At 40.0% G+C, this 72,089-nt stretch overlaps 3 protein-coding genes across 5 annotated transcripts in view; 2 read left to right on the top strand and 1 right to left on the bottom strand.

Moving 5' to 3' along the window:
* derl2 (derlin 2) overlaps positions 1-16,140 on the top strand; it is a 22,561-nt gene extending 6,421 nt beyond the window's left edge. Inside the window, exons 2-8 of one of the 3 annotated variants that reach the window (XM_053447676.1) lie at positions 1,773-1,838; positions 6,407-6,480; positions 6,657-6,750; positions 13,714-13,728; positions 13,837-13,909; positions 14,036-14,126; positions 15,721-16,140. In XM_053447676.1, coding sequence (XP_053303651.1) covers positions 1,773-1,838; positions 6,407-6,480; positions 6,657-6,750; positions 13,714-13,728; positions 13,837-13,909; positions 14,036-14,126; positions 15,721-15,826 — 519 coding nt within the window. In that variant the 3' untranslated portion in view covers positions 15,827-16,140. Of the gene's footprint in view, positions 1-1,772; positions 1,839-6,406; positions 6,481-6,656; positions 6,751-13,713; positions 13,910-14,035; positions 14,127-15,720 lie in introns of all 3 variants that reach the window. The other 2 variants (XM_053447674.1, XM_053447675.1) reach the window with 2 other exon arrangements.
* Positions 16,141-22,073: 5,933 nt separating this feature from the next.
* psmb7 (proteasome 20S subunit beta 7) lies at positions 22,074-35,693 on the bottom strand. Its single transcript, XM_053447672.1, has 8 exons — positions 35,535-35,693; positions 32,987-33,080; positions 26,297-26,394; positions 26,031-26,171; positions 25,721-25,836; positions 24,198-24,256; positions 23,946-24,097; positions 22,074-22,359 (listed from the first exon to the last, which is right to left on the bottom strand). The coding sequence occupies exons 1-8, from the start codon at positions 35,594-35,596 to the stop codon at positions 22,248-22,250; spliced, it is 834 nt and encodes a 277-aa protein (XP_053303647.1). The 5' UTR covers positions 35,597-35,693; the 3' UTR covers positions 22,074-22,247.
* A 1,019-nt stretch (positions 35,694-36,712) lies between these two features.
* On the top strand, positions 36,713-71,784 carry LOC128424892 (SWI/SNF-related matrix-associated actin-dependent regulator of chromatin subfamily B member 1). The gene is made up of 9 exons (XM_053411327.1): positions 36,713-37,064; positions 51,553-51,664; positions 51,782-51,890; positions 59,472-59,609; positions 60,486-60,613; positions 60,733-60,899; positions 67,736-67,926; positions 68,132-68,263; positions 70,804-71,784. The coding sequence occupies exons 1-9, from the start codon at positions 36,975-36,977 to the stop codon at positions 70,841-70,843; spliced, it is 1,107 nt and encodes a 368-aa protein (XP_053267302.1). The 5' UTR covers positions 36,713-36,974; the 3' UTR covers positions 70,844-71,784.
* The last annotated feature ends 305 nt before the right edge of the window (positions 71,785-72,089 follow it).

Here is a 72,089-nt window from a genome sequence, read left to right as displayed (position 1 = left end):
AGTTGCAGAGATCCACAGCTGAGGTGGGAGAATCTGTCCACAGGACAACTATTAGTCGTCTACTCCACAAATCTGGCCTTTATGGAAGAGTGGCAAGAAGAAAGCCATTGTTGAAAGGGATCCATAAAAAATCCTGTTTGGAGTTTGCCAGAAGCCATGTGAGAGACACAGCAAACATGTGGAAGAAGGTGCTCTGGTCAGATGAGACCAAAATTGAACTTTTTGGCCTCAATGCAAAACGCTATGTGTGGCGAAAACCCAACACTGCCCATCACCCTGAGCACACCATCCCAACAGTGAAACATGGTGGTGGTAGCATCATGCTGTGGGGATGCTTCTCTTCAGCAGGTACAGGGAAACTGGTCAGAATAGAGGGAAAGATGGATGGAGCCAAATACAGGGAAATCCTTGAAGAAAATCTGATGCAGTCTGCAAAAGACTTGAGACTGGGGCGGAGGTTCATCTTCCAGCAGGACAATGACCCTAAACATACAGCCAGAGCTACAAAGGAATGGTTTGGATTAAAGAATGTTAATGTCTTAAAATGGCCCAGTCAAAGCCCAGACCTCAATCCAATAGAGAATCTATGGCAAGACTTGAAGATTGCGGTTCACAGACGGTCTCCATCCAATCTGACTGAGCTTCATCTTTTTTGCCAAGAAGAATGGACAAACCTTTCCATCTCTAGATGTGCAAAGCTGGTAGAGACATACCCCAAAAGACTTGCAGCTGTAATTGCAGCGAAAGGGGGTTCTTCCAAGTATTGACACAGGGGGGTGAATACTTATGCACCCAACAGATGTCAACTTTTTTGTTCTCATTATTGTTTGTGTCACAATAAAATTTATTTTGCACCTCCAAAGTACTATGCATGTTTTGTTGATCAAACGGGAAAAAGTTTATTTAAGTCTATTTCAATTCCAGTTAGTAACAGTACATAATGGGAAAAAGTCCAAGGGGGGTGAAGACTTATGCAAGGCACTGTAGCAAGACTCCCTACATGGGCATGGTTGGAACATGAGGTTTTTTTCGGTCGTAACCCCATTCAATGCCATCTAGCGTATCGTTTCTGACATAGAGGAACCACAACAAATCGCAGGAGTTTTTTTTTTTTTCGAGTTCTTGGAATGGTAGACATGCCAGATACCCAAATTAACGTGTAGAAGCACTACAAAACCGGAATTTTCATAATATGTCCCCTTTAAGTCTCGATGGGTTCGGGTCTAGTATCAACAATATATTATACATGTCTTGTTGCGGTGTCGTGATGGCTAAGAGTGGAAACACAAGCAACCTTTTCCTACACTTAAAAAACATGTTCATGAATATGATGAGGCAACTGCCCCCAAGCCAAAACCAGCATGCCGACAACCAGTGCCAATGATGAACATCCCAAAAACCACATTGTTTTCACTCAACCATCAACTATCGCTACCATCCCATAAACAACAAGACTAGTATGAGATGGGGGGAAAATATCAGCTCAGGCCTCACTTTCAAAGAGTTGAAAACTAAGAAACTATGATATAGTGATATAATATAATATACTATGATATTACAGGGATATAATACCTCCACCTCCGAAAACGTGAAATATATATTTATTTTAAGCCATGGAGGTCCCCCTTAAGGGGAGGGTCACTGCTTTTGGAGATTTCTTCTTCTTTTATGTGTCAGATACAGCATGTGTATGTTAATGTCAAAGATGGGTCAACATTTTTATATATAATATCTGCATTGTTAATACTGTATTTTTGTGTCTTTTCTCACAGCAACTTGAGCTCATCACACCATTTCAGCTTTACTTCAATCCAGATTTGATTCTAAGGAATTACCAAGTGAGTAATCTCCCACAGAAATCTCCCTTGACTGATTGCAGTGACATAAAGGATAGTATGATTCTTAAGTTATGCATGTCCTTTAGGTGTCTAATTTGCCTACCAACTGAAGAGTTTCTCTCTTTTCTCTCGAAGATATACCATTATGCCATAGATAGCAACCTCTTGGCCCTTCTCCAGTATCCTCCTATTAATAAGAAAAGAAAGTTCAACTGATTAAAATGTACATATGTAACTTTTTTTCCTGGATTTTAAGATTTACAGACTGTCCCATGAATCACAGGAATTCCAGGGCATTTCTGTCCCTGTCATGAATGGATATTTGTGGGAAAGTTTGTAATGCTACCATGAATGCAATTGGATGCAGTCTGAATATCACTAAGATATTTGTCAGTGGGAAGAGTCTAGGAGACATACACAGCTGTTCTTGTGTGAAGAAGCATTGAAAAAAAACTCAACTTAGTTTTTGCTGCCCTCCCTAATGACAGTATCATATGGTAACTACTTCTTGACATTGCTGTTCCACGTTCCTGCTGTGGTGTTAATATCTGGGATACTTTTTTACATATTCCTTCTTTAGGATAGTCCTCTATCACATCATTGTATCTCTCGAAAACCTTCACAACAGTTTTCATTATTCTTTTTAGACCTTCAAGACCTGCAATTGTTAGGTCATGAAAGAGAGGTGGCAGGAGTGTGACTGGTGTCATCTCAAACCACTGGGGCTCATGTAGAGGAATACATGTCTAAACATTACAGGAAAACTTATGTCCCAAAAATTTGCATGAAGAATCCAGGTTCAGGCACTCAGTGTTTGATCCCAGTCTTCCCCGAAGCATGTCAAAGGGTCCTTGGGCAAGATAATGAGCCCTGAATGGCCCCGTTTAGTTAGGTAGGTAGGTAGGTAGGTAGGTAGGTAGGTCCCTCCCTCCCTCCCTCCCTCCGACATGCTTCGGGGAAGACTGTACAGCTGTGGCCAAAGGTTTTGAATATGAGACAAATATTGGTTGTCACAAAGTGTGTCGCATCAGTGTTTTTAGATAATTCTGTCAGATGTTACTATGGTATACTGAAGTTTAATTACAAGCATTTCATAAGTGCCAAAAGATTTTATTGACAATTACATTAAGTTTATGCAAAGAGTCAATATTTGCAGTGTTGACCCTTCTTTTTCAAGACCTCTGCAATTTGCCCTGGCATGCTGTCAATTAACTTCTGGGCCACATCCTGACTGATGTCTTCTTTGATAATCAATGCTTGGAGTTTTTTTTTGTCCTACCGCCTCTTGAGGATTGACCACAAGTTCTGAATGGGATTAAGGTCTGGGGAGTTTCCAAGCCATGGACCTAAAATGTCGATATTTTGTTCCCCGAGCAATAGCTTGTCTAATGGCATAGTCAAGTCTATACAAACTAAATGAAAGATTGTTATACAAAATCCAGATTCTTTGTAACAGTGATATTTCTGTTCTGTTTTATATATATTTTTATGTTCTTATCCATTGTGGTTTGAACCAAATACAATCAATATTGTCTTAGAAAAATTGAAAACAAAATGTATATTCCTTTTGCATTTCACCACTAATGGCAACAAAATATTCCAAACTGCATTTAATGCATAAGCTAATTATATGTTTCAATCACCTACACCCATAGAATTAACCGTTTTATTTTTGAAAAGAGGTAATTGGTTTGGGAAAACGGGCAAAAAACATTTAGGATGGCTATTTTATCTAAATGGTTTTGTTTTTATATAGTGCTTTTTTAGTCTTGATGACCACTCAAAGCGTTTTATAGTACAGTTTTACATTCACCCATTCACACACATTCATACAGTGCATCTATTAGCAACACTTTTGTTCTATGAGGGGCAATTCGGGGTTCAGCATCTTGCCCAAGGATACTTCAGCATGCAGATGGGGAAGACTGGGGATTGATCTGCCGACCTTCAGGTTGGAGGACGACCGCTCTACCCCTAACCTAACCCCTACCACCAATCTTTTTCGAGACCAAGACAATTTTTAACCTCAAACTTTAGCCGAGATCTACCACCTTTTAGGAGGGTCATATTTATTATCTTTGCAATTTCTGTTTAAGGATGAATATATGAGCATATATACACAAAGAAAGGCAGTTATGCAACTTTATCTGTTCAATGCACAATATTCACATTAATATCAATTCATATTTACAGAATCTATTCAATGCACAATATTTAGCTTCAAGGTTCAACAATATGTTCTGCAGAGGAGGTGTGCAGAAATGTACTTGCTCTCCCCAGAAAATAAGTGCATGAGCAAAATCAGATTCATGACACGTGCGCACCAGCCGATATTGTTTTCACAACCATGCGTATGTTTGTGAATCAGAAACATTCGAAATCGACAGAAGCGTGTCACCTCGCTGCAATTAGCATACTTTCACGCATCTATTTCTCCATATAAGGACATCCGTTTGTCATGATGGTGTGCTAAACAGTTGAAGTTATGAGAGAAGGCCCAAAAGGTAAAAAACTGAACAATTTCAGAAAAGGACAAATTGAAGGCATCGTAGGTGGAAGACACAAAAGGAATACTTTTCTGTAGTGTGTCCCCTGGAGTGGCGATGTTTAAAAAATGTAACCTGGGCTGCAATAACCTGAGCTGCAATAACCTGAGGCGTTGAATGCTGTGTCCTGACCAGAGCTTAACACTAGAGCTGTGGACATGTCTCTTTGATGCATCACGACGTGGACTCCGCTGAAAAATCATAACCACCGCTGCTTCAGGATCAGACGCACATTAAAGGTCCAGTCTCTGTCAGAGACTCTGTCGGAGTCTGCTTCCTCCTCACTCCTCTGACCGGCGCTGACCTCTGATCACATGTTATTAGGACACACACAGGACTGACGTTTACGTTTGATTCGCTCTAGAGTTTGACACATCTTTAAACCTGCTACACAAAACTAGACGTAACGTGACGTGCTCAGTCACATCAGGGTTAAACAGCGGAACGATCCAGAGTCATGATCCGACATCAACAACTAATAACTGAATACATGTGATTATCAACACACACACACACATACAGACTTATGTAGACAGAAGACTTCCTCCCGCAGATTATGACACAACAGTGTTTTAACTTATTGATTAATCTCAGATTTGTGCTTTAAATGTTCCTACGCATGGTTGAAGCACAGATCTTTATGTACGCACTGTTAGTAAATGAGGCCCAATGTTTTTACATATTAACAGGCTTTGCCTTGAATATGGCCATAATGCATAAAAGTAGTCCTTTGTACTCAAATGAATACCAGTACTATACAGTATGAAGCCATGCATCTTCCGCTCCTGTAAATATTTCACAATATAACCCTTTTTAAACACAAGAATGGATTTGGTCAAAAGGAACGCTGGAGTGCTTTTATTTTGAAACGCCTATAGAATCTTTTGCAACTATTTATGTTTGTGACGTAAATTCTTCAAATAAACATTAAAACCCAGTTGAAAGATAACTTTCTCTGTTTATTTTGCTATGAACCACAATGTTTATCTGTCTGTCACAAATGTATTTCCAACACTTCCTGAACCCCTTTCAAAGTTAAAGCACTCCAGCGTTTCACTTTCTGAAATCATACATTTTTTGTGCTTTGATTGTTCGACAGACCGGAAGATGCACTGCTCAATATCGTAGCGTCCTAGAGTTTAGTTTAGTACATAATCCAAGGAAATTCCAATCAAGGCATTCATCACTTGGTGGCTTACTTTACAATTTAATAACAAGTTTTCTTCCTTACTTATACTTTAAATTTTTAATTCATATAATGTTTTTTTTACCCATAATGGCACATTATTTCATAATTTTACTTATTTACAAAATCTAATAATTACTGAAGTTATTAGTAATATTTTTGGCTTTATTGAGAAAGAAATAAGACTGTTGATGGCAACATCTACATGAATGATGAAATCGCAAACTATGACTCTGTTCTTTGCAGCTCTTAAGATTAAGGCTTTCAATTTAGCTATCACTAAGATTAGGTTGAGGCCATGAGGGTTCATTCATAAGTTGGTGTGAAAAAATATGATGTGTTCTTGGTGCAACCAGTTTTCAGTTATTAAATAAATCATTGTGATTATCAGTTATCAGATAATTCATTAATATAGATTTAGATAGGATACCTTATATTTAATAGTTTAATGCAATAATTTGATATTAAAGCATACTTGCTAAGCTCAAATAATTGAAGTGTATGTGCAGTTGGTCATCAGCCACACCAGAGGATCAATGATGCAGAACACCTTAAACATAGTAACTTTATCTTAGACATTCATCATGTCATCAATCAAGAGATTATTTTGATATTCATACAACAAATCAGGTTTTTGATGCATATGGTCCTGGGTCTGAACTTGTCATTCATGTGACCTCATTTCTGTATAATGGCCAACTTTAGAAGTTTTTACAGTTAACTAAAGCTTGTAGTTCTTATTAAAATGCATTAACTACTTTGAATCTGGGAAACCCAAACCTTTAGTTTTGTGTTTCAATTATTTACAGCTGACTCTTCTCTCTCTCATTTTCTAGGTATGGCGAATAATAACCAACTTCCTGTTTTTTGGTCCAGTTGGCTTCAATTTCCTGTTCAATATGATCTTTCTGTATCCTTCTCAAGTCTCACTTCATTTAGTATGTGAAGTTGTTTAGCATATTTTCTTTTACCAATTGTTTATTCCAACATAAGATGTTAACTTAAATCATGTCTCGACAGGATTCACAATATTTCAAACTAGAACCACAAACCAGTTTGTTGATTTCCTTAACCATTTGCTTTCAGTTACAGATACTGCCGCATGTTAGAGGAGGGTTCTTTCAGGGGAAGAACAGCTGACTTCGTCTTCATGTTCCTCTTTGGCGGTTTTCTGATGACTGTATCCTTCTGATTAGTGTCATAAAAAGAACAGCTATATGGCCAGTAAATAATTGCTTTGGGGTACACAAATTAATTCGTTACAGGTAGTAGTTATTGTGTTTTGTCTGGTGTCCAGTGGGAGTTGAAGAAATCGCTTATCAATCTTACGTACTTCCAATCCTTTAAATCAGTGGTTCTCAAAGTGTGGGGGGGGGCGCTGACACTCTCCAGGGGGGGCGCAATGTCACAGACATAAAAAAAGAAAAATGCCTGACGACCTGCCACTGGTTAGTGAAAGCTCCCTCAGTGGCGAAATGCAAGGGGCTGGACTGACAAACAACTCGAATACTGTTTCGTTCCTGATCCACCAATCAAAAGAGGAGTGTTATCATTTGAACGCGAGTTGTACATACGCTTCCAAGTATATAAAAGTAACTGCAGGCATGGTCAGCGCTCACCCTCACGGAGACGACACCCAGAGTTAGTGCGATTGCTCTTGTTTCCTCTATAATTCAGATATTCATTGCTTTATAAACATTCTTTTTAAAGACTCACTCCTTCCTTAGTAATACCTTCCTGCACTTGCAGCAGGCCTATTCGTAGCCTAATCTAAGGAGTAATTTGCTCCAGTCTTTTTTTAAAAAGCTCATAGCCCCAAGAGCTAGCCTTCTAGCTAGCTAACTTCTTCCAACTGCAGCTAACCCTTTTCTCCTTAACACCTACCATTATTCGTGTGCAAGTCTCTCACAGCCACACATACAAACACACTCACAAGACCACGACGTTGCAATTAGAACTTTATTAACATCACACACACTGTATCAGCAAACAAACACAACTATGGACAAGTTTCTGATTTGTAAAAGTCAGGCAACCAATGCGCCAGTTGCGAAGATGCCAAAGCTTCGCAAATATGACGAGAGCTATATGCAGTTTGGTTTCACCGTCACTGGCACGACTGAGCGACGTCCTCAGTGTGTTTTGTGTGCCGAGGTGCTGGCAATTGACAGCATGAAGCCATGCAAACTACCCAATTACACCTACCCAGCTTGCAAAAGTTTGAGAACCCCTGCTTTAAATGCATAAAAGTCACAACTTAGTTCTCTCCCATCGTCAGAAATAATATTTCCTTCCTGATTCCCGACAAGTTCAACTGCACCAAAAAAGATTCTGTCCATAGAGTATTTTTACTTCCATGGTCTTCGAATGCATATGTTGGCACCATTTTATCACCCTGTACAGGCACAACTGACAGTACATAGATATCCACTTTTCTGGCCCCTGCATTATCCCATGACTCCATAGTTGTGACAGCAACCAAAGCTGCCCCCTTTGTCGTTCTTTAATCTTATCCTTTTGCTTTTAAAACATAGAACAATATGGGGAATATTCAGTTTTGTGATGTTGTCCATTTATGCCCTAATTTATGTTAAAAGGACCCCCAACTTATGTCAATCACCACCAACTACCCATTCTAAAGCTCTGATAATCACGCCAAATGTCAATGTGGATGCTAGTGAGGAGATATTGCAGCCAGTCATGATGCAAATTTCAAGATGCTGCCATATGGTGGATGTCTTGGAAATAGGATTTAACCATGTTTGTGATGGGCTCTGGTACTTTGAAGAAGTTGAGGCAGCCCAGAGGAAACCATGAGTAACTGAACTAAATACATTAGCAAGATCAAGAAAGATGAGATGAAGGTCTCTCTTATCACTCCTGGCTGATTGGATTTGGTGCCAGATCATGCTAGTGTGCTCTAAACAGCCACAGAACCATGGAATTCCAGCTTTCTGAATCGTTGTATCCACTTGCTTGTTTACTTAACTGCTTGTAACTTTTATTTTTCATCAAGTAGCTCGTCAACCTTTGTGCTGTAATGCTAAATAAGGTAATGCCTTCTACATTGAACAGACTAATTGTACAAAATGGCTGATGTTTGAAGATTCCTCCTCCTTTAGTATTATTACTCCTCCAGCTCTATGCCAATGAGTTCTCATGTTATTTTCTTTTACGAGCTGTCCTTTTCTACTTTCCTCAAGGTTGTCTGCCGACTTTCGATCTTCTAAACTAAGTTGATTCCCCCTTTCTTTTCTTCCAAGGCTTTATTCAACTACTTTTTAAGCTGTTATATTTCAGTTTTCTCTGTCACCCCAAAATGTCCCACTCTGTAGTTGGAGAAGAAGTTCCACATCTTCTATGTTCAGCATCTTTTCAACTGTGCCCCTCATGCTTTTTCTGAAGCCGTAGGTAACCTTTCCTATCAAAAGAGGCCTTTTTGCCCCCTCTTCCCCCAAATAAAATTTGTCTAGAGCCGCAGAACATTGTCCAGACTGGACAAACTAAATATATCTTTAGAAGAGGTGGGGCGCTATCAGAGCTCGTTCCCGTGAAGCAGCCGGTCAGTAAAAAACAAGACGCAGTGTTAAAAAACAAGTTGAAAAGAAAGTACGATGAGCTGTCTTGCTCTTGGGTTCACAGTGAATGAAGGAGGACATGAGAGACCAGTGTGGATTTTAGGTCTGAAAACTCTGGCAGCTGACAGTATGAGACACAACAAATTAAGAAGACACTTCCAGACCCCAGCCACATGCATGTGTTCTTTTGGTTGACTTATCATCTTCGTAACAAAGTGATTATAATTTAATAAATATTTTCTTTATTTTTTTAAAAGTACAGACTGATGGAGTTATTTCAACAAAAGTACTTCAATTAAGTTGAATTTAAGCAAAGTTAAAACAGATTAACAGAAATAAATGTTGCATGTTTTAATATATCTGTTTCCTACCATCATTGTTGTGGAAATCATTGTTAATATTTATTGTGAAAAATAATTAACAATCACATTTATTATTATTTTAAAAAGGGGATCTGTGCAACTTTGTTGTTCAGGAAGTTTGTATCAAACAAGTAGCCCTTCGTACTACTCGGTACCTTCGAAGTAGCTCTCAGTTTCAAAAAGGTTGGTGACCCCTGCCATAGACCATCGTAGGGGTACGCGAAGTGGTTCAGGGGGCGCCTGCCCTCACCTTTCATTTTCAATGCGTGCGTCAGACTCCTAGGGCCGTGTTCCAAGAGCTCTGCAGCTCCATCAATTCCATCACTGCCACAACTCTAACCAACTGCCTCACTGGTGTTGTGCAATAGTAGTAGTAGATTTGACGTTGGCTAATTATTAATCATGAAAAATGATCATTAAAATAAAAATTATTTATTAAAAATAATTAAAAATTATAAAGCTATTAATTAAGAATAGTAAAACAATTAATTAGAAATTATACGGTTATCCATTAATAATAGTTAAATAATTAATGAAAACAATAAAATTATCAATTAAGAATAATACAGTCTGTAATCATTGCTTATTGTCGCGGGGCACCACCCTGGTTACAGGGATCAACAAGTCAATCTTTAAATATCAGTCTCAAATGATATACGTTATATAAATAATCTCAATATTCAATATTAATGATTATATAATAAGCAATGAAGGGTTTTAAGTTCGAGCACAGGCTATAGTAATCCAGCTGTATTCACATACATATGTACAAATAATCACAGAAATACAAAAACTTTAATTACAAAAGTATTTATTAAAAGGGAAATAAAGTTAATGTCATTCAATGATTCTTCATTTAACAAACTCCAATATTTCAAAGATTACAACAGCAGCAGCACTTATCACAATTGTCACACATATAATATCTATGTGTGTGTGTGGTCGTGCGTGTCTGCCTGTCTGTGTCTCTACGTGTGTGTGTGTGTGTGTGTGTGTGTAAGAAAGAGAAAGGGGAGTGGCTATGGCGTAATGACGAGATCACGTGGTGACGTAGTCTTGCCGAAATCAAGATGTTACGTTCAAGTAATCTCAAGATAGAGGTTTATGACCTCTGTGACGACATGAGGTCGAAGACAATATGGCGGTAAAAACAGGTTTAGGAGAAAAGAGAGGGAGAGAGAGAGAGATCAGAGAGAGAAAGACATCAGAGACAAAACTTCCGGTGAAGCGGGCAGTCCAGTTACGTGAGATTTATCTTTTAACAGATGTAAATCTCCGCACAATATCTCTGACGGTAACACGTTAAAAGGAAGCGCCGGCTTGTTACCGCGCGCTTCTCAAAACACAGTAGACAAAGGAACCGGATGTGACGTCTCAGTTCGTCGTGCGGTACACGGCTTAAAACAGATCAGCGATCTACAAACAAACATACACTCAAAATAAAATGACACGCTAAGTATTTAAACTAGTTCTCTGCCCAGACAATAAAGCCTTTTACTGTGACCTTCACGGTGTTGCATGCGTGTGTCGCGCGGATATTCCGGAAGTCCAGTGAATGATCGTTGTTGAACCTCAGGATGCGTGCACGAATGGGCGGACTCCTGGAAAACAAATGAGTGAAGTCCTGGCTCCGGTGGGTCTCGTGGTTGCAACGGAGGTCAGCGCTGGGCCGAATAGAGCGAATTTCTCTTGCTCTTGTAGCGGTATTAAACGTCGTTCGTCTTCTTCGACGGGATTCTGCTTCGTCCTTCTGCAACAGAATGATGCTTTGTCCTGCAGGGATTAACCGCTGTGGCGCAGTTGTGGATTGTGGAAAAGAAAGTCTCTGAGCTTGGCCTGCGAGCGAGTTAAAAGTTAAAGTTAAAAACAAAACTAGTCTCTCAAAGTAAAACGTTGACTGAATAGAGAAATAAAGAAAAAATAAAAATAAAACAAACGTTTGTGGTTATTGCCTCCTTTAGCAACTAAATCATCTAGCTAGACCGGGAACGGTCTATTGACGTCTTCAGAGAGCAGGAAATGGCCACGATTTTTGGGTTGTCAGGGCTTTTAAATTACCTGAGAGGTCCTCCTCCTTGAGGAGTTGGTCATAGGACATCGGCCAATTGAATTGTCAGGAATCGATCTGAGTTGGCGGGGCTTGGAACTCAGCGGGGGTCCCAAGGCATTCCCAGGACATTTGTCACCACCAGGGGGAGACTCTTGGGCCTGCAGGAGAATGTTTTCCCTCCAAAAGTTTAACAACCCTTTGTTTAACCTCTGCTTCAGTGTCTGGTGGTCACCCTCTGGGCTCTTCAGACCCAGCAGGGGTCCCCGTGTTCCTGCGGGGGTCTTGAAACCTGCTGGGGTTTCTCGAAACTGCCAGGTGAAATTCCTATGCTGGATCAGAATGTCCCACAGGGCCTCAAATTTTCAGGCCTTTGTGTGGATGGTCAGTTCACTCTGGGCTCTTGCCCTACACTGGATTCAAATTTCCCTACGCAAACCAATTCCCACCAACTTAACTGTGGAAAATCTGACATATTCATCATTGGTCCCATATCTCTCAAAAAATCCTCCCTCAACTTCTGACTCACAATTGAAATTTCCACTCTGTCTCCATCTCAGCACATTAGCAGCCGTGCAGTCACTTTTGAGAATAACATCAACACAATAACCGAAACGCCATGTTATTTGACAAACCAGAACTGCTTTATTCTACCTAAAGGACATAGCCCATTTATGTCCATCACTGACCTTGTCCACCAATGAAACCCTGATCCATGTCTTCAACACATCTAGAATCGACTATTAAGTGCCATTCTTTATGGCACCTTTTTCTTAATACTCCTCAATAAACTTCAGTCCTCCAGAACCTCCACTGGCTCCCAGTCTTTCAGCAAATCCAATTTAAAATCCTTGTCCTCACTCACTAAGCCCTACAAAACCACGCTCCTTGCTACTTCACAGACATTCTCTATAGTCCTCAATAAACTTCAGTCCATTCAGAACTCTGCTGCCCTTCTGCTGACCCATGTCAATCCATCTGACACCATACTCCTCTCCATACCAAACAGGATCACCGATTGGACCTGGGGTGACATAACCTTCTCAATAGCTGCCCCCTCCCACTTGAACTCTCTCACCCACTAAACCAGAGACTGCACTTACCCATCTACCCTCAAAGCCCTACTCAAAACGTACCTCTTTGCATGTACTTTTAATGTATGAAAAGGGCTGTGCAAATAAAATATGCTTAATATTATTATTTCTATTATTAGTAGTAGTATGCTTAAACGACACCAGGTACTTATGGATCCTTCAATTATTCATAGCTTTAGCCTGTCCTTGAATTCTTCTTGAAAAACTTCTCTTAGGGCCGCAGATACACTGCCAGCTCCACAAGAATCATTCAAGTGGTTTGATATGGTTGTCATAAAGGAGTGGGGCAAGAATGGTGGAATTGGTATGTAAGGTCCCAACTTATCTCTCTTTTATTGCAGCTCTCCCAGTCCAAGCACACTTTTGCATTTACAGCTCTTATTAGACGCCAATATTCTCATCTGGTTTTCGTTCCCTCCACAGTACAGAAATCGCTCTTCTGAAAGTCTGCAATGGCCTTCTTTTGAATGAAGATGCTGTTAAAATATATAATTATATATATATATATAAATTGTCTTTTGTCCCACTTCCAGAATGAATTAAATTAAGACTAACCTCGGTGAACTAGCACCATTTACCTAGTCCTCAGTCAGGTATCTGGGTGTTGTCTCGGGTTAAAACCTTTGCTTCAAAGCACACATTAAGAGCGTTGTACCATGTTTTTATAATTTAAGAAACATTGCCAAAGTTTATTCTTTAATCCCACATACAAAGCCTGTGTATGCGTCATGTGCATGCGAACGGGAACCCGGCTCCAGATTGAGGATATTTAGGCTAAACCTAGGCTGTTAACTTGCACAAAGAGAAGAATCACATTTTACCAATCATAGCTGCCAGTGAAGATTGGTTATCTGTAGGTTATAGAATTTTTTTTTAATATTTTATTGCTTGTTTTTAATGCCTTACATGGCCAGTTTTTTTTTCATATCACACACCATTAAAACTCTGTTGGAGACTTCCACTGAAAAGCGGTCGCTACAACTGCCAATGTGAAATATAAAGTTGTAGGATATAAATGTCAGGACATTGCTTTATTTGCCATATTCTTTAACAAAGTTTCAGATATTTGGCACTTTTGTAAGTCTTGTGTTCCTAGGCCAAGCTTTCACCATCATGCTAGTATACATTTGGAGTCGACGAAATCCAAATGTGCGCATGAATTTCTTTGGCCTGTTGAATTTCCAGGCGCCATTTCTGCCCTGGGTCCTAATGGGATTCTCACTTCTGCTCGGCAACTCCATCATCGTGGACCTTTTAGGTATCTTTCACTGTCATTTTCAGCCATAAGTTAGTCCTTAAATGGTCATTATTAGCTGAGAGTAACTGATGTGGTTGGTGGTGATCAGTAAGACTGGTGCTTTTTATTTTTATTTTCTTTCATCAGGTATTGCTGTTGGTCATGTCTATTACTTCCTAGAGGATGTTTTCCCGAACCAGCCAGGTGGTGGAAGGTGGCTCAAGACCCCATCTATCATGTAAGTCTCTACACGCTATGATATTAAAGTTGACTTTGTACAAACAGATGCCTGTAGTGAGAAAACTGTGTAAATTACCTGCGTAAACATGATGAATGCCACCGATATTGCACATTAATAGGGTTAAATTATCATAATTAACTCATCAAAAAGGTTATACCATTGAAATTTCCACCCTACAAACAGTGTGTTAATTCATGAAAAAGTCAAGGCCTGACCTTTGTAACACCTTTGTAACACAAGTTGTGGGCACGAGTGCCATTATGATGGCAGTCCTGTCACAGACATAACGTTTAAGCATACAAATTTAATGATTAATTTAAGATACATTTATTGATCCCAAACACATGCACAATCACACGACATGCAGATTAGGGAAATTTGTCTTCTGCTTTTGTCCCATCTGCTGAACATCACAGGACACACAGAGCCGTGGGCAGCCATGCACAGCGCCCGGGGACTTTGGAACAGAGCCGGGTGTTGTCCTGGCAGGAATGTTGTATTGTCACCGCGAGGAATCGAACCGTGGTGACAATTGACAGGTCAAGCCTGCCATACCCACATGCCAACTGCACTATTTTGCAGCACAAAGGAGATGTGCGCCTCCCCTAAGTATTGTGCAGATTGGACTGTTTCATGGCGATATGGCCACGAGCATGCTGTAAAACCTACGATTAGCACATCTTTTACTAATGAAACATTCAAATGTTCTAAAGTCTAAACTTTTAACAACATTTCTGTCAGGACAACTTTAGTGAAAGAAAACCTAATTTGCATCTACATAAGTTACAATTGGTGGTATTTTATTATAATTTTATATTTAGAGTATCCTCCAATTCAGTTTGAAAATTAATAATACACATTGTTGAAATACTATTGAATTGAACTTACTTCAGTCTGTTGTTGACTACAAACAGACATTGATAGAACTACTAGACTACTTCAAGATTATTCTTGATTGCTTAACTTGAATTTACACAGTGTTTTTATATTCCTCCAAAAAGATAATAGAATTTTACTTTCGCTTCCTATATTTTGTTGTTGGACAGCTTAATGTAGAATCTACATTAAGCTGTCCAACAGGATATAAGGAATATATCAATCTACATTGTAGATTGATATATTCCTTTTACTTGAATGGAACAAGCTCTTGCACAAATTTTATTTGGAGAGATTTTGTAATGGACTTTAAAAAGCAGAGTAGAAGTTCAGACTGGGCTATTTTGCTGTGGAAAAAGGTCTTGCAGTACATTGTTGTTGTTTTTGGCAGATTTATTTGTATTTAAGAGAACATGATTATATAACGTTTTTTGGGGGGGGATAAATTCATTATAAAGTTAATTGAGTTATTAAAAATAATTGTTTAATTAATCAAAACAATTATCGTTAGATTAATCGATAGGTTCACCCTACTTCCGAAATAGGATGCGATATGTGATTATGATTCAAAAGAAATATGGCTAGCATGCTAACACCAAATCACGGTAGTCTTTATTTGACATCCATACTGTCACAGCCGTAATTATGAGGTGTTGCCATAAGAATCATCACACATAGAAATCAATCATTCTCCTGTTTTGTGTGTCTTTAACAGAAAGATGTTGTTTCACACTCCAGAAGAAGATGCAAACTACAACCCCCTACCTGAGGAGCGCCCAGGAGGGTTTGCTTGGGGTGAAGGACAGCGCCTTGGAGGTTAAGTGTGGCCCCACATCATCCTTCGTTGTGAGGTCACATCCAAGAATATTCCCTCAGAGATTAACTTACATGCTTTTGACATGTTAGTTTATTTCTGGATGAAGAATGCCAAAACCGCTCTTGATGCCAGATCATCGCTGTAAGACTATTACAGAGAACACATGCTTCATATTGAACTTTGAGCAGTGAGTCTTCGGGCTCAGCTGATTTTTGACTCAGAATTTTTTTTATGTCTTATCAAAATGAATTAGTTAAGATTGTAAGTGCATTGTTTTTCATTTCACCTTTTTAAAGAATAAAAGAGTGTAACAAATAATGTTTTGATTTTATTTGTTTTTACTGTAGTGTTATAACAGGAAACCAAAGATTTCTTAACAAATTTGATGAATTAATATACAAAATAATCCAAACTCCTGAGAGTAAGGAGTAAAAGATTGCCCGACATAACAACAGACTCACAAATGTTAATGTAGAATATAGCCCCAAGCGACAAAGAGCGGGTTTTAATCTTAATCGGCTCAATAGGAGGAAGCAGCTAAATCCGCCAAAGTTCAAGTGAAAAGAAGCGATAAGCTATTTTCAGGCTTTTTAAAGTTAAGCAGAGTCACTTCAGCCAGTTTACTTAAGTCTAAGTGAAAATAGTCACTTTTGTCATCGTTACAACGGAAGTAGGGGTGCGATAATGAGCCACGATTCGCATGATCGTGTTATCTCAAGAATGCCTTTTAGGAATTTCTTCAAATTTGTTTCAAATATTCACTTGGACTCAAGGATGAAGTGATTAGATGTTGGTATTCTAAGGTCCAAAGTTATGGAGACGTCACAAAGAACATTTCTTGCCTTTTGAAATTATTTCACATTTGGTAAATGGTTTGTATTTATATAGTGCTTTTCTTGTCTTGACCACACAAAGCACTTTACATTACAGTTTACCATTCAACCAATCACACACACATTCATACAGTGCATCTATTAGCACAAAACATTCACTTAGAGTCAGGAATTAACTAATTTTATATTGATAGCCAAAGGTCAATGTCTCTGTGGCCTCTTCAAAAATTTCTGGGGAAAGCCACCCCCTGTTTACAGATTTAGGAACCATATTTTGCTCATACCTTACATTTATCAGGGACAAACTCTTTTACACTTACATCTAGAAGCATTTAAAGCAAAATACTTAGTGTAGCTGCTAGAAAAACAATCAATAAGAAATGGCTTCACCCTTTCTATAGAGGAATGGTGTGAGAACTGTTTAATTCCTTAATATTATTGTTTTCCTAAGGTTTTTTTCAGAAATGGAAAACAGCCCATGCTCATGTTCTGTTTAAGTTGTTTTATGCTAACCTTGTAAAGAATTGGAAATAATTATATTGTTAAAGTAACAAAGGTAACTGTTTGTACTACTGTTAAGATCCAAATAAATGCATATAAAGATTTTGACCATGTACTCAATGTAATAGTTAAGTTTTTTCGGTAAACTACACTAACCTAAAAGTTTAAGCATACTGGCTTATGGCTAGTTTTGATACATTTTTCATCACCAGACATTTTCCAGACATCCAGAACCACAGTATCTGATGGCACCCTGACCAAACTTGGATCTCATTCTGGGTGCTGCCAAAAGATCTGTACATCTCTCCAACTGATAATCTGAGACTCCTGATCAATTTGTAATCAATGAGTGATGTATTGAGGTGAGCTGAACTGTTTTGTGCTTTATGGACTTTTAGAAGGGTTATGAATAGCTGGCCAATAGGGGGCGATACGGCACCACCTTGCCAAAGAAAAAAGGAAAAAAGATGATAGTGATACAACTGGTCTCCCGCAGGGCTGCGTGCCTAGCCCCCTGCTTTGCTCCCTCTTAACTCACGACCACAATCCTGTACATGGATCAAACACCATTGTCAAGTCTGCAGATGATAGTGGTTGCACTCGTCACCAACGACGACGAGATGGCTTACAGGGAAGAGGTCCAGCACCTGGCAGAGTGGTTTGCCAACAACAACATCGCCCTCATCACAAAAAAGACCAAGGAGATCATCTTGGATTTCAGAAGGAACAAGAAAGGCATACACACCCCTGTCCATGTCAATGGGGAGGAGGTTGAGTGTGTCACCTGCTTTAAATCCCTGGGGGTCCACATCTCTGTGGACCTCTCCTGGACTCCCTAATCAAGAAGGCCCATAAACAGATCTTCTTCCTTAGGAAACTTGCAAGACTCCGCTTATCCTCCGAGGTGTTGGTGAACTTTTCCCGCAGCACCATCGAGAGCGTCCTCGCCACCTGCATCCCGATTCAGTATGGCAACTGCACCACTAAGGACCAGACATCGCTGCAGAGGGTGGTGAAAATCACCAAGACCACACTCCCTTCCATCACCTCAGTCTTTGAGAACCAGTGCTAACGAAGGCCACGTAACATCATCAGGGACGCCTTTACCTCAAAAGAATATTCCTGATTTTTAATATCAGAAATATTCAACCCCCTCACCTCAAAAGACATTAAAGTGATGTGGATGAAAGGTGCTGACAATAAATGACAAAAAAACTCAATCAACAAAATATATTTATTGATACATATTTGAGTTATTTTGACAGCAGAAGTTTACTTAATTGTGAAGTTCAAATGAAAAGGGTTAGGGTTAGGGTTGTAACTCCTTCAACAAATGTGCATGTGCAGTATTATTCAAACCCCAGCTTTAGTACATTGTGGTGCATCCTTTAGTTTTTATAACTTGTTACAAACGTTTTTGGTAAGTGCAGACAAGCTTTCCATCGGAATCTTTGCCCATTCTCAAATTGCTCAGCGATGTTTGATGGCTTCCGTGCAACTGCCTTCTTTAAATCCCACCAAAGATATTCAATCGGATTAAAATCTGGCCGTTCCAGGACCTTTTTGTCAGCCAAGCTTTGGTTGACTTGGAGGTGGGCTTGGGATCATTGTCTTGCTGAAAAGTTCAATGATCGCCAAGGTTTAATTTGTCAGCAGGGGGCGTCACATTCCTTTTTAAAATGGCCTGGTATTTCTGGGAATCCTGAATACACGATCAAGATTGCTAGTTCCTGCTGCAGAAAAACAGCCCCACATCGTCAATGACCCACCTCCAGGCTTGACCTTGGGGATGGTATTCTTCTGGTCATAAGCCTGGTCTTTTGCACGCCAGACATACCGCTGGTCCATATGTCCAAACAGTTCCAGTTTGGTTTCATCAGTCCATAGAACTGTGACACAAATCGTCTTATCCAAATTCCTCCTGGCATATTCTAGTCGACTTTTGATGTTCCTTGTGGTCAACAGTGGAGTGCGTCTTGGAGTCCGGCCATGAAGTTCTTGTTTATTCAGTGCACGTCTTATAGTTGCCACAGAAGCACTTGTACCAGCCTTCATCAGGTCATCCTGTAGGTGTCTTGCAGTCACACAGGGTTTCTCTTAGTTTGTCTGACTAAGTTGCTGAGGACCCTTGATGAAATGTTGGTCTTTCTTCAACGGCCAGGCAGGTTTGCAGCGGTATCAAAAGTTTTAAACTTTCTTATAATGCACCCAATGGTGTCTCTTGGATTATAACATTTCCACAAAATCTATTCTTATACCCAAGGCCCTAAAGGTGTGATGAAATAATCACCTCTCTCAGCTTTTGTGAGGCTCCTTTGTCTTTCCCATGATTGCAACTCAACTTGAATATCTCCATGGGCGGGGTTTATATATGCATCACAGCTGAAGCAAGTGAAGGATTATTATAGAGTTCCAAAAGGCTTATGTTTCAACCCCACCCCCCAATTCATGCAAAAGGAGCCCCGACCAAGCATTGAGTGCATATATGAACATAATTTTCAGTAGGCTGACATTTCTGTATTAAAAATCCTCTATTGGTCTTGTGTAATATTCAAATTTTCTGAGATACAGAAATTGGGGTTTTCATAGCTGTAAGCCATAATCATCTAAATTAAATGAAATAAACACTTGAAATATTTAGCTCTGTATGTAATGAATCTATGAGTTTCATTTTTTGAATTGAATTATCGAAATAATTAACTTTTCCATGATATTCTAATTTATTGAGATGCACCTGTATACACACTCACCAGCCCCTTTATTAGGCACACCTGTTCATTTCTTGTTAACACAAATAGCTAATCAGCCAGTCATGTGGTAATAGTAAAAGGATTTGTATTTGTATAGCGCGTTTCTAGTCTTGATGACCACTCAAAGCTCTTTACAGTACAGTTTTACATTCACAAACCCATTCATACAGTGCATCTATTAGCAGCACTTTCTTGTTCTATGACGGGCAATTCAGGGTTCAGCATCTTGCCACAGGACACTTCGGCATGCAGTGAGGGGAAGACTGGGGATCGAACTGCAGACGGCTCTTGAAGTACAGCTGTTCTACCCTCAGCCACAGCCGCATGGCAGCAACTCAATGCATTTAGGCATCTAGACGTGGTGAAATTGACTTGCTGAAGTTCAAACTCTGAGCGTGGCATGGTAGTTGGTGCCAGACGGGCTGGTCTGAGTATTTCAAAAACGGCTGGTCTACTGGGATTTTCACGCAAAACTATCTCTAGGGTTTACAGGGAATGGTCCGAAAAAGAGAAAAAAATCCAGTGAGCAGCAGTTGTGTGGACGGATATGCCTTGTTGACGTCAGACGAGAATGGGCAGAGTGGTTCGAGATGATAGAAAAGCAACAGTAACTCAAATAGCCACTCGTTACAACCAAGGTATGCAGAATAACATCTCTGAACGCGCAACACGTCGAACCTTGAAGCAGATGGGCCACAGCAGCAGAAGACTCTTGCCAAAATTGGACAATCGAAGATTGGAAAAATGTTGCCTGGTCTGATGAGTCTCGATTTCAGCTGCAACATTCAGATGGTAGGGTCAGAATTTGCCATAGACAACATGAAAGCATGGATCCATCCTGCCTTGTATCAACGGTTCAGGCTGGTGGTGGTGGTGTAATGGTGTGGGGGATATTTTCTTGGCACACTTTGGGCCCCTTAGTACCAATTGAGCATCGTTTCAACGCCTTGTTGAATCAATGCTACGAAAAATTAAGACAGTTCTGAAGGCAAAAGGGGGTCCAACGCGGTACTAGCAAGGTGTACCTAATAAAGTGGCCAGAGTGTATACATCATATTTTTATGCAAATCTACTATTATAGTCATGGCACCCCTTAGCTGTTACAGGATTTACCATGTTTAATACTTTACATGCAAAACCTAGCTTTTTCATTTGATCCACCTCAAAATTGGTCAGGGAAGCCTTGAGACACTGGTGAAGTTATGTAGTGACGCTTTACATTGAATGCCGATGGCGTGACCTTCGATGAAACGCCAACAAACAGGAAGTGGCTATAACTTCACTACAATCTGCCTCTAGCTTGACATGACTATACGATGAGTCACTACATGAACATACCCCAAGGACAATATTTGCTAGCTGAGACAGAATGGCTCAACGCCAACTACGTGAAACGGTAAATCGTAACCCTTGCTTCGATCATTATCATTAGGGAATATCACAGCACTCCCCAAGTGACAAGGGAAATGTCTAGTTTTTTAAATGTTTTACACTTTGACTTACTTCTCCTAGTCCATTGATCACAACCATTTCAAACTGTATGAGAAGGGCCTGAAGACATCTGTAGGAGCCAAATTAACCTTTATGTTGACTCTTATGCTATCTTTCTTTATTAGTACGTGCATGTGTGTGTATGTAAGAATGAATGAGTGACACTGTGTCCGTAGGTGTTTTTACCCCCACCTAGAGGACACCTGAACTGGACCTGAGAGGCTGAAGCCCAAGGGGAAAAGGCTTAAGCCAGAGCATCTGGGCGTGGCTGAGGAAGTTTTTTTACTGTGTGCTGTGACGTTTGCCAGGGGAACTGTGCTCTACGAGAGACTCTTTAGTTTAATGTCTTTTAAACTTTTTAGTTTGTTTCCACCAACTTGTAATCCACCTTTCTGCAATAAACTGTCAAAGGGACCAACTGGACTCACCTCTACTCCTCATCTTTTCTACACGAGTCAGAACCAAAACCGAGCTCAGCCACCAGTAGTAGTAAAATAGAAATTGCTGCTACAACATCAATGATTAATTTAGTGCCATCGTGGTCAAGCTGCATTAAAACATACCTGTCTGTATCTAGACAGCCAATAAAAGAAAAACAACTTGGTGTTTAACACCTATATCATCTTATACAATAAGCTCATTTCTCAGCTCTGACAGAAAGACGCTGTTAAGCAAGTTGTCTTTTTCAAAACTGATTCACCTCTTTTATTTGAAGTTCAAGAACTTTAAAAGTCAAGCAACTTAAAGACAGTCCGTCAACTCCAACAGTTTTATTGGAAACCATGGAAAAGAATACCATTTGTTTTAAGAATTCTGAAGATTAGTGAAATACATCAAGAAACAAAGTATTTTAGGAGGTATCCATAGTGTGTACAGATTCATCAACCAGCTCCAGGTCCAGTGGGGTCACAACCTTTGTCAGCACACCAGTGGTACCCCTTTTGTACTTGTAGTCACCAGTTCTATATGGGGGAAACCAAAGAAAATAGGATTATTATGTTTCTATCAAACCAAGGGATAAACAAGATGCATAAAAAAAATCTTTGTTGAGGCTTGTTAATTGTAGTACCACACGTTTCCTTTTTACCAGCACGCCACAAAAAACATTCAACGTGTGGTTAGATATTTTTTCCATGCATGTTAATTATGGTAATTTTAGATAAGCAAGCCAAGTGGCTAGATAACAAACCACTTGGCTTGCAACAAATGGTGTGCCATGTTCAATGCATTCACGCTCTACATGTCAATATATTTGGCCAATCAGATGGAGGCCTGCTGTCCCAGATAATAAATGAAAGATTCAGATCATTGTAGGTTTTTTCCGTCAACTAATCACGTGCCGACTCCTCACGACTAAATTCTATGTGGGAACTTTTTTACTATGAGCAGTTGATTATATAAAATAATTGCCCAGCTTATCTACGATAGTACAAGAAGCTGAGGGAAAGTAACGGCGCATGCAACTTCTCAGACAGGCAACAGCATTCCCATTATGGCTTCTACTAGATGCCTACAATCATCAAGATCTGACACCTTTGAGTAATTCACTCACTTGCTGCCATAACCAAATTAGTTGTGACCTTTATAATACGTTGACTTGTTTGTGTTTTTAGTCCCTGGAGACTGTTTAGCGATTTCACTGTAGCGTGCTCATTTTATGCCTCTATTGTTACTTGTTAGTGGTGAAGCTTGTAGATAGTGTTATCTTCACATTTACTCTTTGACATATAGTATGTTTATATAATTCAAATTTATATTTTTACCCCATTGATGGTTTGATGACATTCTATTTTTTCTCAACAGTACTTATGCGAGTTGTATGAATGGTGTAATTTGATGTTATATTTCCGTGCGATTTGTTTCAGCATATTATTTGAAGTATCAATCAATCAAATTTTAAATTTTATAGCCCATATTCACAAAATGTATCTTCTTGTATAATACTTATTCTATATGTAGGAAGATGATTCAAGTTTCAAACATCTACAATTTAATTGTGACTAGTCATAATCCAAGTTGACTTAAATTCTCATAAATTCAAGAAACTTCTCTCTGGAATAGTCAATTTGGTGTTGAAGATATCATGAACTACAATTAAAGGGTAAAATATAATATAATAATTCAACTGAATTGTAGCTATCTATATTGAGAAACCACACACAAATGAATGACTAAAGTAGTTTGTGGGTTGAACTTTACTATGTAAATTTGTAGTTTTTATGTTACATACATCTAATTAAGTTAAATTTTGGATGTTCAAACTTGGTTAAGTCCTGCAGACTGTGACTGTGTGAGCGAAGTGTATCACACAGTCTGTCACTCAGTAGACAAGCTGCACTGGGTCGAATTCATACCTGTATTTACAGAATCTTCCAGCGGGGGGGGGGTTTAATGGGTGCTTGGTTTCATGCACATAATAAGGAGTAAGAGTGCAAGAGTGCCTTGGTTTATTAACTTTGACTATCCAAACAGAATCTGCAATTTACATTACAAAGCAATAATAGTTTATTACTGTGCATGCAACTGTACTGACTGATGTAGCCCTCACCTGACACCCTTCTTGTTGGCCTCATCATGGGGTCGGATATAGTCTACTTTGCCCTTGGTGATAACACAAAGGTCAATGTTGCTTCCGGAGCCCAGGTCATTGAAGATACCAGCAGCAATGGCATCACGCACCAACCGTTTGGCCTCTTCCTCCTTTAAAATGAAGTTTTACAGATGTCACTTCCACTTTTTGGGGATTATGACTTTATTGTCTATTGTATTTCCATCAATACAATACAACTGGGGGACTAACCTCCATATCAGGCTTGTAGCGGTCCTCAAATACTGCCATAGCTGCCAGAGACCCAGAACCTTTAAATAAGAAAAATTGGATCAGTGGCCAACCAGTATCCATATATTCAATCTACTCAGAGAAAGTATCAGTGTTTGTAGAAGTACTCCTCTCTACTACATATGGGCTAAACACTTTTATTAATAAGTCAGAGGTAGAACGTGTTTTGTATGTTAGTGTGTGTGTGTCTCTCTGTCATAAACTATCTATTGCTGCTGCTTAAGCTGTCATCATCAGCTTATTACAGCAATGGTAACGACAGCTGAAGCTGAACTACCAAGTGACATGACAGATGAGGCTGTGTTAGTGAGTCTTTCAGGGTAAATTAGGTTTAAAAGTGTTTGGTGAGTCCAGTTTAACCTACAGGAATTTTTTTTGGAAGGCTACTGATTTATGTTTTACTGTTACTGATACAATTATTTACAATTTATCTACTGATGTATTTACAACAGAGATAACACTGAGAAAATATGTCAAACAGATGATGAACTCATTAAGAACCATGTTAGTCAGTACTTTTCATCTGCATGAACTGTACTTAAAACTCGTTCTTTTTAAGTGTGAACTGGCTCAACGCTGCTTCTACAGATGGGCTCAGAATCAGATTTCACATTTAATTGTGTAAAGGTTTGGTTGTTTGTTTGATTTAAAAAAAGTTTTATTCAACCATCCTATATTTGCACAAAAAAAAAGATGCCCTTATTGTTTAGGATAAAGGTTATCTTTGAGTTTGAAAAAAAAAAAATGGAAAAGAGTTCTAAACAGCATCATCCTATGCTCAGAAGCATAGCAGAAACAGCCACATTTAATAATGGTGTGGTATGTTTCAGTTGGATTTTATTTTTCAATCTTAATAACTATCATTTGGACTTGTCATCGGTAAAAAACGAATGTTAAATGTATAAATTAGCCTTCTATCATTTATCTTTACATTCCAACATCAATATACATAGAAAAGAGATTTTTCGGGCATTTAGAAATGGTGATTAATCATGATTAATCTAGCTACCCTCTGATAAAAAAAATTGTAATCATTTGACAGCCCTTGTTTAAATATAAATGGCCTATTCTAGGTTAAGAAAACAATTGGTACAATTTAGATGATTACACAATAGTGAAAACATCAACAGGATTATATTATATTCAATTTCTGACAATAGATCTTTTTCACCTAAATTTTACATACTGAACCTTTAAGATATGAATATCAATTCATATAAAAAAAAAAAAATGTAAAGGTTCGTTAGAAATTTGACATTTGTAGTTTCAACAATTTTATAGAAAAGCAAAAGATGTTTATTAAAACTCTATGGATGTCAAAGTCTGCACTAATTGAACTGACTATTCTACCCTATTGTTATAAATTAGCTACCTAAAGTAAATGCAGCTCATACATACTGTTCATTCTTCAGAAAACCATCACAATGTCTAAGCAAAATATAAGAGGAGTATAGAACAGTGGCTTGTTGGTGATTGAGACAGACCCATGGTGACATAGGGCAGCTTGTCAGTGGAACCATGAGGGTAGATGCTGTAAATGTGGGGACCATTACAGTCAACTCCGCCCAGGACCAGAGCAGCCCCAATGTAGCCCTGATATCTGGAAAACACACAGCAGCACTTCATAAGTTCTAAACATCTGAACATTCTATTTCACAACTTAAAAAGAAAATTGAGACTGCGTTTTGAATAATTAATAGCAGTTCAGTTTTTAGTACTGTGATTTAGTACTTAAAAGTTTCTCAACTTATTTCTAAACAAAGAAGATACACTAATGCAGTTTAAGAAGTGTACCTGAAGAGCATTTGCTTTAGCATGCGGTTAGCAGTGGCCACACGTGGCACTCTGCCAGTAGAAAGGGAATGAAGCTCGAGGTTCGAGGAAATTATCTGAGTTGTCATCTCTGTGTCGGCAGCTGTTCCTGCTCCACAACAACTGGACGATAAAGACAAAAAGTTAATCTTTAGTCACTAAACACACAATTCAAAGACAATGCGAGTCCTGAGCACATAACTCAACCACAAGCTGTAACTATGAAAACCTGAGCAGCTGTTACTTACTAAATGTTTGAGGAGATGTAATGGATTTTCGAGCAGTTCTTGTCTGCCACGATCATGCCTTCAGTGGCTCTAGTGTCAGCTCCCAAGATAACACCATCCTTAGGAGGGACACACAAGACATCATTTACAATCAGTAAATATATGATGCTTTTTAATTTGATACATAAAGACAATTCAAAAAACTGACATGGCAACATAGCAATACATTCAGTTATTAATTCCAGAAATGTCGGTGTTCACAACACAGTCGCATTTTGTCAGCGGAATTCCAATTCTGAGTTCTGTGTCAAAGTTTACAGAAATTTGAAATATCAAGTGAACTCTTCAGCTGGTGGCACACCAGAGTTCTGCAGACCAAGTCCTGCAGCTGGTCTTTACTTGCCATTGCTATATGACTGCAGTTCATTTTTGCAGTTTCAGAAAGACAGATGGAATCAGCATTACCACAGGTGCTGAAGGAAAAGATAAAAATGTGGCGCTTCAAGCCCCAGTCCTATAATAATTCAAACTGAGAAGCATCACATTTTAAGCAGTGACTGATGACTTGGTTTTCACAAATAATGACACCCTCGAGTGACAAACTCTGCTCTGTTCATTGCCAACATTTGTTCTCACTCACTACTGCCATGATTGTGTTTACATGTTGTGACTTTTGCATTCATGTTGTGGCCTCTGCAGTTGTGTTGTCGCTTTAACATTAGCCTTTTGACTTAATTTGCTTGTGTGACACATCTCAGCCACAGTAACAAACAGCAGAGTGAAACTAATGAAACAACTCATCTACAAACTTCTGATAACATGTTACAACTTGATAACAGAACTTGATCCTCAACAGGCCTACGGCGGCAGGTCCAAATGTTTACTGTGAAAAGGTTATATGAAGACATTACTTTGAAATCTCTAACTTCTGTCACATTATAAGCCAACATTGCCACCCTTATAATATACCATGCTTTATTACCTCCACCAAGGTTATGTTTATATCTGTGTGTCTCCTTGTTTGTTTGTTAGTGAACAGGAATACCCCAAAATGTCACAACTGTGATCCATGAAAAGGTTAGTTTTTTTCACTTTCATTGCAAGATAGATAATTTTTCTGATTAACCATTTGATTAATGTATGTTCATAATTTCTAGGGGACAGATTTTTATGATGTTTATTATAAGCAAGTGATTGTTGGGATGGGTGAAATTTGAGTCCACTAGTAGTTTCAGGGGTAAACAGTGTTACTTCAATTCAATTTAAGTAAATGGTGACTAATTCTTCAAACATAAAATAACAAACAAACGATAACATACAAGGGTTGTCACGATACCAAAATGATGACTTTGATACAATACCTACCAAGATATCACCATACCCGATACCACAAATACGATACAATACCACAAATACGATACTGGTATATTTATCTATGATAGTAACAAATAAAACATCTGTAAGGTTCCCTTTTTTACCAGCTTGTTCCTGCCCAGCTTTTTGAACACTTAACAAATGGCATCCATATTAGTATTAGCCTACAGCAAGATATTAATGAAACTACATGGTGACATCATAGCATTGATTAAACACGGCTATGTAGGCCTATTATCCGTATCTGACTATATACATATTTATTTCCATGAGTAGGAGTTAAATAATTTTACAGATGTGTGTTTGAGGTGAAAAAAACCTAAAGCTATGTGGGTTAGGTAGATAAAAGATGGACACATAATTAAAAGGGCACTTTCTCCCCTTTATTGAAAAACAACAATGAAAAACATGCCACCACATACCTTTGGACCATACACACGTCATCACACTATGACGAACAATGAGACAGCCAGTCTGTCTGGCATAACTTTTAATTGTGAATATTCACACTTGCAACTATTGCACTTATTACAACTGAATACAACTGAACTATTTACACACTTTTAGAACTATTTACACCCTTATAGTAACACTAACTCTCTCTGAGCGGGTGAGTGGGGGCAGGGCCCCGGGGCCTGTTTTAGTGTTCCGCTGTTAAAGAGATGCGGATGTCAAAACATTAGTTCTGCTATAACATTAGTTCCGTCTCACATTTCCCCCTCGCGGTCGCGCGCCCCACCTGTTATGTCTCCCCGCTGGTCGTGCCACACAGTTTGAGAATCACTGCATTATGATCATTGTACTAAAAAAATCGTACAAATTCTGTGATGCGGAAAATCGCTTGTCGCTAAACTAGGCTAAGGCTACTCTTGTTAGGCTGTATATGGGTGAGCTTGGGGGTGTTAATGTTTATAATCACATTTGCTAACCTGTCGTTCTTTGAACTCTCTGAAAGGTTCGGGTGTCTGTCTGAGAGGTGCTTAGCCATATTTTACCTGTTGCCTCCCTTTGCCTGAGTGGATTTGAAGCATGTTTTACAGACGGGTCTCTTTGTGTTGATGGGCTTTCCTTAACAGTCTGCTTCGTATCCGAAGTACTTCCAGATCTCACTTCTGGCATCCTTTTTTTCAACAAGCCGAGGACGGTCGGCAAGAGCTCCTGAACATGAGGCCATGTCTCCTCTGAGATCACTCGCTGTTAGTAAATGGTTTTGTATTTATATAGCGCTTTTCTCGTCTTGATGACCACTCAAAGCGCTTTACAGTACAGTTTTACATTCCCACACACATTCGTACAGTACATCTATTCGCAGCACTTTGTTATTCTATGGGGGGCCATTCGGGGTTCAGCACCTTGCCCAAGGACAATGAGTGAGGGCTGCCTGCTGCATGTGTGAGAGCTGGGCAGCCCCGCCCTTGCAGTCAATGCGTGCAGGCAGCCCTCACTCAGTGTCCTTGGGCAAGATGCTGAACCCCGAATGGCCCCCCCATAGAATAACAAAGTGCTGTGAATAGATGCACTGTACCGATACAAAAAATATGCAGCATTTTATTGTTTTTAGCGTAAGGGTACCGCGGTACCCTTCTAGTATCGATACACCGTGCAACATTATAACATACTGCTCCTGTGGGGTCTTCCAAGTGTCCGTAAGTCCAGACATTCAAATTCCACTCAAAACTGTGTCATTTAAACCATGTTTTTAGCCTAAATGTCCTAGGATATCCTCACAGCTGGCTGTAATGCCATTTACCCCCGAAATTCCATAAGTATTTTGTGGACTCAAACACTTCACCCACCCCTCCATCGGCATAGGGGTGAGTAGATAGTGAATTTTCATTTTTGAGTGAACTATTCCTTATATATTAGCTATTGCATAGAAGCTCCAACAGCATATCTTAAATAATTTTTATGTAGGGCTGCAACAACTAATCGATTAAAATCAATTTTAAAAATAGTTGTAGTCAATTAGTTGGGTCTATTTTAATGTACAGCCCACTGTCATGTAAAAATCTATTTTATAAAATAAAAGTAAAGTTTTATTCAACCATCCAATATTTGCTTAAAAAAAATGAATAAAAAAGCTAAGATGCCCCAATTGTTTAAGATCTTTTTGAGTCTGATATAAAAAAAAAAATATATATATATATATACACATCTCTTAATAACTTCAACCTATGTTTGCTCAGAGGCATAGCAAAGAAACAGCCAAATATAGTTATGGTGTGATATGTTTTAGTTTGATTTTATTTTTCAATCTTAACTATTATTTGGATTGTCATCAATAAAAATAACAATGTTAAATGTATGTATCCACCTTCTGACATATTTCCATTCCCAAAACAATATACAGAAAAATTGTGATTTTTCGTGCTTTTTGAAATGCTGATAATTCACGGCTACCCTGTGATAAATTTTATTGTTGGACAGCCCTAATTATAACTTTCAAATCCAGTTTGAGATATCTAGAATTACAAGTTCATGATATCTACAACACCATTTTGACTAGTATTAAGGTACATATGGCATCTGGAATTTATTTGGATTTAAGACATTTAGCACATGGATTATGACTTTCAATTAAATTGTAGGCATCTAAAAGTGGAGTTACCATCATAATGAAGTCGCAGAGATCTGTAACATATTTAGACACTGCATCTTACAAGAAAATTAAGTTTTTTTTTTAATAAACTGATGCAAAGGGTGAAATGTAGCTTTCGTTTTTTATTAGGGCCCGAGCACCGAATGGTGAGAGGCCCTATTGAAATTGAAATGATTCTTATTAGGGCCCGAGCACCTCTGGTGAGAGGCCCTATTGAAATTGAAAGGATTATTCTGAGAATTTTTAAACATGCTCAAAAAGTTGTAAAAGTTTGCAGTAAATTAGAAAGTGGTTTAAATTTACGTATTCTGGAGTATTTGGAAATTGGCGTGGCAAAATGGCTCAACAGCGCCACCTACGGAAAAGCCCCTCATTTAGCATTCACCGATCCTCACGAAAATCAAGACAGTTGTATATCATGACCAGATGCACAAAAAAGCCTCACGGACCATTATGAAAAAATTAACAGGAAGCCCGCCATTTTGGATTAAGTGGCCATTTTGGTCATATTCCACATTTTTACTTGGATGTACTTCTCGTAGAGTTTTCAGCATACCAACTTAAAATTTAGACGAGTGTCATCACAACAAAATGGAGATAAAAAGTAATTGAAAGATTAACTTTTCGTCATACCGTCTGACCGTGGCGTAGCGTCAAAGTTAGATGAAACGCCATCAAAACACGAGCTTCTCTATCTCAGACATATTTGGTCCAATCGACTCCAAACTATACATGTAAGACAAGAGTCGCGACCTGAAGACATCTACACAGAAATCGTGACTTAAAATCACAGCGTCTCCTGGTGGCAGCAGGAAATGTCTTGTTTTTGGTACATTTTACACTTGGATGTATTTCTCTTCATCCACTTTGTGAAACCATGTCAAACTGTGTCAAATGGGTCTCAAGACATTGATAATGTAGGCTTACGATTACTGTGACTTTTCATCATGCGGATTATTAATGGCGTGTCATCAAAGTTCAACTCACCATGACACACGAAAACGCTTTAACTTCCGTGTTCATGGGTCCATCTCCCTCAAACTACATGTGTGTATCAACAGCCCCCCCCCCCTGAAGATATTCAGATGGATTTAAGGAATGGGCGTGGCAAAATAACTGACTAGCGCCCCCTAAAGGGCAGCCCCGGCACTACGATTGCTCTACATCTACAAAAATACATAGGGACGAGTGTCTTTTCATGACAAAGAAATAAGTCTCTTGAACAGATATGCTACACCACACAGGAAGCCAGCCATTTTGAATTTGGAGGCCCTTTTGCCCATATTCCACACTTTTACTTTGATGTACTTGTGGTAGGGCTTTCATCAAATCAACTTAAATTTGAGATGAGTGTCATCACAACAAGATGGAGATAAAAAATTATTAAAAGATACATTTCTACTCAGACGGTGTGACCGTGGCGTGGCGTCAAAGTCTGATCACAAGCCATCAAAACACGAGCTTCTGTATCTTGGACATATTTGGTCCAATCGAGTCCAAACTAGACATGTAAGACAAGAGTCGCGACAAGATGACATCTACAAAGACACCATGACTTAAAATCATAGCGCCACCTGCTGGCTACAGGAAGTGAAGCGTTTATCCTTGCTGCAGAGCTTAAAATGCACGCAAGGCAGAGACGTGCGCTTGTTCATCGATCACGCTCTCTTCCCCGACCACAACAGACTTGAAATCGCCTGTGCTCGGGCCCGTTAGTGCTACAACGTAGCCCTAGTTTTAGTTATTATTCAAGTTAATCAATTAATCTGAAAAAAAGGGACAAATTAATCGAGCTAAAAAAAATAATTAGTTGCAGTCCTACATTTACACCATGGAATCAACAAGAAGCTAGACTGAGGCTCTAAAACCTACTAACCTTAATGTAATCCGTGTGTCTACATTTAAAGACGCAAAGGACTTAAATGGGACATATTATGAAAATTCCACTTTTTTAGTGCTTCTACACGTTAATTTGGGTATCTGGCATGTCTACCGACCCAAAACCCTGGAAAAAAAATAACTCCCGTGATTTTGTATGGTTCCTCTATGTCAGAGACGTCATGGTTGAGTGACTGCGAATAAGCTTCCGTATCATTCTCTCGTCACAATGAAATGGATGTCTCTTACATGGCCTTGTAAGATCCGCACAGATCTGTACATAACGTCCCAGCCTCAGAAGACACAAGAGCGAAATGGATTGAATTCATATTTGAAGGCATGTCCCGGAAAGAATTGGCAAAAGTCTGTTGGTGTGCGCCCCGGTAGGCCCCGAGTTCCTCCCGAGGCTATGCCTGTCTGAGGGTCGCTTTTCCATCACTCGGAGACCCCATTCCCCGTGTCCCCTGTCGACGCGCTGGGGCTGTTGCAGGCAGGCTTCGGCCCGCCTGACTCTGGTTCAAAACGATATGGTTGCAAGATTGTATCTTCGTCTCAAGTAGCCATATTTCTACAAAGGTAATGGATAGCCATAAATCCGGGCGCTCGTATCTCTTGGAGGTGGGAGGAGGGGTGAGGGGGAGCTGGCTCATTAGCTTTTAAAGGAACAGGCACTCAAAACAGGTCACACTGAGGAGGGCTGTTTTAGACAGGGTAAAAAGGGTGCCGTTTTAAATGATCCTTGTGGTATTTTGACCAAAATATGTTACAGACATTTCATTAAGACCCCAAGGAACCATATCAACTTGTGGTAAAATGGGCATAATAGGTCCCCTTTAAATGGCCTAGTTTCTGTCACTAACCTTGAAGACAATACCACAGATGGTAGTTCCAGTTTTTCGAGCGGCGGGTAAACTGCATCCCACTTTGTTCACTGCACCTTCCAAAGCAGCATTTCTGAAAAAAGAAATAAAACAAACATTTGAATAATTGAATGACTGTAAATGTATAACAACCAACCGTTTAGTTTTATGAACCATCGCTTAGTTATGCTGCTATACCACTACTCTCTCTGCCCCCCATTTATTTTTGCTGTTTTATCCCACCCATAGTTTCGCCCTCTAGCCGTTTATTAGACAGGACCTGCGGGTGAAATCTGGGGAATTGGATACAGAGTTTAACCATCTCAGCCTTTCACACCTGAACAATGCAGCAGAAGGTTTTCCGAACATCAAATAAAATCATTTGCATTATTCAGGCTAGAGGTGGAACAGACGCAGCAACTCTGCTGATGAGATCAACACTTTGTCAGCTTTTATCAACCACAAACTATCCAGACATCTCTTTCACTGTCTTCTATTTGTATGAATCTGGGCGATAAGGAAACAAATTTGATCACAATTATATATTTTTCATATCAGTCGATATATATCATGACATATTTCCAATCACTATTTCTGTCATCTCTAATCTAATAAGATTAGTGGCATTATCCGTCTTTGTGCTTTGTACACAATTTGCAGTGCATGATAGGACTAAACGATATTAGGAAAACATGTGATATTGTTAAATATTACAATGATTATATGACTTCCGATAAATAAACACAAACAATCCCTGGCTATGGACGCAGAGACCAGACAGCTCCACATCCAAGAGAAGGCGCACAGCCCAGCCGCAGCGCCAACAACTGGGAGGCAGACACCAGGGAGCCATGCACAGCTCCAATAAGTCCACCTGCAGCTTAAATTTGGTGGACTTAAATGGGGGGGCTAAATATTAATGTGACTATTTTTTGCAAGTGTTTTTATAGTCACACAGGGTACTTTATTTACTCCTTCGACTGACACAGCTCCAACAAAGCAAGTATTCAACTGCCAGAAGAGAAGAACTACACAACACATTGTTCGACAATGAAGACGTTAAGATAGTTTTTCAAATTTGCCTCATCACACGTTTCATGTTGACAACACACTCGATCACACACAGATAAACAACACTTGCATTAGAGAAACTACAAAAAACAAACACCTGTTTTCTGAGGAGCGTTTGGGTTGTTTTCATTCTCAGATGACTGAACCTCATCATTGAGAACATCCAGTATCTTCTAAAATCATGTCTGCTGACTTTAACCAGCAGCGATAGGACACATTAAGATTAAGATGCATTTATGAAGCTTAACATCCAATAAAAGCATGTTCACAAACTTTACTCACAAAAACATGGCATGAGATTTCACCTTGTTAATGTGAGGATGTTTCATATGACACCTGTTTGTTGTGTGCATTGTAATGCTCACCAGCATCAACCGAAGGTAGATTGCGTGGAGCTGGCCATGGCTGTATATTCTTCAGAACTCCCTGTGTCTTCTATGAACGATGAGCATCCGTTTGTGAAGCCTGTTATTAAGTCTGCACCGTTTAATCTATGTTTGGACTATCCCCAGATAACATTTGAGTTTCCTTAAACCACGTCTTGTGTTACACAGCTGACAGTTAAAAACGCTTCATTTTGGTGAAGCTCACCGAACATCTCAGCGCCTCAGTGGCGTACTTAGTTCGTCATCAGGCCACAAGCTTCTACTGCTTCGGCACGTCGTTTCGAATCCTGTTCAAGTTTTTCGTAGGATGTTTATTTTTTTACCCATATGAAACGTGATGTTGACACGGATACATTACATTAACTCGTGATAGGTTTTTGTTTGATTTTTATTTAAACGACATCTTCAGTAAATCACCGCACTTCACACACAGGCGCTTTGTGAAAATGACGAATCTGCGACCGAGTCTGCAACCGACCAGCAACATCTGGATAAAAGACAACATATCACCACTTCAAATTGGCTGCAGTCTCTCTCTCCAGCCCTACCCTCAGATCAGAATTTTGACTCGGAAGTTCGGAGGACCCTCACCAACCACGACTTCGAAATCCAATATGGCCCCTCCGTGTGTCAGTAGTGAAAACTGTAGTTTTTGATGTTTATTAGCAGTTCTGTCATTAAATGAGTCGCACACACGGTACTGTCCAACTACTTCCGCTCTACTGCGGTGTTAATATCGTATGCTAAAATATTAAAGAAATTCCTCATACAATAAATCCATTATGTATTTACTCGATCAGACGTGATGAAATTGCGTATTTGGATTTAACAAGAAACTTTGATTTCTAAGATAACATGACAAAAGTAAAGTCTACAAGTTTTAAAATATAATCTAGAGAAAACGTGAATCCTAACAGTGATAACGTTACTAGCGCCGAGAAATGCCTGAGTCATTGTGTAGAAGCCTAGTTCACACGAGATAACATTGCTTGGAATACGTATTAAAGCATGACACAAACAATCTGTTACAAAAGGTTAAACATATCGAATTAATTAGATGCAGTGTAGTCATTCTGACCGTGAGTGCCTACCTTTTGGAGTTTTCGAAATTGAAGCCCCCGAACGGTGGTCGATTTACAGTCAATGTCGCCATTTTGGTGAATGGAGTGTAGAGCTTGTACTGCACATGCGCATTGGGGTTCCTTAATCTTCTTCTTCTTCTTCTTCTTCTTCTTCTTCTTCTTCTTCTTCTTCTTCTTCTTCTTCTTCTTCTTCTTCTCTATGTCAGGTTTTTGGAGAGCGGTTGGCAAACAACCTCTATACGCATTACCGCCACCTTCTGAACTTAAGTGTGGATCAGAAAGTTTTCAGTCAACACTATATTCTTTTGATTAGTTCTGTTCTAATTAAAAATGAAAAATGTTCTCTGAATTGTATTACAAATGTCCTTGCAAGTAATTCAGCTTTATTCTTATTTTCTAAGAATATGTTCCACCTTTATTCTATAATAGGATATCCGTATTCTTTTAAATTTCTGCCAATTCTTTTAATAATACCCCCATATTCAACTGATGTAACCATTGAGTCACGATATATTATTTCTCTTAATATTTCTTAGTTCTTTTAATACGATTCCTAACAACTCCCTTTCTCCTTTTGTAATCAATTAAATTATGAAAATTGTGTGCATTCTTAAATAATTTCAATGCCTTATTTGTATTTTTATTGCATTGGTGGATTCTTGTATATGCATGGTACTATATTTTGCAGTTCCTACAATAGTGCTGCATATTACTATGTTTATGTCATTGATGGTCTGATCTAATTTTACCTTCTTAAATCATTCTACTATTAACATTCTACACTTCCCCTAATTTGTTGCATCAAACCTTTTCTCTAATTCTACTCCATTTCTATTTTCTACACCTACCTTTATGAATATTGGATAGTGATCACGGTTTATTTGAATACTTCACTGCTAGTTTTACCCGCTAATGATTGTGTTACTATAGTGAGATGTGTGGGTTTTCATTCCTGTCGTAGTGATGATGACGCAATGAAATTAATTTATTGTATTAAATTAAATTTTATTCAAATAAAATTTTATTCCAATAACATCGCAGACTTTGTCTTCCCTAAAGGAGTATCTAATCTGATCTCACTTTATATCACTAGGGGGAGGTAATGCTCTCTGCAATTTGTTTTGCTACCTTGAAACGAACGAAGAGCAATAGCAATGATGCGTTCATGGTTTTCAGAAAAAACTTAGAATAATCATGACATGTCACATTTTCGACGTGTTAAAAAAACGTATATTGTTAAGCATATAGCGGTTTTGTAGTTTCCTGGGGAAATTTTGTTTCAATTTCATTTTATTTTTGTCGAGCTGCCATATTTGTAGTTTGTTTTTTAAATATAGAAAGCTTAATCGAACACTACATTTGAGGAGACACCATCTTTACCGAAAGCCCCGAACACATCTTAAGAAGAGAGGGCTACTTAACAGTTAGCTACTTAACGACTACGTAAAGATGCAATTGGCTCTAACGAAAACATTTGGTCAGAAGCCAGTTAAGTTTCAATTGGAACAAGATGGGGACTTTTACATGGTTGGGTCGGAGGTAAGTGACTATTCATTGATTACAACGCTTAGCTTCTTTGCCGTAGATTCAATTATCCATTATTCTGACTGGCTAATGGTAGCATGGTAACGACTCTCATTATAAGCTCAATAAACAAAGAAATAACAAAGATCGGTTTATGATATGGTGAAGTCAGGCCAACCGCCGATAAATCATCAAGACATTCAACATGGCCCCATGTTGTCCCAGATCAGAGAATCATTAGGTAACATTATAGCTCATTTAAAAAATATATAACTTTCAATAATAGCCTGCATTAAATAGCGTGCAAAAGAGTACTGTGGTTGAAAATGTGTAACCTCAGTCTGTATCGACCTTATACGTTTTGAGCTTTAACATTTACACCGTTTTCTATTTATAAAATAACTTTAATTAAGCCTAACAACGTTGCCTGTTGGCTGTTAAGAAAATCGAAAAATACCAGTGATTCACCGAGAGAAAATTAGGCAATAAATCAAAGTATCACAGGTTTGGGATTCCGTCCGTCTTCCCTGGGAGAGAGATTCCTCACATGTGCCTCCCTTTTAGGTATCTAGGTTTTTCTGTATTCTCCTGTTAAAAGGGGTTTCGTAGTATTTCGTGTTACTTTTTTCTTACTCTTGAAGAGGGTTTAGGGCAGAGGATGTCGCACCTTGTTAAGCCCTATGAGACAAACTGATTTTGTAAATATGGGAAATACAAATTATTTTTGATTAATTGATAACAAAAAATAAAAATAAGTGTTTTTGGTTGAACAGGGTTGCTTGTATCAAATGTGGATGAAGTATTCAGGTCTTTAACTTAAAACTTCTAATACCACACTGTCAAAGCACTGTTATAAGCTGCATTGAAAATGTTTTTGGAAGTTATGATGTTTTTCTTATTAATGTTTTTATAATTGTAAGAGCAGTTATAAATATACAGTCCCCTATGACTGATGTATGTTAGACCAGTAGTTTATGAATGCTGATACATAGATTTTTTAAGTATAGAATTTTATGTTTGTAGTTGCTTGAGGTGGGTTGTCAACTTTCTTGAATCCAACTGCATCTAAGTGGATTGATTTTGAATTTGTCAATTCGGTTAATGTTTTCACCAGCCTTTATACAGTGCATTAAAAAAAGCACTTTTCCATTTTAATGCAGAAAATGAATGAATCTCTTCATTTCGTTGTTTTCATTGCCACTGTAATATCTTTATGGTGTTACCACTACCATTAAAATGAACGTCCACGATGTTCAAACATTTATATTGTCAGAGTCCAAGACTACAGGCATCCTGCAGGATGGGTCATTTGTATTTATATAGCGCTATTCTAGTCCGATGATGTTTCACATACACCTATTCACATACATGCATGCAGTGCATCTATTAGCAGCACTTTGTTGTTCTATTAGGGGCAATTCGGGGCTCAGCATCTTGCCCAAGTACACTTCAGCATGCAGATGGGGAAGACTGGGGATTGAATTGCCGCCCTTCAGGTTGGAGGGCAACCGCTCTACCCCTCAGCCACAGCCGCCACTTCTGCTTGTTTGCTGTCTGAACTTCCTGCAATTGGTCTGAAAACCCTTGCTACACAAAAAAACTTTTATAAGTGCAAAGAAACCATACAATTTTAATGCATGTTTAGTAGTATTGTTATATGAAGTGGTTCAGACTAACTACACTCACTGGCCATTTTATTAGGCACATCTGTTCAATTGCTTGTTAAAACAAATAGCCAATCACATGGCAACTCAATGCATTTATGCATTTAGACACGGTGAAAACGACTTGCTGAACTTCAAACCAAGCATCAGAATGGGGAAGAAAAGGGATATAAGTGACTTTGAACGTGGCAAGGTTGTTGGTGCCAGACGGCTAGTATGAGTATTTCAAAAAGTGCTGATCTACTGGGATTTTCAGACACTACCATTTCTAGGGTTTACTGAGAATGGTCCTAAAAAGAGAAAATATTGAGTGAGCGGCAGTGGTGTGGACGAAAATACCTTGTTGATGTCAGAGGTCAGAGGAGAATAGGCAAAGTGGTTCGAGATGATAGAAGTGTAATAGTAAGTCAAATAACCACTCATTATAATACAAATAATTTTGTTTTGTAGCTTAAATGGCACTTACTTATAGCACTTTGTAGATTGGCTTTCTTGAAGAAAATAGTACTTCTTGATTCTTGTTCTGGGTTTGTACCCTCATGGTTGAAACACTTATTGTAAGACGCTTTGGATAAAAGCGTCAGTTAAATGAAATGTAATGTAATGAAAGGTTACATGAAGGCCAAAGTATATAGAAACCTTCCTTACTCTCACTACTAAAAGTACATAAGCTACCCTCAACCTTTTCCTTTTCTTTATTGAGAACAATATTGCATGTGCTTTAGTCAGTTTTGATCAGGCTTTCAGTTCTATAATGGCCTTTTATTTTTCAATGCACATAATTTTGATCTGAATTACTATATTAATACACTGACATGTCTTACTTGAGATGTCAAAATATTTAATTTAAATTCTTTTGAAAAATAATTTCCCCCCACCACCTTAAGTTTTTTGAAGTTTTCTGATGTGCTTCACTAAAAAAACTATAGGAACACTAAGAACTGTGTCAGAACTGTTTTCTTTGTGTTAACAATGGGATATTAATTCATCCATATTTGCTTACTATATTTTACAATTTTACACTCAAGTGTAAATTGGACGGATTCAGTCAAAGGGACAGTGTTGGCTGATCTGAATGGTTCTGGCAAACAGAGTGTTGCTGTTAACACGTGCAGGATAAGAATTTATTTTTAAGAAAAGTGGAAATTATTATCCCTATCGGTCATGTAATTATCGGTATTGGCTGGATAAATCCATATCGTGGATCTCTTTAATAAACAGTCCACCTGACTCCGACACCTGATATCCTCCTGTCTCTGACCTCAGAGACGAGGCGTTTGCTCCTGATCGGTGAAAACATGCAGACTTTGTAAAGGCAAAACAGACTATCCTCTCCGACCTCAACACTCATTGCTCTGAAGATACTTGTCAGTTCTGTGTTGGTTCAGATTACGTGGGGTTATGGTCCTGGGGTTATGATTGGAGTGGAGTGTGATTGGACACATGCAACATGCTGCACCTGCTGCTGTGGCAGTGGGTCGGGATTGGCAGGGAGATGTGTCCCCAGATGCTGAAGTTCAAATAGTACAGCGGGGCAAAAAAGTATTTAGTCAGCCACCAATTGTGCAAGTTCTCCCACTTAAAAAGATGAGAGATGCCTGTAGTTTTCATCATAGGTAAACTTCAACTATTTTTAATGAATTAAACAAAGTAACAAAGGCTACCATCAGTAACACACTACGCCGCCAAGGACTCAAATCCTGCAGTGCCAGACGTGTCCCCCTGCCTAAGCCAGTACATGTCCAGGCCCGTCTGAAGTTTGCTAGAGAGCATTTGGATGATCCAGAAGAGGATTGGGAGAATGTCATATGGTCAGATGAAACCAAAATATAACGTTTTGGTAAAAACTCAACTCGTCGTGTTTGGAGGAGAAAGAATGCCGAGTTGCATCCAAAGAACACCATACCTACTTTGAAGCATGGTAAATGATCCTTGTAAAGTAAAGAATGAATGGGGCCATGTATCGTGAGATTTTGAGTGAAAACCTCCTTCCATCAGCAAGGGCATTGAAGATGAAATGTGGCTGGGTCTTTCAGCATGACAATAATCCCAAACACACCGCCCGGGCAACGAAGGAGTGGCTTCGTACGAAGCATTTCAAGGTCCTGGAGAGGTCTAGCCAGTCTCCAGATCTCAACCCCATACAAAATCTGTGGAGGGAGTTGAAAGTCTGTGTTGCCCAGCGACAGCCCCAAAATATCACTGCTCTAGAGGAGATCTGCATGGAGGAATGGGCCAAAATACCAGCAACAGTGTGTGAAAAGCTTGTGAAGACTTACAGAAAACGTTTGACCTCTGTCATTGCCAACAAAGGGTATATAACAGTAACAAGTATTGAGATTAACTTTTGTTATTGACCAAATACTTATTTTCCGACAATTTGCAAATAAATTCTTTAAAAATGTGATTTTCTGGATTTTTTTTTTCTTTTTTCATTTTGTCTCTCATAGTTGAGGTATACCTATGATGAAAATTACAGGCCTCATCTTTTAGAGTGGGAGAACTTACACAATTGGTGGCTGACTAAATACTTTTTTGCCCCACTGTATTGGACTAGTGCAAGTCTGTAAATATCACTAACATGGACCTCTCACTTTCTAATCAGTAGCTGGAATGATACACAATTCCCCTTATGATAATTCAGCAAAAGGAAACTAGTTCCTCTTATGTTAACACAGTACTAGTACAGAGAAAAGAATCACTGGACACAGTCTAGTTTTGCTGCAGGCCAGATTTCAGACAGAATAATAAAGACTGAACTGAACCGAGCTCCTGCAGGAGCACCTGAATAATTATAAAGGAAATAAATGGATGGGGAATGTGCCCACCTTGACTTAGTCCCTGCCCTTTGTACACACATTGCTACTACCGATTGGATGGTTTAGTGAGGTCCACGGATCAGCCCCGCCAGAGTCGGTAACGGCCCTGGCAGAGTGCCAGGAAGACGATCAAACTTGACTATCTAGATGAAGTAAAACCCGTAACAAGGTTTCTGAAGGTGAACCTGTGGAGGGATCATTACCGGTACAGCCTGCTCGACCTTGGCCGACCAAGGCAGCCTGTCCAGCCTCGGTACGCTTAGGGTCTCGCGCTGGTCTCTCAGAGGCCCCAAACACACCTGGTATTAACATCTGTCTTGATAGTTCCGATCACAAGTAGAGATGCACCGATTGCAAAATTCTTGGCCGATACCGATTTCTGGTTTTTAAGGAGGTCTGACCTGCCAAAACCGTTTTTTCCGATACCGAATTTCTAAGAAATAACTATAATCATATAATAGACACCATATTTGTTGGCTTGAGTACCCTTCTCCCAGACAACATTTTGCTTATATAACTGCAATTAAAACCACAACTAGTGGTAGGCTATATGCTATCATAACTCCCCTTTTCAAGAATAAAACATCACAAATAAGAAATAGAGTGAGAGTTTCAACAGTGCCTCCTGAGCAGATTTATTTTGAACACTGACATTCAGTCCAGTTTACAGGTCAATAACTAGGATAAAACTAAAATAAATACAAACAAAAGATAAAGTGCACTATTATGTACTGAAAATAAACTGGTTCTCAAAGTAAATTGCACATTTCAGGCCTTTGACCTCTCTAAATAAAAAAGTGCATCATAATATGGGATAAAAAAAAAACATCAATACAAACAGGTAGCTTTAGGTTGTGATCAAAGTACTCCATCCCACTCCCAATGCAATCACTTAACCATCAATGGCAGGTTCTTCTTCACAAACAGAAGCATCTCTGCCTTCTCACCAGAAAGCCTGTTTCTTTTCTCGTCTATGACATTACTAGCCAAGCTAAACAAGCGCTCGCTATCGACGCTTGTACATGGAGCAGAGAGGTAGGCTTGGGCAAGCGGGGCAAGTGCAGGGTAGTGTGTTTTGTTTTCATGCCAGTATTTCAGTACATCATTTACAGTTTCATCTTCAGATCTCTTGATGGGCAACTCGGAGAGGTAACGATGTAACTGCACAGATGAAGGGCTGCCCAGCAGTCGCTCTTCCTCATTGCTAGCACTCTCCTTCAGTATCTCAGCATGCACCGAAAGCAGTGGACTTGCCCTTTTGGCTGCAGGTTCCCCAGAAGGCTGATCAGGTGTGGGTTTGCTGGCACTGGTGTCCACTGTGTCCGGCATGTTCAGAAGCACCCTTTTCACCTCATCCTTTACTTCTGCTGAGAAGTAGCAGGTTTTGTATCTGTATCAACAGACAAAAGGAATTTTATTTTTTATTATATAGCCACATTAGCCAGGCAATACATAAATGTTGTGCACTCTGAACATACACAAGCAGGCACTAAAAGGCCAACAAAAAATACCTTTTTTTTGTTTTAATAATTTTATGTTTTGATATACCCATGCAAACACGTTAGCCTATAGCTTAGTAGCAAATGCTTATTCATTTAAGAATAGTAGTGGGCTGATTAACATTATTAGCAGTAAGTTATAACTTGCCTGGGATCCATAGCAGTGGCCACAGCGTACAGTGGATTCTTCTCGATGTCTTTAAACCTTCTCTGGACTGCTTCCAACAGCGTGGCTTTGGCAGTGCCCACACCACGGTCTGTGTCTGCTGCTCTCCCCAAAAGGCGCTTCAGTGCGGTGATTTCAGGGATGACAACTGCGGCGGTGGCTGACGAGGAGCTAATTGTCTTAGTGAGTTCCTCAAAAGGTTCAAGGATGCTCAACAAATTCTCAATTAACCCCCACTGATTTGTGGTGAGTACGGCCGGGAGCTCGTGTTCTGTTGCGTATAAGCCCAGGGCACGTTTCTGTTCCAACAGCGACTGCAACATATAAAATGTGCTGTTCCACCTCGTGGGGACATCCTGTTGCAAGCACTTCGTGGGTTGACCCAACTCCTCCTGGATAGCGTGGAGTTTTGAATAGGCTAGCGATGAGTGTTTGAAGTGCGTGACTATTCTCCTGCCTGTTGCCACAGCGTCAGTGATAGAGCGTTGAGACTGCAGTCCCTCAATCACCGCTAACTGTAGTGTATGTGCCATACACGGGAGACTGGGGAGGTTGCCATCATCCAGTGCTTTGGTCATATTCCTAGCGTTGTCACGCAACACGACATGAACCCTCTTCTTATCGATTTTCCACTCCGCCAACATTTTGTCAAATTTGGCTCTTAGATTGTCGGCGGTGTGGGACCCGGGGCATTCCTCACAGCGTAGAAGGACTTGATGTAGCTCAAATTCATCATCCAGCCACTGAGCAGTCAGGCTCAACATTGACATTAAGCTCACGTTAGAAGTCCAAATGTCCGTTGTGAAACTGACCGGGGATTTAGTGCCGTCCAGCAGTTTGTGTATATGGCTTGAAACTCTCTCAAACAACTCGGGCAGCGCTGTGTCAGAAAAGTACCGCCTACTTGGTAATTTGTACCGTGGACTCAGGTGTTTCATCAGGTTTACGAAGCCTTTATCCTGTACTACGCTAAACGGCTGGTCGTCCAGAGCCATGAACTCCATTATTTTCTTAGTGGTGGCGTTGGACTTTTCAGTGTTGATGTCGAACATAGCAGCCATGGTGGAGGGTTGTTGTGGTTGCTGCGACTCTGCTGCATCCCTCCTCTTAGCGGCAGTGTCCTTATATGTGCTAAACACACCTGGGTGCTTCTTTTCCAAGTGGCGTATTAAGTTTGTTGTTCCAAATGTCTTAGGCGTTGATCCCCCACGGCTTATTTTTGACTTGCAAGCATTACAAACAGCGTGTTTTGGGTCGTCCTGGCACACAGTGAAATAAGTCCAAATCAGCGACATGTTTTCTTCCCGAGTCTTGCTAGTTTTTAGCTGTTTTGCTCTGGGCGCCTTGAGCTGCTACGCACCGCGCATGCGGGTGAGTTTGATCGGACGAAAACCGGAAATTACAACAGTGACCGGCAGGTCACCGATTGTGGCCGATTGGATATAAAACCGGCTTTTTTAATCGGCGGCCGATTGATCGGTGCATCTCTAATCACAAGTGACGCGCGCTGAGTACTTGTTCAAACCTGACATTAAAATGTGTCCCTTTAAGGCAGACCTGGGCATTGTACGGCCCCCGGGCCGCATCCGGCCCTTTGGCTGTCTGTGGCCGGCCCGCGTGAGGTCAACGGAATATTAGGAATCACACGTAAATAAGTGAACATCATGCAGAGAATACAACAACATTTCTTTTATTTTGAAGGTGCCTTTTTTTAACATAAACCTCACGTACATCCTGAATGCCGCGAGCGGATGATGTGTTTGCGAACAGAGTTAAGAAGAGATGTGAGTTAGCTGTTAAAGTCCGCAAAAATGTCAGCCCACGTTTTTAAGACAAGAAAGATAGAGTTTTTAACGAGACAAGGACTGCTAAGTATTTATTTACTGAAGTCAAAGGGAAAGCCGTGTGCTTAGTTTGTGGAGAAAAGATCGCTGTTTTTAAGGATTACAATTTGAACCGCCATTACGAGACAAAGCACGGAGAGACTTTTACGGACGAAAAGTAACGAGAAGGATCGAGGACATCGCGGGAAATCTCGAGCTTCAGCTGCTAAAGAAAGTAGTCGATTTTGACTTTTTCTCCTTGGCTCTGGATGAGAGCTGGGATGTCCGCGACACAGCCTAGTTACTCATCTTTGTACGTGGGATGACAAAAGACTTTGCGATTACTGAGGAGCTGGCAGCAATGCGGTCAGTAAAAAGGACGACTTTTGAAGCGGATGCAAGATAAAGTGAGGGAAATTAACCCACGGTCATGAAAAACCTGGAAAAGTCATGGAATTGTTAAAGGTTTATTTCCAGTCCTGGAAAAGTGCTTGAAAAAATGAAATCCCAAAAGTTTTGGATAGGTCATGGAGATTTGTTATATTCATATTTTCATGTCGTTCATTTACGCTGAGTTTTAATTAATTCATATGCTTTTAAAAGAAATACGCTCAAAGTATAAGCAGGCGTACTATCTCATACTAATTGAAATGTTCGGTGGGGAAGCAGGTGAGATAATGCACTATGCCAGGGAAGTGTAGATTTAACCATGCTTGGCTACAAATGGAAAAGTACATGCCATGTGTTACAACAGACCTCACTCAAACTATTGTCTCATTCATTTGTGTAATTCAAGGTTTACTGTATGCTTTGAAATTCTCATTGTTAGCTTAAATACTAAATTTAGTCTCTTTTGCATGTATACACTGAGATCTCACAAAATGTTTGGTCATGGAAAGTTGGTTTAAAGTTATTGAAAGTCATGGAAAAGTCATGGAAATCCATGGGTTAAAAATGTGTATGAAGTGAACCCTGTGTATTATACATCAGGAGGTGTTGTGTAAGTCAGTGCTAAAAATGAATCATGTTACTGATGTTTTAACTAAATTAGTTAACTTTATCAGGGCAAGAGCTGAATCACAGACAGTTTGTTGCACTTTTGGAGGAGCATGAGACTGAACATGGGGACATAGGCTACCACACAGCTGTCAGATGGATCAGTCTGGACAAAGTGCTTAAAACAGTATTGGACCTGAGAGCAGAGATTCAAGAGTTTTGTGAAAAGAAAGGCAAGGACAGCCCAGAGCTCTCAGATGCAGACTGGATGGAAGATCTTGCATTTGCTGTTGATGTCACTGCATTAATGAATGAGCTAAATACCAAGCTGCAAGGCAAGGGCCTATTTGCACATGAAATGTACAGCCTGGTGAGACTTTCATGAGAAAGTTGCAGTTTCTTTCAAGCCAGCTGGAGGGTAACATTCTCAACCACATCCCAACACTGAAAGAAGCCCCACCATCAGTTGATCACCTCCGCAGGTACACTGCTGGCAGAGCACTTTAAGTCAGTATCACTGCTAATGTTTGTTCTTCTCTCAAAGAGGAGAACTTTTCATACGTGAGGAGGCATGCTCAGAAGATGTTGGTTGTCTTTGGATCTTCTTACATATGTGAACAAACATGTTCTGTGATGAAGTTTAACAAATCCAGATACAGATCCTCTCTCACTGAGGATCACCTGTCAGCTGTCCTTCGCATATCCACCTCAGATATTCAACCTGACTTCAGTGCACTCGTTCATGCCCAAAACAGACTAGATTTCTCTCACTTAACAAGAAAAAAAAACGCAAATGGGGTGATTAGACTATATGCAAATAGTAATAGCACTTTGTATAAAGTTAATTTAAAGCTGATCTTTGTTCACAACTGTTCTTGTAAATGTTGATTAAAGTGTGATATATTGTTGGCGTTATTACTTTGCCTGCCTCACTTTTTCATTGCCTAACCATAACATTTACTCTTACCTGTAGAAGCTTATCAAATTAATATGAGTAGAATTAAGTTCAGCTTATTGGTCCGGCCCTCCACAACTGTCCATGTTTCTCATGTGGCCCTTCGGGAAAATGAATTGCCCACCCCTGCTTTAAGGGATAGTTCACCCAATAATTAAAATTCACTCATTATCGTGCCCCTTTGGGGCGGCTGTGGCTGAGGGGTAGAGTGGTCGTCCTCCAACCTGAAAGTCGGCGGTTCGATCCCCAGTCTGACCCATCTGCATGCCGCAGTGTCCTTGGGCAAGATGCTGAACCCTGAATGCCCCCCCCTAGAATATCAAAGTGCTGCGAATAGATGCACTTTATGAATGTGTGTGTGAATGGGTGAATGTAAAACTGTACTGTAAAGCGCTTTGAGTGGTCATCAAGACTAGAAAAGCGCTATACAAAACCATTTACCATTTACCATTTACCTTTGGCGAGAGCATAGAGGTGCAATCCTGTGTGGTTGAGCTGGGCTGAGGAGAACAGCGGACATTTAGACTAAAATCCTGGAGTAAATGACGCTGTTTTGGGTCAAATTTGGACACTTGGATGACACCACAGGAGCAGTATGTAGGCATTTTATGTTTTTTACGTTTTTCTTACGTTTGAAAGAAGTGGTTTAGTTACTTTAATTGTACTGGATTTGGCTGCAACACTGTATACCAGTGGTCTTCAACAGGGGGTCCGCGACCCCTAGGGGGTCCGTGGGGGTACTGCAGGGTGGTCGCGAAATGTTTGGTTGATAAGACAAATTTTTACATTTCTTTTATTTTTTTTCAAACTAAATTTTAGTTTAGTACCTTCCACAAAATTCACTTCTTCAGAACCAGGATTGTATATATTCTCTTTAGATACACATTGACATGCATCCAACATATGGTAGCTAACGGATAAATTGAGGCAGAAGACGTTATCTTTCAGTCAGCAATGCACACATTCAGCTACACACAGGAGCTCTCTCAAGCTGGGCACCGATTCACAGCCCTTTTCATGCAAATACAACAGCACAGGCACTAGCCAATCAGATCGCGTTCATGCTCACGTCGAAAGAGTGCGAAGCTCAAAAATAAAAGATGCTGGACCAAACTCCGTAGATGGTTATATTTGTACCTAAAAGTTGTTTGTTTGACATTTTTTTGCTTAGATTTTTTTTACTCACAATTCTAGTCAGAATGTGAGTCTGATACCGCTCCATTGGGCTGTGAATATGGGGCGTGTTTCAACCGAACCAGGAAAAAAAATTCCTCTTGTCTCAATTGGATAGACCTACAACCAATCAGAGCAACGTAGTATGTGACGTATGTTAAGCGACGCATTGTGAGTTATTTACTAACGCCGGGTTCACAACGGACGCTGAAGCGACGCCAAAGCTTGGCGTAAGCGCAGCGCTAAACCTTGAAAAACAGCTGGCTCCCATCCACTCCCATGTTAAACCTTTGTGCGGGTCACACCGGAGGCTGAAGCGCCGCGCTGCGGCTGCCTAGCGCCGTGCAGCGATCGTTTCGGCGTCGAGTCTATTTTTTACGCTTGACACGGGCGTATCGCCCCAGGAAACACGCTGAAAATTATTTTAAACGATATTGATGACATATTTTATATTATAAAAATGATCAAATATGCATCCCATACTTTGAACTCCTCTTCTGTTGTCCTGGAGTTTTAATTTTACCAATGACATTATTAAATGTCCCCCTCTGCCCATCCACTACAGCCACACAAGCATTGATAAAGATAAAAAAAGAGAGAGGGGGGGGGGCTACGTATTCTCCACATAGGCTTGAGTGGAGAATACGTAATTTACCCTCGACACCCGACATTTAACGGAGCAAACAGCGGAGAAGTTCTTCAACATGGATGATATTAAATCAATAATTGAAATGGAGAAGTACAGTGCGTTGTATGATCCTCGGAACATGTTGTATAAAGACAACACCAAAAAAGACAAATGTGGGACGCTGTTGCTTAATGTTGAAGCAACAAGTAAGTATATGCTTGAATACTACTGGATCAACGGGTGATATTATTAGCGCTGCCCGGAAGTTCAGTGTCGCTTCAGCGTCCGGTGTGAACAGCCAAGCGCCGGCGCGATACGGATTAGCGCGGCGCAGCGCTTTGGCGTCGCCTCCGCGTTCTCTGTTCCTCTTTCAAAATGAATGCGCTGTCGATGTCTTCTAAAACAGACTCAATGGCAGCATCTACACATCTCAGCTCTCCAGCGGCAGGCATGTTTGTTGAAAACAAATTCAACTCAAGCGCACTTTGATGACGTGGTTGATTACGTTACTGTTGATCATCTGTCCATCATCGTATAAAGCCCGCCCTGACAATCTGATTGGTCCGAACAGTTTCTGTTTTCGGGCATAATTTCTCCCCAACAGAGCGACTCCAGACCGAACTTCCCGACCTCAAATGTTGTGGGCTGGGCTAAGTTCGTCTGGTATCCAGGCTAGCAAACTCCTGCAGACAGAAGTTCTTCCAGCAGATTATGACGTACAGCAGTGTTTTAACTTCATTGTTGCAGAAGAGGCTACATCACCTTAAACCAGGAACAAAATATGAATTAATCAGGTTTTTATAAAGATCAGTTGTACGTGTCAGTGATTGGAGCATTGGCTCCAACACATTGAAAACAAAATGGGCAGAAATAAAAATGAAGTGTTATGTAAAGGTAACATTATACTTTTCTTTCCATCTTTCATTGTATTTTGTGCTTGTGTCTATGTTCATATACATGTGCATTGAGCATGCCTATGATGTGTCACACGGGATGGAGAGCGCATCATATAAAATGAGACCTCAGCTTGTAATTTTGTTTATTTTCATCTGTAAGCGTGTTTTGTGAATGTGATTGTGTATCCACATGCTTTATATCCTAGTCTAGATATGCCATTGGAGTATGCTGATCTTCTCTTTGAGACATCAATGTTTTTGGGGTATGTGTTTTTTGGAATGAATTACAGTCAGCCCCCTTGCTAGCCTAAAAATAACCTCAGACTCAGTGGTCTAGTGTAAGATTAGTGCAATAAACGGGGGTACAGGGTCATCCTCTTTCTTACGGGGGTTTGACAACTCTGTTGACAGCTGGACGAGTAGGAAAGGCCTATACCAAATGTTTTAATGTCAGCAATACCTTAATTAAAATGTTTGGTCGCATGCAATCAACTTTTTCTGGTGAGCTGGATATGTTGATGTTGTGCCTCTATCTATTTTCAAACTGGCTATGCAGTACGACTCAATGTTGATTTGTCCTGTTATGCTGGTCGATAGTTGCCTTGTCCGGGGAGATTTGGACAAAAGGTTTGTGGTTCTCCAATGACTTGAAGTGTTTATCTATGTCAGCCATTGCATTTAATTAGAAAACACTGCTAAAACCATTTATCATAATCACAGGATATCTTATCATATATTATTCATAAATATGTACTTTTAGCATAGCTGTATGACAATTATAGTCACTTCCACATTACACTTCTATTAATAAAACATCATGATTATATATTTGCTGTCTGGCATTTATGTTTACTCTGGCTCATATTTTGCTGGACGTTTCCAGTGGTAGAGTAACCTATGATGGTTCTCCCTCTTCTTTTACGCCTCCTAATGTAGACTTTTCTTGGTAGAAGGATTTAGCTTTGGTAATTTTTTCCCCAAATGTGAGGATTTGTGATAAGCATAGGACCTCAAATCAGCTTTTCTGGGCTTGTTGACAAGAGTGAACGCACATTGGAAATAATTATTGTTGTTAGTGTTACCTCTCCTTCTGTGTTTCACTGCATGGACAATGGTAAATGTATTGGACTGTATTGAGCTCTTTCTAGTCTTATAGACTACTCAAACCGTTTTACAGTACAAGTCATATTCATCTATTCACACATACATTCACACAGTGCTTTCCTACACAGAGCTTTTTCTATCACATCATTTATACAGTGTCGGACAAGGCTAATTATGGGTTAAGAGTCCTGCCCAAGAATGCACAATGGAGGAGTCTTAGATTAACGACGAATCTGTCTACCTATTGAGCTGGTTCAGGAGCTGCCCATCTGGTAAGAGCACATTTGACCGAAGGTGCAAAAACACCATTAATTGAAAATAAAGAAAACAGGGAAATCAGTCAACTGTAGTGCTTCATCTGACCTTCATTAGCTCTTCTCTAGGGAAAGAGATGTGCATACTGTAGCAAAAATGACTTCTGTAGTATTACACTAAGTGGTGCAGTTTCACCATCAAAGGCCAAGAAATAAAGTCATGCGTTCCTACAGCTTGCTGAGCCCAGCCAGTGATCCTGTGTCAAATGATTGCAGGCACAGTAAACTTGGTAGTTATAAAGGTATCATTCAAGTTTCCTTGGAAAGTGAAGAGTCACATTTCGTCACAATTTAGAGCTTTTTTGTATCATAAATGTTTTGTCTGTGTTTGCATCAATACTATACTCATTTTGTGAGTAATTAAGAATACCAGTAGTGATTATTAGACTTTGTTTTCAACAAGTTTCAATCTATTAGCCTAATAATAATTATGGAATTACTCAAAGATTTTCCCTCTACTTTGCAGGTTGGAAACTATTTGCGCATGTTCAGAGGCTCTTTGTATAAAAGATACCCATCTTTATGGAGGAGGCTGGCCTCAGTGGAGGAGAGGAAAAAAATTGTAGCATCATCACATGGTGAGTGGCTTTGTATGTAACTGGAACTTGGTATACTGAGTTTGTACTAATCCTTGTCTGTAAGGTCCAGAGGTTGTAATAACATATGTTTATGAATGAATTATTATCTTATTATAGCCACTAGTGTAACTCTACTGAAGGCATCTGAATGTGAAGAGATCTTTGAGGGAAATGACGAGAAATACAAGGCAGTGTCCATCAGCACGGAGCCCCCAGCTTACCTCAGGTAATTTATTTTCTTAAACTATTAATTTTGTTTGTGTATGAGAGCATCTGCCAACATACTGAAATGCAAATTTCAGCAAAGGAATAGTTTTTGCCTTCTTGATAGTTTTGAAGAAATTCTAATCCTGTTTTCACTTTGTCATTATTATATTGAGTGTAGATCAGTGGTCACCAACCTTTTCAAGCCCAAAATCAGCTTTTAATTCCAAACGTAAACTGAGATCGACCACCCTGATATCTTCCCAAAAAAAGCATTTGTCATTTGTGTTAAATGCTCAACGTACAAGCATAGATATACATAACTTTATCTATTCAATGCACAATATTCCCATTAATATCAATTCATGTACAGGATTTGTTCAATGCACAATATTAAGCTTCGAACAATTCCTGAACATTTTTCAAAGTGAAAGCAATCCAGGGTTACTCAATTCATTAATTTGATCTAAAGGGGCTGTAAGTCCTGACATTTAGTTCCTTTCCTATGGAGGACCATATGTTACGGTTTGGTGGAAGGAGATGGACCCAGGATGCAGAGGTAACAAACAAAAAAGGTATTTAATATAAAAAAAAAAAAAAAGAGTCTTTAAACAAGACAAAAACAAACAGGAACCCTAACACAAGTAACTCTGGCGTCAAGGCGCACGGAGAACAAGGAACGAGGAAGCTGGTCGAGACAGCAGGAACGAACAAACAAACCTTATCTGACCCGTGTGGAAAACAACGAGTACAAACCGACGAGGACAAAGGGAAACAAAGAGGCTTAAATCGGAGGAAAGGAAGGGGCAATTACGCACAGGTGAAACACATGAGGATTGGGCACGACAATCAACCACAGGAAGTAAAGACCGAAACACACACAAGGGACCGATACTACAAAATAAAACAGGAAACAGAAAATACACTGATGGGACTGAAACTTAACAAACTAAAATGACAGGATATCACAGTACCCCCCCCCCCCCTCAAGGACTGGATTCCAGACGGTCCATAACCGAGACGGGTGGGAGGAGGGGGGCACCGGAGGAGGGAATCCGGGAGGTGCCCAGGGTCCCAGGCCGACGGCACCACGGCCGCTCAGGAACCTGGCACAATGTCTCAGGTGGATGGCCCTGAGGCCGGACAGGGACGAAGCACGGGAGCTCCTCAGGAGGGCGGCGCCTTGGCCGCTCCGGGACAGAGTTCTGAGGCTCGGGAGGGCGGCGCCGTGGCCACTCGGGGACAGAGTTCTGAGGCTCGGGAGGGCGGCGCCGTGGCCGCTCAAAGTCAGAGTTCTGAGGCTCGTAAGGGCGGTCCGGAGCCCAGCACGGGAGCTCCACGGGCAGGTGGCCCGAAGACCAGTCAGGGGCAGAGGGCAAGAGCTCTGACCTCAACCCCGGACGTGGGGCAAGAACTGGAGCTGGCACCGCGAGGATCTCCGACGCCGAAAAACAGGGGACGTCAGCCGAGAGCCTCCGGCGCGGAGCAGGCACTGGGGCAGGGACTGGAGCTGGCTGGTGCCTGTGAGCATGCTGCTGGAGGGATTGGCATCTGCTGTGGATCCCCCCTCTCCAATGTCCGCAACCCGCCAGAGGAAACCCCTTGAGGTTGCGGGGTCCCCAAAAGACCCCTCCGCTTCCAGCGTACAGGACTACGGCTGGAGGGCGGTGCCTGCGAGCTGGCCTTAGAGATGCGGGGGCACTGCTCCGACCTCTGCCACCAACCGCAGACCTCTGCTGCAGGCTGCGGGGTCCACCAAAAGCCAGGCGGGTTCCATAAAACGGGTTAGAGGATCGGACTGCATGGCTGCGCAGCTTCCTCAACCTCTCCTGCAACTCCGGAAGGTGTGGCTCACCCAAAGGCGATCTTTTAGCCAGGCCTCCACCACCAAGATCTCCCTCAGGGTGTCCGCAGTATCTGAGGATCCATCCTCCAGCTCGTACACCAAAAACTCAAAATAATAAACTTTTTCAAAAAATAAATTAACCTCTGCTGGGTCCATAGTTTGGTCGGTTTGTTCTGTTACGGTTTGGTGGAAGGAGATGGACCCAGGATGCAGAGGTAACAAACAAAAAGGTATTTAATAAAAAAAGAGTCTTTAAACAAGACAAAAACAAACAGGAACACTAACACAAGTAACTCTGGCGTCAAGGTGCAGGGAGAACAAGGAACGAGGAAGCTGGTCGAGACAGCAGGAACGAACAAACAAACCTTATCTGACCCGTGTGGAAACGGGTAGAAAACAACGAGTAGACAACGAGTACAAACCGACGAGGACAAAGGGAAACACAGAGGCTTAAATACAGAGGAAAGGAAGGGGCAATTACGCACAGGTGAAACACATGAGGATTGGGCACGACAATCAACCACAGGAAGTAAAGACCGAAACACACACAAGGGACAGATACTACAAAATAAAACAGGAAACAGAAAATACACTGATGGGACTGAAACTTAACAAACTAAAATGACAGGACATCACACCATACATGACTTAGGTATAAATAAATAAATACATGTGTAAATAAATACATGTATAAATAAACAAGCATACGAACACAGAAATGTGGAAATGAATAAATGTGGAAATAAATAAATGTGGAAATATATTTAAGACATTTATTTATACATTTCTGTCTTTATTTATTTATTCCTTATTTATTTATGCATTTATTGACTTATTTATTTATACTTAAGTCAACATATGTTCCTAATCCGACTTGTATTGAAGGAAATACAGTAGATAAACCAGCAGCTCCACCGCCAGTTGCGGACACACAGTGCGACAAAGACACGCAGCTGATCTGATCAACTGCAGCCAGTGAGTTCAGAGAGTTACGGAGATCGAAGGTGAAGACCACGCGGCATGGCAGCGTGAACTGTACATTGAATTTCTGACCGGCGCTGATAAGTTATTCTGTTATGCTCAGACGTCATGTGTTTGTCCAGTTTGTCCTTTCTGTAGGACTGGCAGGGAGACTCTATAAATGGCCGGGTCTAGTTTCCTCTCACAACTGTCTGTTTATGCTGTCTACATTTTCGACAGAACATTCCTTAAACCATAAAGAAAACTGAAATAATCCCCTATTCCGTCTATAATAAAAATCTTTTCACGTCAGATTTGCTCGTTTTGAACAATGGTCCGATGAAAATAGATTAAACGGTGATAGATTAAAGTGTTACTTAGTAATGTCATCCCTTTCCTAACCAGCTTCTTAACAACATCGATTTGGTTTTTAGTGTTGCTATTATGAAGTGACGCAGTGGGGTTAATAAGGGTTCAGGCTGAGGTTGCGAGGCGAGGCGTGGTGCGTTCACGGTTAAATACAACAAGCGGAAAAAGCAGAATCGCGGGCTGACCGGCGCTGAGAAATACGCGTCCCGTGTGAACGGCCAGGCGCCTGCGCGCTTGAGAATTGCGCGGCGCAGCGCTTCGGCCTCCGGTCTAAAACTTACCAAGATCAGTCTTGTACAGCCAGGGGGAGTATTCCTCTGACAGCCAAGCTGGGTCAAAACCTGTCATCCGGTGGTGACCGGACAGATCCTTGTCTGGGGGAGGGCGTGCAACACTTGAGCCCAGAGCAGGATAGCTACTCCCACTGCTGCTCGCAGGAGAGTGGCTGTTACCATCATCCACCTGGGAGCGTTTAAAAAAACGCGGATATTTTTAGCTGCTTCTCAGGTGATTCATGAGACATGCTCTCTGTCCGCTGGTGGGAGGTTGCTCACCTGTGTGAGCGCGCATCCTGCAAAGACATTAAAGCAGAAACTATCAAAGAACTCACAAGTTCAATGGATGCAAGAATTGTGAAGGTGATATCAAAGAAGGGGTCCTATGTTAATATGTAACTTGACCTGTTAAGATGTTCTTGATTAAAACTTTTTTTGATTTCAGTAAATATGACCTCTTAATGCTGCAAATTCAACAAATGACAATTTTTTGTTCTTTACAACCTATAAAATATCTTGAAACTTTGAAACTCAGAAACACTGCATAATAATTTGGAACACTGTATTTTTAGTTTTTTATTTTTGAAAAAAATACTGTTATCATTGGGAGGTTTGTTCAATAAAATTTGAATTATATTCTAACAGTTGATCACTTGAAAATTATACTGACGGGCTGTGCATTACTATTTAGGAAAATCTGAGCAAAGTGTAATTTGCATAATAATGTGGAACGCGGTGTACACTGCTTGCACACCATGGTCAGCAAAGACTCACTTACTACTTTCTTCACTTTTTTTACTCTTCTTTTGTTATCTCATCTTTACACTTAGTTCTTTATCTACAGTACCAAGCAAAAGTTTGGACACACCTTCTCATTCAATGGTTTTTCTTTATATTTCTTTCTTTCTACATTGTAGATTAAAAGACATCCAAACTATGAAGGAACACATATGGAATTATGTGGTAAACAAAAAAAATGCTCAACAAACCAGAATGTTTTATTTAAAAAAAATTCCAGAGGGCCACATACAGAAAAATATATACGAAGGACTGTGCCACTCACTAGACGTGAGGTATACTGCCTCACTTTTAATGCACTAATATTGGCAAAATCAATCAATTGCAGGTAAACTACGTTTGATAATTGAAAATGTTTGAATGAAAAAAGCATCCATCATAGCTCTCCATTAGTAGATTTTCATTTTATTTATTACAAAAAAGTTGGCAGGTCTCAGTGACAGCCTCAGATTGGTTATTAGGTTGCTGATCCCCCTTCATTGTCCTGTATGAAGGGAGAGATGAGAAGAGAAATAGGGGATGTGTATATTTCAAGCTTATTACACGAATAGATTATCTAACTTGCTAACACATCAACAAACATTTGTTAAAACATGTTCATCAACTTTAATTGACTGAGTTTATTAAGTTATTGGGCTTATTAACAAATGAAAACTGTTTATATTTTTAACTCACCTGTAATGGGTAGAAAGTTGCGCTCAGTGGGAGCAGTGATGCTGCACTTTGGGCTGAAGGATAGCTGGCAGGTCAGGAGTAAGTTTGGTGGTTGAGATGCAAAGGACGTCACGGAGATGGCTGTCGGTCATTCTGGTTCTCAGTCTGCTGTTGTTCAGCGTTAACAGAGAGAATGTCTGCTCACAGATGTATGTTGAGCCCTACAGACTCATCATTCATTTGCGTGGCGTCTCATCAGAGGAAACTTGGCTTCTTCCAAGCTACGATAGAAGTCAGGTAGGGAGAGAAGCTGATGCTGATTCTTCAGAGAATCATCACACTGAATTTCGATCAGTTCTAATTGCAGATTCTCCTCCACTTCTTCTGCATCCATTAAAACCGGAGCCGCAAACAGTGTGATTTCCTTCTCACTGACAGAAAAATCTTGGAAGCACTGAGTGAATTCTGTCATGAGAGATGTGATCACAGACACATATTCTCCCATTCTATCAGAGAGCTTGACATTTGGAAATACGAGTTTGATTTCAGTCAGCGTGGGGAAGTGCGCTACATTGAAGTTGCGCAGTTGTGACTCGAAGATACGGAGCTTCGCACGGAATGATTTCATGTGCACATACATCTGTGGTACCAGCTGCTCTTTGCCTTGTAGTCTCTTGTTCTGGGTGTTGAGATGATCAGTGAGATCAGCTAAAAAAGCCAGGTCTGCCAACCATAAAGGGTCACTGATCTCATGGAGAGGTCTGCCCTTTTCTTTTAAAAAACGTGTCAATATTTGATCTCAGGGAATAAAACCACTTCTCAATGGTAGAGTAGGTCCCCGTATTCAGCATCAACATCAGAGAGGAACGCATGAATTTCTCTGTGTTAAAGCCCTCGTTCCCGAATTATGTTGACATTTTTCACAACTGGTTCATCACATCACCAAGCTGGATTTACTTCACACAGAGGGCTTCTTGGTGGATGATACAGTGCATTTTGACAGCCTCACCTCCGCTCTCCCACACCTTGACACTCACCATAGAGGCCATTCCTTTGCGCTCGCCTGTCATTGCTGGAGCCCCATCAGTTGTAATTCAACACAGCTTGTTCCATTTAAGTCCAGCCTGGTCAATTGCATCTGACACAGCTTCAAACATGTCGTTCCCAGTTGTTGTCCCCTTTAGACTCCGAAGATCAAGCAGTTCCTCCGTAATGCAAAAATTATCATCAACTCCCCGCAAAAAAATTAAGAGCTGTGCAGTGTCATCTGTGCTCTCATCACATGCAATAGAGTAAAAGTCGAAAGCACAAGCTTTCTGACACTTGCTGTTTTAAGTTAGCCGAGTCTTCAATTCGCCGCACAACCGTATTTCTGGACATGCTCACATCTTTGAAATCCTGCATTTTCTCCGGGCACATTATTCCCACGACTTTAGTGAGGCACTGTTTGACGAAGTCACCGTCTGCACAGAAAAAGAACTGTTGCTGCGTTAGCAAACTAACTGCCATTTGCTCTACCTTCTCTTTCCGCTCTCAGCGCCAGTGTAGGACGTGAAGGTCTGATGTTTCGTTTCATAATGCCGTTGTACATTGTAATCTTTCATCAAGGTGACACTCTCATTGCAAATCAAACAAGCACACTTCCCCTTGGTTTCTATGAAAAAATATTTATTTTTCCACCTAGTCTGACATTTTCTGCACTTGCTTGCATATTGCGTCTCTCCGGTTCCGCCATTTCTGGTGACCCTGAGCAGATTGTTTCTTCGATCGCTTGCTTTGTGCAGATGCAGCCTCAAGATGCTTGACCAAGGCACTAGCGCTATCTAGTGTTTAAACTAAGAAGTGCAATACAGTTGGTCAAAGTCCATTATATTTTTGATACTTTGATACAGGCCAATTAAAAATGGATGGTGTGCCGCAGTTGGCGCGCGGGCCGTAGTTTGTACACCCCTGTTCTAGATTCTTCAAAGTAGCCACCTTTGCTTCGATGACAGCTTTGCACACTCTTGGCCTTCTTTCAATCAGCTGGAATGGATTTCCAACAGTCTTGAAGTTTTCCCACAGGTGCTGAGCACTTGTTGGCTGCTTTGCCTTCACGCTGCGGTCCAACTCATCCCAGTCCATTTGGGTTTAGGTCGGGTGGTTGGGGAGGCCAGGTCATCTGACGCAGCACTCCATCACTCTGCTTCTTGGTCAAATAGCCCTTATATAGCCTGGAGGTGTGTTTGGGGTCATTTTCCTGTTGAAATACTAATGCTGGTCCCACTAAGCTCAAACAAGATGGGATGGCAAGTCGCTGCAGAATGCTGTGGTAGCCATGCTGGTTAAGTTTGCCTTGAATTTTTAATAAATCCCCAACAATATCAGCAGCAAAGCCGTTTTTATAACAGTCTAGCATTCGAGTCTGGCATAGAAAATAATTAATAAGCGCCATATTTGACACCAACCAAAATCTGCATAAGAGGATTTATAGCTGAGATCACTAGCAGAACACCCTGCTGATTTGATGTTATCTCAAGGAGAACCCACCCGTACCTGATGTGAGGATAACAGCAACCGAACCGCAGTTCAATCAGGAGAGACTTAAATTCAACAGTTTAACAAACATTTACTGACATGTGCATTGAGAAAGTGATGTGAATGTTATAAATCTTTGGGCGTTTTAGACCCCTATGTGATGCTTTTGTCTTTTTCTGTAAAGGGAGCAGAAAGCAAAAAGAAGCAGTCAGTGGGTCCCCACATTGCCCAACAGCTCTCACCATCTAGATGCTGTGCCTTGCTCCACCACCATCAACCGAAACAGAATTGGACGTGACAAGAAGAGGACCTTTCCCCTGTGGTGAGAAGGCTTGTTAATACAGTTTTGCTTTGAATATTTCATTTTTGTGTATAAGTGAATTGTTTTCTTTACCTATACTTCTTTTTTTTTCTTTACAACTTCATTTTGAAATGTGTTGACAATTCTAAACATAAAATATAAAGAATATAATAAAGCACCCGCATGTTGAAGCCTGTTCCGGTCATTGGAGAGAGCGATCCATGACCAAGCGCACGTCCCCGCGTTGCATGCGTTTTGCGCACTGTGGCTAATTGCTCATTACGGTCCACGCTATCAATTGCACATAAGACTGTGAAAATTCTATGTAAATCGAATGATAGTTGTAAAACAAAGCTTACTTCCTGTTGCCAGTAGGTGTTGCCATGACTATTATTACATACACACTAATATATCTATTCAAATAGGTGCTCTGATATAGCATGAGCAATTTTGTGTCAATTGGACAATGTTACCACAACTTAATTTTCACACTGATCCGTAGGTGGCGCTATGATCCTGAACTAATATTAATATATGGAGCTGTTCAGGTCATGATTGTGATCATTTGACAAAACTTTGGTAGAGATAGGACAATGCACAATGGAGTTATGACAACATTGTGTCCTTTGGCGAACGATGATCCTTCGCCGCACCTCAATGTTTACACGGTATAGACTGAGTAATATTCCTAGATAAAAGAGCTGCCCCATCCCAAGTGGGATGAACGCCGTCTCTCCTAACAATATGAACAATTACTAAATCTAATCACACTTATAATACACAAATGAGGAATTGAAAATAATTGAAAATATAGAAAAGCACATATTTGAATTCAGATCAATATTAAGACTTTCTTGGTTAAACAATTGTAAACTAACATTGTGTCTTGTGTCTCAGTTTTGATGACCATGACCCTGCAGTTATCCATGAGAATGCAGCCCAGGTAGAGGCTCTGGTTCCAATTCGTCTGGACATGGAGATAGAAGGACAGAAACTACGAGATGCCTTCACGTGGAACATGAATGGTAAACATGTCATTAAGCTTGCCAACATCCAAAATGTACAGCATTGTCTTAGAATTTTTTTTTCTTTCTGGGGTAGTACTTTCTAATTTTGTTCTGACCTCAACACCCCACAAACACAGAAAAACTGATGACCCCAGAGATGTTTGCAGAGATTTTGTGTGACGACCTAGACCTGAATCCTCTGGCCTTTGTCCCTGCCATTGCCTCAGCCATTCGCCAGCAGATTGAGTCCTACCCAGCTGACAGCGTACTAGAGGAGCAGGCAGACCAGAGAATCATCATTAAGGTAGGTGCTGAGCCTATAAAACAACAATTTTTTTTGCTATTTACTCTTTACAATGAACAATGAGAACTCTCTGCACAAAATATGCTGCTTCTTTAGCAGCGTATTTGTACTAAAAAATGTAATATCATGGCTGTAAGGCTGTTGTTCTTTTTTGTTATATTAATGCCCGTGTTTGCATAGGCGTGGTTGTGCGCAACATTATATACCCCATCCAGGGTAGGTGGGGGTCGCCAGTCTCTTGCACCGTTATTTTGGTGGTCGCGGGCTGAAAAGTTTGGGAACCCCTGAGCTAGAGGAGAGAGTACGGACAAAGGTTCAAGGGGACAATAAAAGCATTTGTGACTTTGCTCACGTATAACTATCCCTTTTCCGCCACTGGAGGCTAGATATCACAGAGGCAAATGTGATTCAACTAAAAAACACCCATCCACTGCTTGCCTGTCATCTGAGAAGGAGGTTGGCCACATTGGACAAGCTTATTAGGCTAGGACAGCCGCTTGAAAAGGATTGGAAAAAACAACAACATTAAAGTACTTTACATAACTCCCACTTACCAGTCCAGGACAGCTGCCTCAACTTTGCAACCATCCTCCAGCCATGTAGCAAAAAAAACCATCCTGTTGGGAACCAACCACCTTACTCTTGTACCCAGTATAAGAGCAAAAATCCAAAGCCCATCCAACCTTTTAAGCAGCAACAGCAGCAACCTTCTTCGAGATTGTATACTTGAACAATCATCAACTACAACTACAATCATTTTCTTCTCTGCTATCAACCCCCTTGGATCATGGAAGTCAACCCAGGCCAGCATTGATGCAGAGCCTTCAGGTAATTGAAAGAAGCCCTCTTCCTTCAGCTGCAAGAAAACTTTAATATATGCACTACCAAGTTGGGATGCACTGAGGTACTCATCCACAAGATCTTTGCTACCAATAAGGTGCCATTTTAAGCAGGGACCCTATCGGCTAAACTTCATGTGATAAAAGAATGAGTTTTCGAACCCTCTTCATCAGCTTGGGCCTCCCCAGTGGTCCTCATCCCAAGGAAAGACAGAAAACCTAGGCTTTGTGGTAATTACACCAAACTTAATGTATAACCTACACAGATGCCTATCCCCCACCCGCCATCCGAGAGATATGGGACTCTCTAGCTGAATCAGTGGTCTAGTCCAGCATCGATCTGAATATTTGGTCCAGGCAGTGAAAAATGGATCACAAAAGCATTCACAAAACAGCTTGCAACTGTCCCTTTGGGCTGTTCCAATCTAAAGGTATACCTTCTCATTAATGACTGGACTGGACTCTGAATGGCACCCCACTTTCTAAATGGAGGAAAAATCCTGTCAAATGGATATAATTTAATAAAATTTAATAAATCCCAGCGGTAATTAAAGACAATGTTTCTCATTATTTCTGCCTATGTTTGTGATAACAGGATTATAACACTCAGTACTTGGAATCAAAACTTGACATTTTTTGTATTATAATTTTTGATATCTTAAAGTGATCACTAATTGGAAACTGTTTGACTCTTGGTCCCTGATACCAGGGTGGGGATAATGTTGCGCACAGAGAGCATGTATAAAGTTTAAAGCATACATTTTTTTTACACTAACAAACGGTAATCCAAAAACCAGCTCTGCGCTGTCCCTTAAATCGGAATAACATGTTCCAGTGCATAACATCTTGTGATTAGATTAGATTTAGATTCGATTAGATTCAACTTTATTGTCAGTGCACAGTACAAGTACTTATACGAAATGCAGTTTGGCATCTAACCAGAAGTGCAATAAAGGCAGTAAAAGTGCAGTGTTCGCATATTTGAAGGGGAATATGTAAATAAATAAGATATGCACAGTAAGAAATAGATATGGAATATGAACAGTATTAGGAGGTGTGGTAAGATATAAGTAGGATGAATACACATTGAGCAAGATAAATATATAAATATGAATACACTATAGGTGGGATAAATACAGTAGTAATAAGTGCAGAGTCTGCTCCCTCTGGCCACACAACAGTAGATGTAAACTCTCTGGGCAGATAGAAAGGTCTGCACTTAACCATGAGATATTCTAGGTTAGGAGAGCAGTGACTCTCAATGATGATAGTGTGCATGCACCAAGCTTTGTTCACATAGATGCACAGACCCACACCTCTGGTCGCCAGAGACCGAACATTGGCGAGGAAAAGGCTCGGTAGAGAAAGCCGGTGAGGAGTTAGATTCAACTTAGCCCTTAGCCCACCTCTCTTCCCCTGTGTTTGTTTACGATCTCGACACCGCCTGTGAGCACTTCCGGTCGGCGGAGCCGGGTTAGTAGCGTCCGTAGTCCTGGCGATCTCAGGAATGAGCCTTACGCCGGGTTCACACCGGACAAGTTAGCAGATAGTAACTATTTAGCTAAATCTGGGGAGACCCTGAGCCTCGCTTTGCGCACGCGCCACGTGGTGGTGGTCTGGACCCACACATGAAGATGTACACCCACCGATGTATAATAGGAAACTGCGAATATAGTTTCCACCGACTACCTATAATAACAAGTATCAATTCTTTGTATAGGTATTGGACTGTAACATACTTTTCCAACAGAACATAAACATGAATGTGTCACGGTTTGTGGAAGGAGATGGACCCAGGATGCAGAGGTTACGAACAGAAAGGTATTTAATATAAACAGGAGTCTTAAAACAAGACAAAAATAAAACGGGAACACTAACAAATAACACTGGTGACAAGGTGCACGGAGAACAAGGAAGGATAAGCAGGGGAAAACAAACCATATCTGACGACGTCTAGAAACGTGTAGAACAACAAACGAACCGACAAAGGGCTTGGGGAACACAGAGACTTAAATAGAGACACAGGGAAGGCTGGGGTAACTAGCCACAGGTGCAACACATGAGGACTGGGAAAGACAATCACCGAAACAGGAAGTGACACACCCGAGAAGCTGGAAACAACACACAAGGAAGGAGAGACTACAAAATAAAACAGGAAACAGAACACACAAGGAGAAACAGAGTGGACACATGAAAACAACAGAGATCTAACAGTTAACAGAAAACACTTTTACAAAATCCTAACTGTTAGACCGTTACAGAATGTTTGTGAACCTAAGTCAAAGGGGGCCTGTACTACGATACTGGTTCACCCTACTCTTTTTATCTCGACGTTTAAGTAAGTTGAGGTGGATGAACCCTGGTTAAGTGACTCTGTGTTTAACCGTACCACAAAGCTGGTTAAGAGGTTGGTCTGTCAAGTCCGTTTCTTGGAGTATGTGTCACATACAGTCATGAATATATTCACTCCATACAAGAATTAAATAAATGAAACCATTTTAAATACATTTTTTTACTGTATTTTAACAGAGTAACTAAAAGAGTGTAAAAAGTGCAGGTACAGATGCAGCAGGGTGACATTTCTAATAAAATCCTTTCAGTAGGAGAAAAAGTTCTGTTGGCCTTTTGTTGGCCCTTTTTTTGCACAAACTATAATAATGTAACAAAAGCCACAGGCACAAATGACTAAGTCCGACTGTTAGCAGTAATTTGTAGTTAAAAATAATGTATGTTGTTGTTGTCCAGTATAGAGAATCTGTATGATTCATATAGAACATGATCAAATTTATGTTTCATATCGAACGTGATCTGGGGAGATCAGTGGATTCTTACTACCTCTACACAACCTCTAGTGTGGATCGAGCCTCTCAGAATCCTTGCTCTGATTTTGATGGGCTCCTCCGATGTACCGGAATTTTTCTCCGCCTGGATTGTGTGCAGTGGGGCGGTGCTTAAACAGAGTTACCCATGACCAAAAACAGCTTGGAGCAGTTTTAAGTTGCAGCGTCAGTTGCCATCCCAGCAAACCTTGGGGTAACCCTCCATTTGCAGTACCGGTTAACCAGTTATTCCCAACATCACAAAGTTTACCCCTGAGCTGACCTTGATAAGTCAATAACCTTGCTCTTACTCAGGAGGAGAATTTTAAACTCTATTCTAAAATGTACAGGAAGCCTGTGTAGTGAAGCTAAAAGTGAAATCTTTTCCTGGTTCTCATCCATCTACATGCTGCAGTATTTTGGACAAGCTGGTGTCTTTAAAGACTTACTGGCCAAGCCTGATTATGAGGAATTTCAATATCAAGTCTGGAGGTAACAAAGGTGTGGACACATTTTTCATCATCTTTTTGAGACAGGACGTGCCAGATTTTAAAAAAAAGTTACGTGGGTGACATAAGGCAGTCCTTGGAAATAGGCTTTCTCATGATGAATATCCTGATGGTTCTGCTGGAAGCAAGGGCAATGCCTTCCACAGTAGCTTTATCATTAGATAATGCATCTTGGTAATCATAAGTGATATCTATAAGTACAAATGTAAAAGCATGAATTGAAGATTGCGTTTGGAATTCAGTCATTCAGAACACAAGTACGTTAGCTCCCACCTGGCTTTAGAACGCATCTCCACATTTGTTTTGAGTGACTACAAGTGATCTGATCTCACTCTTCTGCTTTTCTATGCCACCATCTAGGGGGGTACAAGCACAACATAGAAACAAAACCTTCCCAGGGTTTTGTTTCCCAGTCCCAAAAACCAGAAACACTGACTTATATTTGATCATTGCAAGGGGTCACAAACACAAATAATGAATGCAGGGGAACCCAGGTCAAAAACAACAAACATAATTAATATTTTACTCAATAAGTAAATACTTACCCTACGTGAAAATTACAGTAAATGTCATTTGGCAGATGCTTTTAACCAAAGTGACTTACAATTAGTGCATTCAACATCTCTGAGGGGCAATTGAGTGATTCAGTATCTTGCCCAGGGACACTTCACCATGCAGATGGGGAAGACGAAGGAATGTACCGCCGAACTTCTGGTTGGAGGACAACAACTCTACCCCTTAGCCACAGCCGCCCCCGTTAAAGGTTTCAGGATACGTGCTGCAACATTTTGGACAAGCTGCAGTCTATAACGACTTGATGCATGAGCCTGATAATAAGGAATTATAATAATCAAGTCTGGATGTAACAAATGCGTGGACTAGTTTTCTGCATCTTTTTAAGACAGGATGTCGGAATTTTTCGATGTTACCTAAGTCAAAGAAGGCAATCCTAGAAATCAGTTTTAAGTGAGAATCAAAGGATAAATCGGGATTGATGACTCCCTAATTCCTGTTTCACAGAAGCAATGACAATGTATTCTGTAATCTAGCGCAGCATTATCATTAGATAATGTATCTCTAAGGTGGTCGTAACTGGTTGTCATCCGCATGGCAATGGAAATTTAGAGAGTGTGTCCTAATAATGTTACCTAGTGGAAATAATATAATGAGAATAAAATTGGGCCGAGGACAGAACCTTGAGGAACATCGTGGTTAACTTTGGTGCGTACAGATGATTCATCATTAATTTGCACAAATTGAAATCAATCTGAAAAATAGGATACGAACAGAACGAGGACAGACACAAACCCTGTGATCTGAAGCTATTAGACGGTCATTAGTGACTAATGCCAAGGCGGTCTCCGTGCTATGATGAGCTCTAAACCCTGATTGAAAGTCTTCATATGCATTACTTTCAAGAAAAATCCAACAGCTGATTGGCTACAATCTTCTCGAGGATTTTAGACAGGAAGGGGAGGTTGGATATCGGTCTGTAGTTTGCTAAAACCTCTTGGTCCAGGGTAAGGTTTTTGAGAAGAGGTTTGATTACAGCTAGTTTAAAGGACTGTGGTGAATACACTGATGATAATGATAGATTGACTGTTTTCAGTGAAGTACTATTAATTAGGGGGTAGAATTTATTGATGTAACTTTGTAGTAATGGGATCTAAGATACAAGTTGTCGGCTTAGAGATGATGAGATTATTGTGGTCAGATGATCTAGGGTGACCAGAGAGAAGCTGTCTAAATAATTGGTAAGATTCTCAGCTAATTCTGAGATCTCTGTGCTTGATGGTGTATCAGGAGATTGTAGATTTTATTTCTTATAGTTAGACATTTATCATTAAAGATATTGCTATTCATGGATCGAGGAATACTGGGTTCGGTCGAGGTGTGACTCTCTGTCAGCCTGTATACAGTGCTGACGAGAAACCTGGGGCTCTTGCTTTGTGGAGGGCCTTCTTATATGCTTTAACACTATCTTTGCAGGCTAAGTGATTTTCAATACAGATGTTGGAGCGCACTTCCTTTCTAGTTTTCTTGATGCTTGTTTTAATTCATGTGTATTGGAATTGCACCAGGGAGCTAATTTACTATATTTTACACGTAGATTTTTCCTAATTGGAATATTTCATTAAATAAAGTTTAAGCACTATCAGGTAGACATCTAGAAAAGGTGTTTTTCATTAATGGCATGTAGTCTGATAATGAGAAGTCAAAGGTAATTCAATTATGGTCTGATAGAATTGGATTATGCGGAAGTACTATTAGATGTTCAATTTCGACACCCTATGATAGTACAAGGTCAAGTGTGTGGTAACAACAATGAGTAGGTTGGTGTACACACTGACTGTGTACTGACTGTTTACTGTCATCATACATGTCTTTTTCTTTGATTCCGAAAAAGATTTAGACACATATTTATGACACTTTCAATCATATAATCAAGCCCTCAGGATGTGTAAGTCATATCGAATCTTAAGAAATGTGAATCATATCTTTTTAATTTTTTCTCCACTTATTGAAAGAAGGTCTTCCACTTTTTAGAAAGTGATAGGGTTGAGACAGAGTAGAAGATACTGGAAAGTTGAAACAAAGGGTATTAAATAAAGAAAATTTTAATAAACGGGTGTGTATATATGTAGATAATATTTTTCTCTATTCCTCAGCTGAACATCCATGTTGGGAACATCTCTTTAGTGGACCAGTTTGAGTGGGACATGTCAGAGAGGGAGAATTCCCCAGAGTCGTTTGCACTGAAACTGTGCTCTGAGCTGGGTTTGGGAGGAGAATTTGTCACCACTATCGCCTACAGCATTCGAGGTCAACTCAGCTGGCACCAGAGGACCTATGCCTTCAGGTAACTCATCACACACGGGTCATTGAATATATTTTAAAAGTTTGCCTTGGATAAATTAGCAGTAGGAGCCCACTTTATCTAAAGGTTTATCTCATATATAGTGTATGTACTGTAGTCTTAGCCTAAACTCTCTTTTTTGTGAGCTTTTGTTTTGTCTGCTATGGTGCACTTATTCTTGACTGCCATGTTTTGAATTTTCCCACAGTGAGAACCCACTTCCCACTGTGGAGATTGCCATCCGCAACACAGGTGATGCAGACCAGTGGTGCCCCCTGCTGGAGACACTCACAGATGCTGAAATGGAGAAGAAGATCCGAGACCAAGACAGGAACACAAGGTGAGAAAGTCTGATACAAATAAAAGGTATATGTCCTGAATATCTACTCCATTGTAGCTGCCAATGCTGCTGAGTTTTACTGTACTTTCAGATACACGAACTCATTAGCCTGGATGCCAGACGAACTTAGCCCCGCCCACAACAATTTGGTCAGGCAGTTCGGTCTGGAGTCGCTCCATTTGGAAAAGTGCAAATAACCTTTAAAAAGTGATTTTTGCAATATTATACAGGTGAAAAGGACAATCCTTGACATTTGTTTTAAATGTGAGTCAAACAACAAGTCTGAATCAAAGATAACACTCAGATTTCTAGCGGTCTTGCTGGAGGTAAGGGGGATGCCATCAAGAGTAGCTATATCATTAGATAATACATATCTTATGTGTAATGGGCAAAGTATAAGAACTTCTATTTTATCCAAGTTTAATAACAGAATATTGTGGGTCATCAAGGTTTTAATGTCCTTTAAAACATGCTTAGAGTTAAGTTAGCTGATTACATTTAATCTGGTTTCATACATAATAAATGTATAACTGGATATGATCAACGAAACAATTAACATTTAAAGTGTTTGCTGATATTGTTTCCTAAAGGAAGCACATTAGGTAAATATAATTGGGCTAAGCGCAGAGCCCTTAGAAACTGTATGATTAACTATTTGCCCATTGCTGAATGATATAATTGCAGTTAGCTGATGTAGTTGATCTGAAAAAAAGCTGTCTCGATATACAGCAGGATATTAAGCTCTTTCTGAGATTTCTGTGCCTAACGATATATCAATAACAATTACGAGTTGATGAATTTTGTCTTCTTTCTTTGAAAGTTAATATTCAAAGAAACTTATAAAGTCATTGCTATTAAGAGTTGGATTACAAGGTTCAGTAGAACTTTGACTCTCTTTCAGCCTGGTTATGGTGCTTAAAATAAATCAGGAGTTATTATTTTCCTCATTTAATGCTAAATGGTCTAGACTAGACTCTAGTCTAGTCTTAATGTCCAATTAAAAAGCTTAAAATTACAGCTTTGCCATCAACAAACACATACATTACTTTCTCTATTATACATCATTGCTGTTACAGCTGTCAGTGGCACTTTGGGGTTCAGTATCTTACCCAAGGAAACACAGCAAGCAGAAAGGGGGGGATTGAACCACCAACCTCCTGGTTAGAGGACAACCCACTCTACCTCCTGATCCACAGCCACAGCCACCCTAGAGTAGAAGGCAGCTCTGGCATTGTGGAGGGCCTTCTCATCTTATAAGACCATCTTACTAGGCTAACTGCATTTGATTAAGATTTTTGGAGTGCCACTTTCTTTTTTGTTTTTGTGAAGCTTGCTTTAATTCAAGTGCATTGGCAAGGACCTAATTTTTAAGAGGCACCATAGTCTAGTGTAAACAATTCAAATACATGGTTTCAAAGTGCACTCTGGCTCTGACCATCGCATGTCATTGCTTTATATTCCATAATATAAAGAGAATATTGAAAATTGTGTAACCCCAGCACCCCCTGACACACTAACAGATAAAATGTTGACTCTAATAATCAAGCAAAGCCATGAGATTGATAATTAAAATGAATTGTACACACAAAAAGTGTACGGAAGTTGTACAATGGGTTAGTCACATCAATGATGTGGCTATAAGACTGAAGCGAAGAGTTATTAGTCATAGATGTGCACTGAACATAGAAGAGACAGGACAATGATTTATGTTTCAAATCCTATATTTCATATCTCAAAATGTTGCCGAACCCTTCTCTATCTCTCCTCAAGTTCCAATAATTATCTAGATGTTTCAGTCTAGTGTTTTCTAAGTTGTTTGAGGATGAAGTGAATTAAACTTGTTTACATTTAATAAGATCTATCCTCATCAGAGAATACTACCTGATCTTGGTTGATATAAAAAAAAGTCAGGGTGTGTATAACATGAGATAAAGTGAAAACATTTATTTATGAGTCACTTTTAATTACAGATGATCCTGATTTCCCAGAACAGTTAAAAAAATCAATTTTCTAGAGCTAATTGAAAGTGTATAATTTCATTTTATTAGAAAGTGAAGGCTGGTAAGGTTTGAAATGTTGTAAGTCAGAGAAAAATATAAGGCCTTATTCAAGAGGGATAAACTTGAATCTTTACAATGTGTATCATTATGTATCAATCTATCTGGATGAAATATCATGCATTGTGTTCTTAACTTGACTTTGAATTTGCAGTATGAAATGAGAAGGCCAATATCAGACAAAGTATTATCCCAGGACTTATCAAAGGCCTTGGATCTAATATACACATACAGTGCATCTTATGGTACTTATTGTAACCGTAACATGGTCACAGCTTCCAGATTTCCTCTAAACTTGGAGTGAACATTCTGAGTTTTCACAATACAAACCATCTGTAACGCAACCCAAGACAAAGACCTTTATGCATGCTTTTTTATTTAGTCCAACTCATCCCTCTATTTAATATAATTCTTCTCTTAATATAAATCACCAATATTTTTCCATGAGTCTTGAAATAATGTGAATAAAATGTGTTTTTCCAGGCGTATGAGAAGACTGGCCAACACTGCTCCATCATGGTAGAAAGAGACGTGAAGAAACAGTAGCTGACACTCTATTGTCTCTTTTTATTGTCCATCAATCAAGTTAAACACACTCACTCATATTGATTAAGTATATGGATATTCATGTAAGCATGAACACAGATGTGTTCAGTCTCCATGGGCGTTTCCATTGACTGAGCACAACAAACACATCCATGTATTCCACTATTCGAATATAATGGCAGTGACCACAAATAAAACAAGTTTATTGTGAAACTGTAGCCATTCAGAGGAAGTCAGCCTACTAGCTATCTTTCAATGTGGCACTGGACACTATTGCATTTACACAGCTAAAAGAATGAGACTACATGCCCAGACTAACAGCAAATGTGGTCTGAGTGATTGGATCTTAGGTTCCTCCCTAACATGTCTTCGGCCATTTCACTTGTAATTCGAGCTGTCGATTTATGACATCACTCAGGAAGAACAGGTTACAGTGACAACAGGGCCACTTCTTAAATCACATAAAACATCCTACATATAGGGGCTTAAATACATTTTATGAACCACATCTGTGATTAAGCTTCTTCTTCACACTGATGCTGATTACCTGACTGAAATGAGACACCTGTGGCCCTGATTTGCAAGGCAGTTAATCAGAGAACTGATTTGTTTTTAGCACGGAGACTTTGTTCTGATCTTGGTTAGTGGTTATGATCAGTCATGTGTGTCAGTGTCCACCTGCATGCTAAAACATAGGTAGCTTGTACACGGCACTGTACCTCATATTACATCACTGTCTGTGATTTGAGTCTTAATATTACAGTGTGCTTCGTATGTTGTTAAGTAGAGAGCATATTTTTAAGAACATCTCTGAAATTGTATGTATATGATGTATTATTGCTGTATTATTGTAAAATTGCTTACCTTTTTAATGGACTCAATTTGTTTGAAAATAAAGACCATTTGTTGGGAAATATCTTAGGTTGACCTGTGTGATATTTTAATAGGGGTGGTAAATATTATGCTTTCATTCTGAGTTCAAGGCTTCAAATTACATTGTTTACTTTTTAACATCATATATTCACATATTTGACATACAGGTGAATTGTTTGTTTTCGCCTGGTTTAATTTAGCGGCAATATTATTTGTATAATGGAACCTATAAAGCTAATGTTTGCAACTGAAATGATTTGTGTGTGTTGATGTGGACATCACAAACACACAAAAATAATAAGGCAAAAACTTTAGGGTTGTTGTGGTATTATGTGAGTATTTGTGTTCAG

Source organism: Pleuronectes platessa, chromosome 19, assembly GCF_947347685.1.
Source record: "Pleuronectes platessa chromosome 19, fPlePla1.1, whole genome shotgun sequence".
NCBI classification, from domain to species: Eukaryota; Metazoa; Chordata; class Actinopteri; order Pleuronectiformes; family Pleuronectidae; genus Pleuronectes; species Pleuronectes platessa.
The sequence above is the reverse complement of the archived record's forward strand: the minus strand, read 5'-3'. Positions and strand labels throughout refer to the sequence as shown.

Excerpts from the sequence above, each read along its gene's own strand:
- psmb7 (XM_053447672.1), bottom strand. The coding sequence starts at position 35,596 with ATGGCGACATTGACTGTAAATCGACCACCGTTCGGGGGCTTCAATTTC. Across the intron at positions 33,081-35,534 it reads AATTTCGAAAACTCCAAAAG|AAATGCTGCTTTGGAAGGTG; the intron begins GTAGGCACTCAC and ends TTCTTTTTTCAG. Across the intron at positions 26,395-32,986 it reads TCTGTGGTATTGTCTTCAAG|GATGGTGTTATCTTGGGAGC; the intron begins GTTAGTGACAGA and ends GTCCCTCCTAAG.
- LOC128424892 (XM_053411327.1), top strand. The coding sequence starts at position 36,975 with ATGCAATTGGCTCTAACGAAAACATTTGGTCAGAAGCCAGTTAAGTTT. Across the intron at positions 37,065-51,552 it reads TTTACATGGTTGGGTCGGAG|GTTGGAAACTATTTGCGCAT; the intron begins GTAAGTGACTAT and ends TCTACTTTGCAG. Across the intron at positions 59,610-60,485 it reads AAGAGGACCTTTCCCCTGTG|TTTTGATGACCATGACCCTG; the intron begins GTGAGAAGGCTT and ends CTTGTGTCTCAG.